This window comes from Gnatocerus cornutus, chromosome 8, assembly GCF_029298725.1.
Source record: "Gnatocerus cornutus isolate USDA-ARS CGAHR chromosome 8, icGnaCorn1.1, whole genome shotgun sequence".
Taxonomy (NCBI): Eukaryota; Metazoa; Arthropoda; class Insecta; order Coleoptera; family Tenebrionidae; genus Gnatocerus; species Gnatocerus cornutus.
Window position 1 is genome coordinate 4,032,600 of NC_142240.1, and position 72,089 is coordinate 4,104,688.

The following is a 72,089-nucleotide window of genomic DNA, read 5'->3' on the forward strand; positions in this document are numbered from 1 at the left end:
GAATCTAGGTAAAAAGTCATGATTTTGTAGATTTCGTGCTCTTCTTGGCGAATTCAAGATAGAAAACAACGAAAATCGGCGAGAAATTGTTGTTTTGCATCGAAATATGCGGTTTTCTGTAAGAATTTTTTCAGCCGTTGAATCTTAATAAAAAGTCATGATTTTGTAGATTTCGTGCTCTTCTTTGCGAATTCAAGCCAGAAAACCACGAAAATCGGCGAGAAATCGTCGTTTTGCATCGAAATATGCGGTTTTCTCTAAGAATTTTGATGATTTCGTGCAGAATTCTGCTGTTTTCTTGCAATTCAGCCGTTGAATCTTGGTAAAAAGTGATGATTTTGTTGATCTCGTGCTCTTCTTTGCGAATTCAAGCCAGAAAACAACGAAAATCGGCGAGAAATCGTCGTATTGCATCGAAATATGCGGTTTTCTCTAAGAATTTTGACGATTTCGTGCAGAATTCTGCTGTTTTCTTGCAATTCAGCCGTTGAATCTTGGTAAAAAGTCATGATTTTGTAGATTTCGTGCTCTTCTTGGCGAATTCAAGATAGAAAACAACGAAAATCGGCGAGAAATCGTTGTTTTGCATCGAAATATGCAGTTTTCTCTAAGAATTTTGATGATTTCGTGCAGAATTCTGCTGTTTTCTTGCAATTCAGCCGTTGAATCTTGGTAAAAAGTCATGATTTTGTAGATTTCGTGCTCTTCTTTGCGAATTCAAGATAGAAAACAACGAAAATCGGCGAGAAATCGTCGTTTTCCATCGAAATATGCGGTTTTCTGTAAGAATTTTGATGATTTCGTGCAGAATTCTGCTGTTTTCTTGCAATTCAGCCGTAGAATCTTGGTAAAAAGTGATGATTTTGTAGATTTCGCGCTCTTCTTTGCGAATTCAAGCCAGAAAACAACGAAAATCGGCGAGAAATCGTTGTTTTGCATCGAAATATGCGGTTTTCTGTAAGAATTTTGATGATTTCGTGCAGAATTCTGCTGTTTTCTTGCAATTCAGCCGTTGAATCTTGGTAAAAAGTCATGATTTTGTAGATTTCGTGCTCTTCTTTGCAAATTCATGCTAGAAAACAACGAAAATCGGCGAGAAATCGTCGTTTTGCATCGAAATATGCGGTTTTCTGTAAGAATTTTGATAATTTCGTGCAGAATTATGCTGTTTTCTTGCAATTCAGCCGTTGAATCTTGGTAAAAAGTCATGATTTTGTAGATTTCATGCTCTTCTTTGCGAATTCAAGCCAGAAAACAACGAAAATCGGCGAGAAATCGTCGCTTTGCATCGAAATATGCGGTTTTCTGTAAGAATTTTGATGATTTCGTGCAGAATTCTGCTGTTTTCTTGCAATTCAGCCGTTGAATCTAGGTAAAAAGTCATGATTTTGTAGATTTCGTGCTCTTCTTGGCGAATTCAAGATAGAAAACAACGAAAATCGGCGAGAAATCGTCGTTTTGCATCGAAATATGCGGTTTTCTCTAAGAATTTTGATGATTTCGTGCAGAATTCTGCTGTTTTCTTGCAATTCAGCCGTTGAATCTTGGTAAAAAGTGATGATTTTGTAGATTTCGTGCTCTTCTTTGCAAATTCAAGCCAGAAAACAACGAAAATCGGCGAGAAATCGTCGTTTTGCATCGAAATATGCGGTTTTCTGTAAGAATTTTGTTGATTTCGTGCAGAATTCTGCTGTTTTCTTGCAATTCAGCCGTTGAATCTTGGTAAAAAGTCATGATTTTGTAGATTTCGTGCTCTTCTTTGCGAATTCAAGCCAGAAAACAACGAAAATCGGCGAGAAATCGTCGTTTTGCATCGACAAATGCGGTTTTCTGTGAGAATTTTGTTGATTTCGTGCAGAATTCTGCTGTTTTCTTGCAATTCAGCCGTTGAATCTTGGTAAAAAGTCATGATTTTGTAGATTTCGTGCTCTTCTTTGCGAATTCAAGCCAGATAACAACGAAAATCGGCGAGAAATCGTCGTTTTGCATCGAAATATGCGGTTTTCTGTAAGAATTTTGATGATTTCGTGCAGAATTCTGCTGTTTTCTTGCAATTCAGCCGTTGAATCTTGGTAAAAAGTCATGATTTAGTAGATTTCGTGCTCTTCTTTGCGAATTCAAGCCAGAAAACAACGAAAATCGGCGAGAAATCGTCGTTTTGCATCGAAATATGCGGTTTTCTCTAAGAATTTTGATGATTTCGTGCAGAATTCTGCTGTTTTCTTGCAATTCAGCCGTTGAATCTTGGTAAAAAATGATGATTTTGTAGATTTCGTGCTCTTCTTTGCGAATTCAAGCCAGGAAACAACGAAAATCGGCGAGAAATCGTCGTTTTGCATCGAAATATGCGGTTTTCTCTAAGAATTTTGACGATTTCGTGCAGGATTCTGCTGTTTACTTGCAATTCAGCCGTTGAATCTTGGTAAAAAGTCATGATTTTGTAGATTTCGTGCTCTTCTTTGCGAATTCAAGATAGAAAACAACGAAAATCAGCCAGAAATCGTCGTTTTGCATCGAAATATGCGGTTTTCTCTAAGAATTTTGATGATTTCGTGCAGAATTCTGCTGTTTTCTTGCAATTCAGCAGTTGAATCTTGGTAAAAAGTCATGATTTTGTAGATTTCGTGCTCTTCTTTGCGAATTCAAGCCAGAAAACAACGAAAATCGGCGAGAAATCGTCGTTTTGCATCGAAATATGCGGTTTTCTGTAAGAATTTTGATGATTTCGTGCAGAATTCTGCTGTTTTCTTGCAATTCAGCCGTTGAATCTTGGTAAAAAGTGATGATTTTGTAGATTTCGTGCTCTTCTTTGCGAATTCAAGCCAGAAAACAACGAAAATCGGCGAGAAATCGTCGTTTTGCCTCGAAATATGCGGTTTTCTGTAAAAATTTTGAAGATTTCGTGCAGAATTCTGCTGTTTACTTGCAATTCAGCCGTTGAATCTTGGTAAAAAGTCATGATTTTGTAGATTTCGTGCTCTTCTTTGCGAATTCAAGATAGAAAACAACGAAAATCAGCGAGAAATCGTCGTTTTGCATCGAAATATGCGGTTTTCTCTAAGAATTTTGATGATTTCGTGCAGAATTCTGCTGTTTTCTTGCAATTCAGCAGTTGAATCTTGGTAAAAAGTCATGATTTTGTAGATTTCGTGCTCTTCTTTGCAAATTCATGCCAGAAAACAACAAAAATCGCCGAGAAATCGTCGTTTTGCATCGAAATATGCGGTTTTCTGTAAGAATTTTGATGATTTCGTGCAGAATTCTGCTGTTTTCTTGCAATTCAGCTGTTGAATCTTGGTAAAAAGTCATGATTTTGTAGATTTTGTGCTCTTCTTTGCAAATTCAAGCCAGAAAACAACGAAAATCGGCGAGAAATCGTCGTTTTGCATCGAAATATGCGATTTTCTATAAGAATTTTGATGATTTCGTGCAGAATTCTGCTGTTTTCTTGCAATTCAGCCGTTGAATCTTGGTAAAAAGTCATGATTTTGTAGATTTCGTGCCCTTCTTTGCAAATTCATGCCAGAAAACAACGAAGATCGGCGAGAAATCGTCGTTTTGCATCGAAATATGCGGTTTTCTGTAAGAATTTTGATGATTTTGTGCAGAATTCTGCTGTTTTCTTGCAATTCAGCCGTTGAATCTTGGTAAAAAGTCATGATTTTGTAGATTTCGTGCTCTTCTTTGCGAATTCAAGATAGAAAACAACGAAAATCAGCGAGAAATCGTCGTTTTGCATCGAAATATGCGGTTTTCTCTAAGAATTTTGATGATTTCGTGCAGAATTCTGCTGTTGTCTTGCAATTCAGCAGTTGAATCTTGGTAAAAAGTCATGATTTTGTAGATTTCGTGCTCTTCTTTGCAAATTCATGCCAGAAAACAACAAAAATCGCCGAGAAATCGTCGTTTTGCATCGAAATATGCGGTTTTCTGTAAGAATTTTGATGATTTCGTGCAGAATTCTGCTGTTTTCTTGCAATTCAGCCGTTGAATCTTGGTAAAAAGTCATGATTTTGTAGATTTTGTGCTCTTCTTTGCAAATTCAAGCCAGAAAACAACGAAAATCGGCGAGAAATCGTCGTTTTGCATCGAAATATGCGATTTTCTATAAGAATTTTGATGATTTCGTGCAGAATTCTGCTGTTTTCTTGCAATTCAGCCGTTGAATCTTGGTAAAAAGTCATGATTTTGTAGATTTCGTGCCCTTCTTTGCAAATTCATGCCAGAAAACAACGAAGATCGGCGAGAAATCGTCGTTTTGCATCGAAATATGCGGTTTTCTGTAAGAATTTTGATGATTTTGTGCAGAATTCTGCTGTTTTCTTGCAATTCAGCCGTTGAATCTTGGTAAAAAGTCATGATTTTGTAGATTTCGTTCTCTTCTTTGGGAATTCAAGCCAGAAAACAACGAAAATCGGCGAGAAATCGTCGTTTTGCATCGAAATATGCGGTTTTCTGTAAGAATTTTGATGATTTCGTGCAGAATTCTGCTGTTTTCTTGTAATTCAGCCGTTGAATCTAGGTAAAAAGTCATGATTTTGTAGATTTCGTGCTCTTCTTGGCGAATTCAAGATAGAAAACAACGAAAATCGGCGAGAAATTGTTGTTTTGCATCGAAATATGCGGTTTTCTGTAAGAATTTTTTCAGCCGTTGAATCTTAATAAAAAGTCATGATTTTGTAGATTTCGTGCTCTTCTTTGCGAATTCAAGCCAGAAAACCACGAAAATCGGCGAGAAATCGTCGTTTTGCATCGAAATATGCGGTTTTCTCTAAGAATTTTGATGATTTCGTGCAGAATTCTGCTGTTTTCTTGCAATTCAGCCGTTGAATCTTGGTAAAAAGTGATGATTTTGTTGATCTCGTGCTCTTCTTTGCGAATTCAAGCCAGAAAACAACGAAAATCGGCGAGAAATCGTCGTATTGCATCGAAATATGCGGTTTTCTCTAAGAATTTTGACGATTTCGTGCAAAATTCTGCTGTTTTCTTGCAATTCAGCCGTTGAATCTTGGTAAAAAGTCATGATTTTGTAGATTTCGTGCTCTTCTTGGCGAATTCAAGATAGAAAACAACGAAAATCGGCGAGAAATCGTTGTTTTGCATCGAAATATGCAGTTTTCTCTAAGAATTTTGATGATTTCGTGCAGAATTCTGCTGTTTTCTTGCAATTCAGCCGTTGAATCTTGGTAAAAAGTCATGATTTTGTAGATTTCGTGCTCTTCTTTGCGAATTCAAGATAGAAAACAACGAAAATCGGCGAGAAATCGTCGTTTTCCATCGAAATATGCGGTTTTCTGTAAGAATTTTGATGATTTCGTGCAGAATTCTGCTGTTTTCTTGCAATTCAGCCGTAGAATCTTGGTAAAAAGTGATGATTTTGTAGATTTCGCGCTCTTCTTTGCGAATTCAAGCCAGAAAACAACGAAAATCGGCGAGAAATCGTTGTTTTGCATCGAAATATGCGGTTTTCTGTAAGAATTTTGATGATTTCGTGCAGAATTCTGCTGTTTTCTTGCAATTCAGCCGTTGAATCTTGGTAAAAAGTCATGATTTTGTAGATTTCGTGCTCTTCTTTGCAAATTCATGCTAGAAAACAACGAAAATCGGCGAGAAATCGTCGTTTTGCATCGAAATATGCGGTTTTCTGTAAGAATTTTGATAATTTCGTGCAGAATTATGCTGTTTTCTTGCAATTCAGCCGTTGAATCTTGGTAAAAAGTCATGATTTTGTAGATTTCATGCTCTTCTTTGCGAATTCAAGCCAGAAAACAACGAAAATCGGCGAGAAATCGTCGCTTTGCATCGAAATATGCGGTTTTCTGTAAGAATTTTGATGATTTCGTGCAGAATTCTGCTGTTTTCTTGCAATTCAGCCGTTGAATCTAGGTAAAAAGTCATGATTTTGTAGATTTCGTGCTCTTCTTGGCGAATTCAAGATAGAAAACAACGAAAATCGGCGAGAAATCGTCGTTTTGCATCGAAATATGCGGTTTTCTCTAAGAATTTTGATGATTTCGTGCAGAATTCTGCTGTTTTCTTGCAATTCAGCCGTTGAATCTTGGTAAAAAGTGATGATTTTGTAGATTTCGTGCTCTTCTTTGCAAATTCAAGCCAGAAAACAACGAAAATCGGCGAGAAATCGTCGTTTTGCATCGAAATATGCGGTTTACTGTAAGAATTTTGTTGATTTCGTGCAGAATTCTGCTGTTTTCTTGCAATTCAGCCGTTGAATCTTGGTAAAAAGTCATGATTTTGTAGATTTCGTGCTCTTCTTTGCGAATTCAAGCTAGAAAACAACGAAAATCGGCGAGAAATCGTCGTTTTGCATCGAAATATGCGGTTTTCTCTAAGAATTTTGATGATTTCGTGCAGAATTCTGCTGTTTTCTTGCAATTCAGCCGTTGAATCTTGGTAAAAAATGATGATTTTGTAGATTTCGTGCTCTTCTTTGCGAATTCAAGCCAGAAAACAACGAAAATCGGCGAGAAATCGTCGTTTTGCATCGAAATATGCGGTTTTCTCTAAGAATTTTGACGATTTCGTGCAGGATTCTGCTGTTTACTTGCAATTCAGCCGTTGAATCTTGGTAAAAAGTCATGATTTTGTAGATTTCGTGCTCTTCTTTGCGAATTCAAGATAGAAAACAACGAAAATCAGCGAGAAATCGTCGTTTTGCATCGAAATATGCGGTTTTCTCTAAGAATTTTGATGATTTCGTGCAGAATTCTGCTGTTTTCTTGCAATTCAGCAGTTGAATCTTGGTAAAAAGTCATGATTTTGTAGATTTCGTGCTCTTCTTTGCGAATTCAAGCCAGAAAACAACGAAAATCGGCGAGAAATCGTCGTTTTGCATCGAAATATGCGGTTTTCTGTAAGAATTTTGATGATTTCGTGCAGAATTCTGCTGTTTTCTTGCAATTCAGCCGTTGAATCTTGGTAAAAAGTGATGATTTTGTAAATTTCGTGCTCTTCTTTGCGAATTCAAGCCAGAAAACAACGAAAATCGGCGAGAAATCGTCGTTTTGCATCGAAATATGCGGTTTTCTGTAAGAATTTTGAAGATTTCGTGCAGAATTCTGCTGTTTACTTGCAATTCAGCCGTTGAATCTTGGTAAAAAGTCATGATTTTGTAGATTTCGTGCTCTTCTTTGCGAATTCAAGATAGAAAACAACGAAAATCAGCGAGAAATCGTCGTTTTGCATCGAAATATGCGGTTTTCTCTAAGAATTTTGATGATTTCGTGCAGAATTCTGCTGTTTTCTTGCAATTCAGCAGTTGAATCTTGGTAAAAAGTCATGATTTTGTAGATTTCGTGCTCTTCTTTGCAAATTCATGCCAGAAAACAACAAAAATCGCCGAGAAATCGTCGTTTTGCATCGAAATATGCGGTTTTCTGTAAGAATTTTGATGATTTCGTGCAGAATTCTGCTGTTTTCTTGCAATTCAGCCGTTGAATCTTGGTAAAAAGTCATGATTTTGTAGATTTTGTGCTCTTCTTTGCAAATTCAAGCCAGAAAACAACGAAAATCGGCGAGAAATCGTCGTTTTGCATCGAAATATGCGATTTTCTATAAGAATTTTGATGATTTCGTGCAGAATTCTGCTGTTTTCTTGCAATTCAGCCGTTGAATCTTGGTAAAAAGTCATGATTTTGTAGATTTCGTGCCCTTCTTTGCAAATTCATGCCAGAAAACAACGAAGATCGGCGAGAAATCGTCGTTTTGCATCGAAATATGCGGTTTTCTGTAAGAATTTTGATGATTTTGTGCAGAATTCTGCTGTTTTCTTGCAATTCAGCCGTTGAATCTTGGTAAAAAGTCATGATTTTGTAGATTTCGTTCTCTTCTTTGGGAATTCATGCCAGAAAACAACGAAAATCGGCGAGAAATCGTCGTTTTGCATCGAAATATGCGGTTTTCTGTAAGAATTTTGATGATTTCGTGCAGAATTCTGCTGTTTTCTTGTAATTCAGCCGTTGAATCTAGGTAAAAAGTCATGATTTTGTAGATTTCGTGCTCTTCTTGGCGAATTCAAGATAGAAAACAACGAAAATCGGCGAGAAATCGTTGTTTTGCATCGAAATATGCGGTTTTCTGTAAGAATTTTTTCAGCCGTTGAATCTTAATAAAAAGTCATGATTTTGTAGATTTCGTGCTCTTCTTTGCGAATTCAAGCCAGAAAACCACGAAAATCGGCGAGAAATCGTCGTTTTGCATCGAAATATGCGGTTTTCTCTAAGAATTTTGATGATTTCGTGCAGAATTCTGCTGTTTTCTTGCAATTCAGCCGTTGAATCTTGGTAAAAAGTGATGATTTTGTTGATCTCGTGCTCTTCTTTGCGAATTCAAGCCAGAAAACAACGAAAATCGGCGAGAAATCGTCGTATTGCATCGAAATATGCGGTTTTCTCTAAGAATTTTGACGATTTCGTGCAGAATTCTGCTGTTTTCTTGCAATTCAGCCGTTGAATCTTGGTAAAAAGTCATGATTTTGTAGATTTCGTGCTCTTCTTGGCGAATTCAAGATAGAAAACAACGAAAATCGGCGAGAAATCGTTGTTTTACATCGAAATATGCAGTTTTCTCTAAGAATTTTGATGATTTCGTGCAGAATTCTGCTGTTTTCTTGCAATTCAGCCGTTGAATCTTGGTAAAAAGTCATGATTTTGTAGATTTCGTGCTCTTCTTTGCGAATTCAAGATAGAAAACAACGAAAATCGGCGAGAAATCGTCGTTTTCCATCGAAATATGCGGTTTTCTGTAAGAATTTTGATGATTTCGTGCAGAATTCTGCTGTTTTCTTGCAATTCAGCCGTAGAATCTTGGTAAAAAGTGATGATTTTGTAGATTTCGTGCTCTTCTTTGCGAATTCAAGCCAGAAAACAACGAAAATCGGCGAGAAATCGTTGTTTTGCATCGAAATATGCGGTTTTCTGTAAGAATATTGATGATTTCGTGCAGAATTCTGCTGTTTTCTTGCAATTCAGCCGTAGAATCTTGGTAAAAAGTGATGATTTTGTAGATTTCGTGCTCTTCTTTGCGAATTCAAGCCAGAAAACAACGAAAATCGGCGAGAAATCGTTGTTTTGCATCGAAATATGCGGTTTTCTGTAAGAATATTGATGATTTCGTGCAGAATTCTGCTGTTTTCTTGCAATTCAGCCGTTGAATCTTGGTAAAAAGTCATGATTTTGTAGATTTCGTGCTCTTCTTTGCGAATTCAAGCCAGAAAACAACGAAAATCGGCGAGAAATCGTCGTTTTGCATCGAAATATGCGGTTTTCTGTAAGAATTTTGATGATTTCTTGCAGAATTCTGCTGTTTTCTTGCAATTCAGCCGTAGAATCTTGGTAAAAAGTGATGATTTTGTAGATTTCGTGCTCTTCTTTGCGAATTCAAGCCAGAAAACAACGAAAATTGGCGAGAAATCGTTGTTTTGCATCGAAATATGCGGTTTTCTGTAAGAATTTTGATGATTTCGTGCAGAATTCTGCTGTTTTCTTGCAATTCAGCCGTTGAATCTTGGTAAAAAGTCATGATTTTGTAGATTTCGTGCTCTTCTTTGCGAATTCAAGCCAGAAAACAACGAAAATCGGCGAGAAATCGACGTTTTGCATCGAAAAATGCGGTTTTCTGTAAGAATTTTGATGATTTCGTGCAGAATTCTGCTGTTTTCTTGCGATTCAGCCGGTGAATCTTGGTAAAAAGTCATGATTTTGTAGATTTCGTGCTCTTCTTTGCGAATTCAAGCCAGAAAACAACGAAAATCGGCGAGAAATCGTCGTTTTGCATCGAAATAAGCGGTTTTCTCTAAGAATTTTGACGATTTCGTGCAGAATTCTGCTGTTTTCTTGCAATTCAGCCGTTGAATCTTGGTAAAAAGTCATGATTTTGTAGATTTCGTGCTCTTCTTTGCAAATTCATGCCAGAAATCAACGAAAATCGGCGAGAAATCGTCGTTTTCCATCGAAATATGCGGTTTTCTGTAAGAATTTTGATGATTTCGTGCAGAATTCTGCTGTTTTCTTGCAATTTAGCCGTTGAATCTTGGTAAAAAGTCATAATTTTGTTGATTTCGTGCTCTTCTTTGCGAATTCAAGCCAGAAAACAACGAAAATCGGCGAGAAATCGTGGTTTTGCATCGAAATATGCGGTTTTCTGTAGGAATTTTGATGATTTCGTGCAGAATTCTGCTGTTTTCTTGCAATTCAGCCGTTGAATCTTGGTAAAAAGTCATGATTTTGTAGATTTCGTGCTCTTCTTTGCGAATTCATGCCAGAAAACAACAAAAATCGGCGAGAAATCGTCGTTTTGCATCGAAATATGCGGTTTTCTGTAAGAATTTTGATGATTTCGTGCAGAATTCTGCTGTTTTCTTGCAATTCAGCCGTTGAATCTTTGTAAAAAGTCATGATTTTGTAGATTTCGTGCTCTCCTTTGCGAATTCAAGCCAGAAAACAACGAAAATCGGCGAGAAATCGTCGTTTTGCATCGAAATATGCGGTTTTCTGTAAGAATTTTGATGATTTCGTGCAGAATTCTGCTGTTTTCTTGTAATTCAGCCGTTGAATCTAGGTAAAAAGTCATGATTTTGTAGATTTCGTGCTCTTCTTGGCGAATTCAAGATAGAAAACAACGAAAATCGGCGAGAAATCGTTGTTTTGCATCGAAATATGCGGTTTTCTGTAAGAATTTTTTCAGCGATTGAATCTTAATAAAAAGTCATGATTTTGTAGATTTCGTGCTCTTCTTTGCGAATTCAAGCCAGAAAACCACGAAAATCGGCGAGAAATCGTCGTTTTGCATCGAAATATGCGGTTTTCTCTAAGAATTTTGATGATTTCGTGCAGAATTCTGCTGTTTTCTTGCAATTCAGCCGTTGAATCTTGGTAAAAAGTGATGATTTTGTTGATTTCGTGCTCTTCTTTGCGAATTCAAGCCAGAAAACAACGAAAATCAGCGAGAAATCGTCGTTTTGCATCGAAATATGCGGTTTTCTCTAAGAATTTTGACGATTTCGTGCAGAATTCTGCTGTTTTCTTGCAATTCAGCCGTTGAATCTTGGTTAAAAGTCACGATTTTGTAGATTTCGTGCTCTTCTTGGCGAATTCAAGATAGAAAACAACGAAAATCGGCGAGAAATCGTTGTTTTGCATCGAAATATGCAGTTTTCTCTAAGAATTTTGATGATTTCGTGCAGAATTCTGCTGTTTTCTTGCAATTCAGCCGTTGAATCTTGGTAAAAAGTCATGATTTTGTAGATTTCGTGCTCTTCTTTGCGAATTCAAGCCAGAAAACAACGAAAATCGGCGAGAAATCGTCGTTTTCCATCGAAATATGCGGTTTTCTGTAAGAATTTTGATGATTTCGTGCAGAATTCTGCTGCTTTCTTGCAATTCAGCCGTAGAATCTTGGTAAAAAGTGATGATTTTGTAGATTTCGTGCTCTTCTTTGCGAATTCAAGCCAGAAAACAACGAAAATCGGCGAGAAATCGTCGTTTTGCATCGAAATATGCGGTTTTCTGTAAGAATTTTGATGATTTCGTGCAGAATTCTGCTGTTTTCTTGCAATTCAGCCGTTGAATCTTGGTAAAAAGTCATGATTTTGTAGATTTCGTGCTCTTCTTTGCGAATTCAAGCCAGAAAACAACGAAAATCGGCGAGAAATCGTCGTTTTGCATCGAAATATGCGGTTTTCTCTAAGAATCTTGATGATTTCGTGCAGAATTCTGCTGTTTTCTTGCATTCAGCCGTTGAATCTTGGTAAAAAGTGATGATTTTGTAGATTTCGTGCTCTTCTTTGCGAATTCAAGCCAGAAAACAACGAAAATCGGCGAGAAATTGTCGTTTTGCATCGAAATATGCGGTTTTCTCTAAGAATTTTGACGATTTCGTGCAGAATTCCGCTGTTTTCTTGCAATTCAGCCGTTGAATCTTGGTAAAAAGTCATGATTTTGTAGATTTCGTGCTCTTCTTTGCGAATTCAAGATAGAAAACAACGAAAATCAGCGAGAAATCGTCGATTTGCATCGAAATATGCGGTTTTCTCTAAGAATTTTGATGATTTCGTGCAGAATTCTGCTGTTTTCTTGCAATTCAGCCGTTGAATCTTGGTAAAAAGTGATGATTTTGTAGATTTCGTGCTCTTCTTTGCAAATTCATGCCAGAAAACAACGAAAATCGGCGAGAAATCGTCGTTTTGCATCGAAATATGCGGTTTTCTGTAAGAATTTTGATGATTTCGTGCAGAATTCTGCTGTTTTCTTGCAATTCAGCCGTTGAATCTTGGTAAAAAGTCATGATTTTGTAGATTTCGTGCTCTTCTTTGCGAATTCAAGCCAGAAAACAACGAAAATCGGCGAGAAATCGTCGTTTTGCATCGAAATATGCGGTTTTCAGTAAGAATTTTGATGATTTCGTGCAGAATTCTGCTGTTTTCTTGCAATTCAGCCGTTGAATCTTGGTAAAAAGTCATGATTTTGTAGATTTCGTGCTCTTCTTTGCGAATTCATGCCAGAAATCAACGAAAATCGGCGAGAAATCGTCGTTTTGCATCGAAATATGCGGTTTTCTGTAAGAATTTTGATGATTTCGTGCAGAATTCTGCTGTTTTCTTGCAATTCAGATGTTGAATCTTGGTAAAAAGTCATGATTTTGTAGATTTCGTGCTCTTCTTTGCGAATTCAAGCCAGAAAACAACGAAAATCGGCGAGAAATCGTCGTTTTGCATCGAAATATGCGGTTTTCTGTAAGAATTTTGATGATTTCGTGCAGAATTCTGCTGTTTTCTTGCAATTCAGCCGTAGAATCTTGGTAAAAAGTGATGATTTTGTAGATTTCGTGCTCTTCTTTGCGAATTCAAAATAGAAAACAACGAAAATCGGCGAGAAATCGTTGTTTTGCATCGAAATATGCAGTTTTCTCTAAGAATTTTGATGATTTCGTGCAGAATTCTGCTGTTTTCTTGCAATTCAGATGTTGAATCTTGGTAAAAGTCATGATTTTGTAGATTTCGTGCTCTTCTTTGCGAATTCAAGCCAGAAAACAACGAAAATCGGCGAGAAATCGTTGTTTTGCATCGAAATATGCGGTTTTCTGTAAGAATTTTGATGATTTCGTGCAGAATTCTGCTGTTTTCTTGCAATTCAGCCGTTGAATCTTGGTAAAAAGTCAAGATTTTGTAGATTTCGTGCTCTTCTTTGCGAATTCAAGCCAGAAAACAACGAAAATCGGCGAGAAATCGTCGTTTTGCATCGACATATGCGATTTTCTGTAAGAATTTTGATGATTTCGTGCAGAATTCTGCTGTTTTCTTGCAATTCAGCTGTTGAATCTTGGTAAAAAGTCATGATTTTGTAGATTTCGTGCTCTTCTTTGCGAATTTAAGCCAGAAAACCACGAAAATCGGCGAAAAATCGTCGTTTTGCATCGAAATATGCGGTTTTCTCTAAGAATTTTGATGATTTCGTGCAGAATTCTGCTGTTTTCTTGCAATTCAGCCGTTGAATCTTGGTAAAAAGTGATGATTTTGTAGATTTCGTGCTCTTCTTTGCGAATTCAAGCCAGAAAACAACAAAAATCGGCGAGAAATCGTTGTTTTGCATCGAAATATGCGGTTTTCTGTAAGAATTTTGATGATTTCGTGCAGAATTCTGCTGTTTTCTTGCAATTCAGCCGTTAATTCTTGGTAAAAAGTCATGATTTTTGTAGATTTCGTGCTCTTCTTTGCGAATTCAAGCCAGAAAACAACGAAAATCGGCGAGAAATCGTCGTTTTGCATCGAAATATGCGATTTTCTGAAAGAATTTTGAAGATTTCGTGCAGAATTCTGCTGTTTTCTTGCAATTCAGCCGTTGAATCTTGGTAATAAGTCATGATTTTGTAGATTTAGTGCTATTCTTTGCGAATTCAAGCCAGAAAACAACAAAAATCGGCGAGAAATCGTTGTTTTGCATCGAAATATGCGGTTTTCTGTAAGAATTTTGATGATTTCGTGCAGAATTCTGCTGTTTTCTTGCAATTCAGCCGTTGAATCTTGGTAAAAAGTCATGATTTTGTAGATTTCGTGCTCTTCTTTGCGAATTCAAGCCAGAAAACAACGAAAATCGGCGAGAAATCGTCGTTTTGCATCGAAATATGCGATTTTCTGTAAGAATTTTGATGATTTCGTGCAGAATGAAAACAACGAAAATCGCCGAGAAATCGTCGTTTTGCATCGAAATATGCGGTTTTCTGTAAGAATTTTGATGATTACGTGCAGAATTCTGCTGTTTTCTTGCAATTCAGCCGTTGAATCTTGGTAAAAAGTCATGATTTTGTAGATTTCGTGCTCTTCTTGGCGAATTCAAGATAGAAAACAACGAAAATCGGCGAGAAATCGTTGTTTTGCATCAAAATATGCAGTTTTCTCTAAGAATCTTGATGATTTCGTGCAGAATTCTGCTGTTTTCTTGCAATTCAGCTGTTGAATCTTGGTAAAAAGTCATGATTTTGTAGATTTCGTGCTCTTCTTTGCGAATTCAAGCCAGAAAACAACGAAAATCAGCGAGAAATCGTCGATTTGCATCGAAAAATGCGGTTTTCTGTAAGAATTTTGATGATTTCGTGCAGAATTCTGCGGTTTTCTTGCAATTCAGCCGTTGAATCTTGGTAAAAAGTCATGATTTTGTAGATTTCGTGCTCTTCTTTGCGAATTCAAGCCAGACAACAACGAAAATCGGTGAGAAATAATCGTTTTGCATCGAAATATGCGGTTTTCTGTAAGAATTTTGATGATTTCGTGCAGAATTCTGCTGTTTTCTTGCAATTCAGCCGTTGAATCTTGGTAAAAAGTCATGGTTTTGTAGATTTCGTGCTTTTTTTTGCGAATTCAAGTCAGAAAACCACAAAAATCGGCGAGAAATCGTCGTTTTGCATCGAAATATGCGGTTTTCTCTAAGAATTTTGATGATTTCGTGCAGAATTCTGCTGTTTTCTTGCAATTCAGCCGTTGAATCTTGGTAAAAAGTGATGATTTTGTAGATTTCGTGCTCTTCTTTGCAAATTCAAGCCAGAAAACAACGAAAATCGGCGAGAAATCGTCGTTTTGCATCGAAATATGCGGTTTTCTCTAAGAATTTTGATGATTTCGTGCAGAATTCTGCTGTTTTCTTGCAATTCAGCCGTTGAATCTTGGTAAAAAGTCATGATTTTGTAGATTTCGTGCTCTTCATTGCGAATTCAAGATAGAAAACAACGAAAATCAGCGAGAAATCGTCGTTTTGCATCGAAATATGCGGTTTTCTCTAAGAATTTTGATGATTTCGTGCAGAATTCTGCTGTTTTCTTGCAATTCAGCCGTTGAATCTTGGTAAAAATTGATGATTTTGTAGATTTCGTGTTCTTCTTTGCGAATTCAAGCCAGAAAACAACGAAAATCGGCGAGAAATCGTCGTTTTGCATCGAAATATGCGGTTTTCTCTAAGAATTTTGACGATTTCGTGCAGAATTCTGCTGTTTTCTTGCAATTCAGCCGTTGAATCTTGGTAAAAAGTGATGATTTTGTAGATTTCGTGCTCTTCTTTGCAAATTCAAGCCAGAAAACAACGAAAATCGGCGAGAAATCGTCGTTTTGCATCGAAATATGCGGTTTTCTCTAAGAATTTTGATGATTTCGTGCAGAATTCTGCAGTTTTCTTGCAATTCAGCCGTTGAATCTTGGTAAAAAGTCATGATTTTGTAGATTTCGTGCTCTTCTTTGCGAATTCAAGATAGAAAACAACGAAAATCAGCGAGAAATCGTCGTTTTGCATCGAAATATGCGGTTTTCTCTAAGAATTTTGATAATTTCGTGCAGAATTCTGCTGTTTTCCTGCAATTCAGCCGTTGAATCTTGGTAAAAAGTGATGATTTTGTAGATTTCGTGTTCTTCTTTGCGAATTCAAGCCAGAAAACAACGAAAATCGGCGAGAAATCGTCATTTTGCATCGAAATATGCGGTTTTCTTTAAGAATTTTGATGATTTCGTGCAGAATTCTGCTGTTTTCTTGCAATTCAGCCGTTGAATCTTGGTAAAAAGTGATGATTTTGTAGATTTCGTGCTCTTCTTTGCAAATTCAAGCCAGAAAACAACGAAAATCGGCGAGAAATCGTCGTTTTGCATCGAAATATGCGGTTTTCTCTAAGAATTTTGATGATTTCGTGCAGAATTCTGCTGTTTTCTTGCAATTCAGCCGTTGAATCTTGGTAAAAAGTCATGATTTTGTAAATTTCGTGCTCTTCTTTGCAAATTCATGCCAGAAAACAACAAAAATCGGCGAGAAATCGTTGTTTTGCATCGAAATATGCGGTTTTCTGTAAGAATTTTGATGATTTCGTGCAGAATTCTGCTGTTTTCTTGCAATTCAGCCGTTGAATCTTGGTAAAAAGTCATGATTTTGTAGATTTCGTGCTCTTCTTTGCGAATTCAAGCCAGAAAACAACGAAAATCGGCGAGAAATCGTCGTTTTGCATCGAAATATGCGATTTTCTGTAAGAATTTTGATGATTTCGTGCAGAATGAAAACAACGAAAATCGCCGAGAAATCGTCGTTTTGCATCGAAATATGCGGTTTTCTGTAAGAATTTTGATGATTACGTGCAGAATTCTGCTGTTTTCTTGCAATTCAGCCGTTGAATCTTGGTAAAAAGTCATGATTTTGTAGATTTCGTGCTCTTCTTGGCGAATTCAAGATAGAAAACAACGAAAATCGGCGAGAAATCGTTGTTTTGCATCGAAATATGCGGTTTTCTGCAAGAATTTTGATGATTTCGTGCAGAATTCTGCGGTTTTCTTGCAATTCAGCCGTTGAATCTTGGTAAAAAGTCATGATTTTGTAGATTTCGTGCTCTTCTTTGCGAATTCAAGCCAGAAAACAACGAAAATCGGCGAGAAATCGTCGTTTTGCATCGAAATATGCGGTTTTCTGTAAGAATTTTGATGATTTCGTGCAGAATTCTGCTGTTTTCTTGCAATTCAGTAGTTGAATCTAGGTAAAAAGTCATGATTTTGTAGATTTCGCGCTCTTCTTGGCGAATTCAAGATAGAAAACAACGAAAATCGGCGAGAAATCGTTGTTTTGCATCAAAATATGCAGTTTTCTCTAAGAATCTTGATGATTTCGTGCAGAATTCTGCTGTTTTCTTGCAATTCAGCTGTTGAATCTTGGTAAAAAGTCATGATTTTGTAGATTTCGTGCTCTTCTTTGCGAATTCAAGCCAGAAAACAACGAAAATCAGCGAGAAATCGTCGATTTGCATCGAAAAATGCGGTTTTCTGTAAGAATTTTGATGATTTCGTGCAGAATTCTGCGGTTTTCTTGCAATTCAGCCGTTGAATCTTGGTAAAAAGTCATGATTTTGTAGATTTCGTGCTCTTCTTTGCGAATTCAAGCCAGACAACAACGAAAATCGGTGAGAAATAATCGTTTTGCATCGAAATATGCGGTTTTCTGTAAGAATTTTGATGATTTCGTGCAGAATTCTGCTGTTTTCTTGCAATTCAGCCGTTGAATCTTGGTAAAAAGTCATGGTTTTGTAGATTTCGTGCTTTTTTTTGCGAATTCAAGTCAGAAAACCACAAAAATCGGCGAGAAATCGTCGTTTTGCATCGAAATATGCGGTTTTCTCTAAGAATTTTGATGATTTCGTGCAGAATTCTGCTGTTTTCTTGCAATTCAGCCGTTGAATCTTGGTAAAAAGTGATGATTTTGTAGATTTCGTGCTCTTCTTTGCAAATTCAAGCCAGAAAACAACGAAAATCGGCGAGAAATCGTCGTTTTGCATCGAAATATGCGGTTTTCTCTAAGAATTTTGATGATTTCGTGCAGAATTCTGCTGTTTTCTTGCAATTCAGCCGTTGAATCTTGGTAAAAAGTCATGATTTTGTAGATTTCGTGCTCTTCTTTGCGAATTCAAGATAGAAAACAACGAAAATCAGCGAGAAATCGTCGTACTGCATCGAAATATGCGGTTTTCTCTAAGAATTTTGATGATTTCGTGCAGAATTCTGCTGTTTTCTTGCAATTCAGCCGTTGAATCTTGGTAAAAATTGATGATTTTGTAGATTTCGTGTTCTTCTTTGCGAATTCAAGCCAGAAAACAACGAAAATCGGCGAGAAATCGTCGTTTTGCATCGAAATATGCGGTTTTCTCTAAGAATTTTGACGATTTCGTGCAGAATTCTGCTGTTTTCTTGCAATTCAGCCGTTGAATCTTGGTAAAAAGTGATGATTTTGTAGATTTCGTGCTCTTCTTTGCAAATTCAAGCCAGAAAACAACGAAAATCGGCGAGAAATCGTCGTTTTGCATCGAAATATGCGGTTTTCTCTAAGAATTTTGATGATTTCGTGCAGAATTCTGCAGTTTTCTTGCAATTCAGCCGTTGAATCTTGGTAAAAAGTCATGATTTTGTAGATTTCGTGCTCTTCTTTGCGAATTCAAGATAGAAAACAACGAAAATCAGCGAGAAATCGTCGTTTTGCATCGAAATATGCGGTTTTCTCTAAGAATTTTGATAATTTCGTGCAGAATTCTGCTGTTTTCCTGCAATTCAGCCGTTGAATCTTGGTAAAAAGTGATGATTTTGTAGATTTCGTGTTCTTCTTTGCGAATTCAAGCCAGAAAACAACGAAAATCGGCGAGAAATCGTCATTTTGCATCGAAATATGCGGTTTTCTTTAAGAATTTTGATGATTTCGTGCAGAATTCTGCTGTTTTCTTGCAATTCAGCCGTTGAATCTTGGTAAAAAGTGATGATTTTGTAGATTTCGTGCTCTTCTTTGCAAATTCAAGCCAGAAAACAACGAAAATCGGCGAGAAATCGTCGTTTTGCATCGAAATATGCGGTTTTCTCTAAGAATTTTGATGATTTCGTGCAGAATTCTGCTGTTTTCTTGCAATTCAGCCGTTGAATCTTGGTAAAAAGTCATGATTTTGTAAATTTCGTGCTCTTCTTTGCAAATTCATGCCAGAAAACAACGAAAATCGGCGAGAAATCGTCGTTTTGCATCGAAATATGCGGTTTTCTGTAAGAATTTTGATGATTTCGTGCAGAATTCTGCTGTTTTCTTGCAATTCAGCCGTTGAATCTTGGAAAAAAGTCATGATTTTGTAGATTTCGTGCTCTTCTTTGCGAATTCAAGCCAGAAAACAACGAAAATCGGCGAGAAATCGTCGTTTTGCATCGAAATATGCGGTTTTCTGTAAGAATTTCGATGATTTCGTGCAGAATTCTGCTGTTTTCTTGCAATTCAGCCGTTGAATCTAGGTAAAAAGTCATGATTTTATAGATTTCGTGCTCTTCTTGGCGAATTCAAGATAGAAAACAACGAAAATCGGCGAGAAATCGTTGTTTTGCATCGAAATATGCGATTTTCTGTAAGAATTTTGATGATTTCGTGCAGAATTCTGCTGTTTTCTTGCAATTCAGCCGTTGAATCTAGGTAAAAAGTCATGATTTTGTAGATTTCGTGCTCTTCTTGGCGAATTCAAGCCAGAAAACAACGAAAATCGGCGAGGAATCGTCGTTTTGCATCGAAATATGCGGTTTTCTGTAAGAATTTTGATGATTTCGTGCAGAATTCTGCTGTTTTCTTGCAATTCAGCCGTTGAATCTTGGTAAAAAGTCATGATTTTGTAGATTTCGTGCTCTTCTTTGCGAATTCAAGCCAGAAAACAACGAAAATCGGCGAGAAATCGTCGTTTTGCATCGAAATATGCGGTTTTCTCTAAAAATTTTGACGACTTCGTGCAGAATTCTGCTGTTTACTTGCAATTCAGCCGTTGAATCTTGGTAAAAAGTCATGATTTTGTAGATTTCGTGCTCTTCTTTGCAAATTCAAGACAGAAAACAACGAAAATCAGCGAGAAATCGTCGTTTTGCATCGAAATATGCGGTTTTCTCTAAGAATTTTGATGATTTCGTGCAGAATTCTGCTGTTTTCTTGCAATTCAGCCGTTGAATCTAGGTAAAAAGTCATGATTTTGTAGATTTCGTGCTCTTCTTGGCGAATTCAAGATAGAAAACAACGAAAATCGGCGAGAAATCGTTGTTTTGCATCGAAATATGCAGTTTTCTCTAAGAATTTTGATGATTTCGTGCAGAATTCTGCTGTTTTCTTGCAATTCAGCCGTTGAATCTTGGTAAAAAGTCATGATTTTGTAGATTTCGTGCTCTTCTTTGCGAATTCAAGCCAGAAAACAACGAAAATCGGCGAGAAATCGTCGTTTTGCATCGAAATATGCGGTTTTCTGTAAGAATTTTGATGATTTCGTGCAGAATTCTGCTGTTTTCTTGCAATTCAGCCGTAGAATCTTGGTAAAAGTGATGATTTTGTAGATTTCGTGCTCTTCTTTGCGAATTCAAGCCAGAAAACAACGAAAATCGGCGAGAAATCGTTGTTTTGCATCGAAATATGCGGTTTTCTGTAAGAATTTTGATGATTTCGTGCAGAATTCTGCTGTTTTCTTGCAATTCAGCCGTTGAATCTTGGTAAAAATTCATGATTTTGTAGATTTCGTGCTCTTCTTTGCGAATTCAAGCCAGAAAACATCGAAAATCGGCGAGAAATCGTCGTTTTGCATCGAAATATGCGGTTTTCTGTAAGAATTTTGATGATTTCGTGCAGAATTCTGCTGTTTTCTTGCAATTCAGCCGTTGAATCTTGGCAAAAAGTCATGATTTTGTAGATATCGTGCTCTTCTTTGCGAATTCAAGCCAGAAAACAACGAAAATCGGCGAGAAATCGTCGATTTGCATCGAAATATGCGGTTTTCTGTAAGAATTTCGATGATTTCGTGCAGAATTCTGCTGTTTTCTTGCAATTCAGCCGTTGAATCTAGGTAAAAAGTCATGATTTTATAGATTTCGTGCTCTTCTTGGCGAATTCAAGATAGAAAACAACGAAAATCGGCGAGAAATCGTTGTTTTGCATCGAAATATGCGATTTTCTGTAAGAATTTTGATGATTTCGTGCAGAATTCTGCTGTTTTCTTGCAATTCAGCCGTTGAATCTAGGTAAAAAGTCATGATTTTGTAGATTTCGTGCTCTTCTTGGCAAATTCAAGCCAGAAAACAACGAAAATCGGCGAGGAATCGTCGTTTTGCATCGAAATATGCGGTTTTCTGTAAGAATTTTGATGATTTCGTGCAGAATTCTGCTGTTTTCTTGCAATTCAGCCGTTGAATCTTGGTAAAAAGTCATGATTTTGTAGATTTCGTGCTCTTCTTTGCGAATTCAAGCCAGAAAACAACGAAAATCGGCGAGAAATCGTCGTTTTGCATCGAAATATGCGGTTTTCTCTAAAAATTTTGACGACTTCGTGCAGAATTCTGCTGTTTACTTGCAATTCAGCCGTTGAATCTTGGTAAAAAGTCATGATTTTGTAGATTTCGTGCTCTTCTTTGCAAATTCAAGACAGAAAACAACGAAAATCAGCGAGAAATCGTCGTTTTGCATCGAAATATGCGGTTTTCTCTAAGAATTTTGATGATTTCGTGCAGAATTCTGCTGTTTTCTTGCAATTCAGCCGTTGAATCTAGGTAAAAAGTCATGATTTTGTAGATTTCGTGCTCTTCTTGGCGAATTCAAGATAGAAAACAACGAAAATCGGCGAGAAATCGTTGTTTTGCATCGAAATATGCAGTTTTCTCTAAGAATTTTGATGATTTCGTGCAGAATTCTGCTGTTTTCTTGCAATTCAGCCGTTGAATCTTGGTAAAAAGTCATGATTTTGTAGATTTCGTGCTCTTCTTTGCGAATTCAAGCCAGAAAACAACGAAAATCGGCGAGAAATCGTCGTTTTGCATCGAAATATGCGGTTTTCTGTAAGAATTTTGATGATTTCGTGCAGAATTCTGCTGTTTTCTTGCAATTCAGCCGTAGAATCTTGGTAAAAGTGATGATTTTGTAGATTTCGTGCTCTTCTTTGCGAATTCAAGCCAGAAAACAACGAAAATCGGCGAGAAATCGTTGTTTTGCATCGAAATATGCGGTTTTCTGTAAGAATTTTGATGATTTCGTGCAGAATTCTGCTGTTTTCTTGCAATTCAGCCGTTGAATCTTGGTAAAAAGTCATGATTTTGTAGATTTCGTGCTCTTCTTTGCGAATTCAAGCCAGAAAACAACGAAAATCGGCGAGAAATCGTCGATTTGCATCGAAAAATGCGGTTTTCTGTAAGAATTTTGATGATTTCGTGCAGAATTCTGCGGTTTTCTTGCAATTCAGCCGTTGAATCTTGGTAAAAATTCATGATTTTGTAGATTTCGTGCTCTTCTTTGCGAATTCAAGCCAGAAAACATCGAAAATCGGCGAGAAATCGTCGTTTTGCATCGAAATATGCGGTTTTCTGTAAGAATTTTGATGATTTCGTGCAGAATTCTGCTGTTTTCTTGCAATTCAGCCGTTGAATCTTGGCAAAAAGTCATGATTTTGTAGATATCGTGCTCTTCTTTGCGAATTCAAGCCAGAAAACAACGAAAATCGGCGAGAAATCGTCGATTTGCATCGAAAAATGCGGTTTTCTGTAAGAATTTTGATGATTTCCTGCAGAATTCTGCGGTTTTCTTGCAATTCAGCCGTTGAATCTTGGTAAAAAGTCATGATTTTGTAGATTTCGTGCTCTTCTTTGCAAATTCAAGCCAGAAAACAACGAAAATCGGCGAGAAATCGTCGTTTTGCATCGAAATATGCGGTTTGCTGTAAGAATTTTGATAATTTCGTGCAGAATTCTGCTGTTTTCTTGCAATTCAGCCGTTGAATCTTGGTAAAAAGTCATGATTTTGTAGATTTCGTGCTCTTCTTTGCGAATTCAAGCCAGAAAACAACGAAAATCGGCGAGAAATCGTCGATTTGCATCGAAAAATGCGGTTTTCTGTAAGAATTTTGATGATTTCGTGCAGAATTCTGCGGTTTTCTTGCAATTCAGCCGTTGAATCTTGGTAAAAAGTCATGATTTTGTAGATTTCGTGCTCTTCTTTGCGAATTCAAGCCAGAAAACAACGAAAATCGGCGAGAAATCGTCGTTTTGCATCGAAATATGCGGTTTTCTGTAAGAATTTTGATGATTTCGTGCAGAATTCTGCTGTTTTCTTGCAATTCAGCCGTTGAATCTTGGTAAAAAGTCATGATTTTGTAGATTTCGTGCTCTTCTTTGCGAATTCAAGCCAGAAAACAACGAAAATCGGCGAGAAATAATCGTTTTGCATCGAAATATGCGGTTTTCTGTAAGAATTTTGATGATTTCGTTCAAAATTCTGCTGTTTTCTTGCAATTCAGCCGTTGAATCTTGGTAAAAAGTCATGATTTTGTAGATTTCGTGCTCTTCTTTGCGAATTCAAGCCAGAAAACCACGAAAATCGGCGAGAAATCGTCGTTTTGCATCGAAATATGCGGTTTTCTCTAAGAATTTTGATGATTTCGTGCAGAATTCTGCTGTTTTCTTGCAATTCAGCCATTGAATCTTGGTAAAAAGTGATGATTTTGTAGATTTCGTGCTCTTCTTTGCGAATTCAAGCCAGAAAACAACGAAAATCGGCGAGAAATCGTCGTTTTGCATCGAAATATGCGGTTTTCTATAAGAATTTTGACGATTTCGTGCAGAATTCTGCTGTTTTCTTGCAATTCAGCCGTTGAATTTTGGTAAAAAGTCATGATTTTGTAGATTTCGTGCTCTTCTTTGCGAATTCAAGCCAGAAAACAACGAAAATCGGCGAGAAATCGTCGTTTTGCATCGAAATATGCGGTTTTCTCTAAGAATTTTGATGATTTCGTGCAGAATTCTGCTGTTTTCATGCAATTGAGCCGTAGAATCTTGGTAAAAAGTGATGATTTTGTAGATTTAGTGCTCTTCTTTGCGAATTCAAGCCAGAAAACAACGAAAATTGGCGAGAAATCGTTGTTTTGCATCGAAATATGCGGTTTTCTGTAAGAATTTTGATGATTTCGTGCAAAATTCTGCTGTTTTCTTGCAATTCAGCCGTAGAATCTTGGTAAAAAGTGATGATTTTGTAGATTTCGTGCTCTTCTTTGCGAATTCAAGCCAGAAAACAACGAAAATCGGCGAGAAATCGTTGTTTTGCATCGAAATATGCGGTTTTCTGTAAGAATTTTGACGATTTCGTGCAGAATTCTGCTGTTTTCTTGCAATTCAGCCGTTGAATCTTGGTAAAAAGTCATGATTTTGTAGATTTCGTGCTCTTCTTGGCAAATTCAAGATAGAAAACAACGAAAATCGGCGAGAAATCGTTGTTTTGCATCGAAATATGCGGTTTTCTATAAGAATTTTGACGATTTCGTGCAGAATTCTGCTGTTTTCTTGCAATTCAGCCGTTGAATTTTGGTAAAAAGTCATGATTTTGTAGATTTCGTGCTCTTCTTTGCGAATTCAAGCCAGAAAACAACGAAAATCGGCGAGAAATCGTCGTTTTGCATCGAAATATGCGGTTTTCTCTAAGAATTTTGATGATTTCGTGCAGAATTCTGCTGTTTTCATGCAATTGAGCCGTAGAATCTTGGTAAAAAGTGATGATTTTGTAGATTTCGTGCTCTTCTTTGCGAATTCAAGCCAGAAAACAACGAAAATTGGCGAGAAATCGTTGTTTTGCATCGAAATATGCGGTTTTCTGTAAGAATTTTGATGATTTCGTGCAAAATTCTGCTGTTTTCTTGCAATTCAGCCGTAGAATCTTGGTAAAAAGTGATGTGTTTGTAGATTTCGTGCTCTTCTTTGCGAATTCAAGCCAGAAAACAACGAAAATCGGCGAGAACTCGTTGTTTTGCATCGAAATATGCGGTTTTCTGTAAGAATTTTGATAATTTCGTGCAGAATTCTGCGGTTTTCTTGCAATTCAGTCGTTGAATCTTGGTAAAAAGTCATGATTTTGTAGATTTCGTGCTCTTCTTTGCGAATTCAAGCCAGAAAACAACGAAAATCGGCGAGAAATCGTCGTTTTGCATCGAAATATGCGGTTTTCTGTAAGAATTTTGATGATTTCGTGCAGAATTCTGCTGTTTTCTTGCAATTCAGCCGTTGAATCTTGATAAAAAGTCATGATTTTGTAGATTTCGTGCTCTTCTTTGCGAATTCAAGCCAGAAAACAACGAAAATCGGCGAGAAATAATCGTTTTGCATCGATATATGCGGTTTTCTGTAAGAATTTTGATGATTTCGTGCAGAATTCTGCTGTTTTCTTGCAATTCAGCCGTTGAATCTTGGTAAAATGTCATGATTTTGTAGATTTCGTATTCTTCTTTGCGAATTCAAGCCAGAAAACCACGAAAATCGGCGAGAAATCGTCGTTTTGCATCGAAATATGCGGTTTTCTCTAAGAATTTTGATGATTTCGTGCAGAATTCTGCTGTTTTCTTGCAATTCAGCCGTTGAATCTTGGTAAAAAGTAATAATTTTGTTGATTTCGTGCTCTTCTTTGCGAATTCAAGCCAGAAAACAACGAAAATCGGCGAGAAATCGTCGTTTTGCATCGAAATATGCAGTTTTCTCTAAGAATTTTGACGATTTCGTGCAGAATTCTGCTGTTTTCTTGCAATTCAGCCGTTGAATCTTGGTAAAAAGTCATGATTTTGTGGATTTCGTGCTCTTCTTGGCGAATTCAAGATAGAAAACAACGAAAATCGGCGAGAAATCGTTGTTTTCCATCGAAATATGCAGTTTTCTCTAAGAATTTTGATGATTTCGTGCAGAATTCTGCTGTTTTCTTGCAATTCAGCCGTTGAATCTTGGTAAAAAGTCATGATTTTGTAGATTTCGTGCTCTTCTTTGCGAATTCAAGCCAGAAAACAACGAAAATCGGCGAGAAATCGTCGATTTGCATCGAAAAATGCGGTTTTCTGTAAGAATTTTGATGATTTCGTGCAGAATTCTGCGGTTTTCTTGCAATTCAGCCGTTGAATCTTGGTAAAAATTCATGATTTTGTAGATTTCGTGCCCTTCTTTGCGAATTCAAGCCAGAAAACATCGAAAATCGGCGAGAAATCGTCGTTTTGCATCGAAATATGCGGTTTTCTGTAAGAATTTTGATGATTTCGTGCAGAATTCTGCTGTTTTCTTGCAATTCAGCCGTTGAATCTTGGCAAAAAGTCATGATTTTGTAGATTTCGTGCTCTTCTTTGCGAATTCAAGCCAGAAAACAACGAAAATCGGCGAGAAATCGTCGATTTGCATCGAAAAATGCGGTTTTCTGTAAGAATTTTGATGATTTCCTGCAGAATTCTGCGGTTTTCTTGCAATTCAGCCGTTGAATCTTGGTAAAAAGTCATGATTTTGTAGATTTCGTGCTCTTCTTTGCAAATTCAAGCCAGAAAACAACGAAAATCGGCGAGAAATCGTCGTTTTGCATCGAAATATGCGGTTTTCTGTAAGAATTTTGATAATTTCGTGCAAAATTCTGCTGTTTTCTTGCAATTCAGCCGTTGAATCTTGGTAAAAAGTCATGATTTTGTAGATTTCGTGCTCTTCTTTGCGAATTCAAGCCAGAAAACAACGAAAATCGGCGAGAAATCGTCGATTTGCATCGAAAAATGCGGTTTTCTGTAAGAATTTTGATGATTTCGTGCAGAATTCTGCGGTTTTCTTGCAATTCAGCCGTTGAATCTTGGTAAAAAGTCATGATTTTGTAGATTTCGTGCTCTTCTTTGCGAATTCAAGCCAGAAAACAACGAAAATCGGCGAGAAATCGTCGTTTTGCATCGAAATATGCGGTTTTCTGTAAGAATTTTGATGATTTCGTGCAGAATTCTGCTGTTTTCTTGCAATTCAGCCGTTGAATCTTGGTAAAAAGTCATGATTTTGTAGATTTCGTGCTCTTCTTTGCGAATTCAAGCCAGAAAACAACGAAAATCGGCGAGAAATAATCGTTTTGCATCGAAATATGCGGTTTTCTGTAAGAATTTTGATGATTTCGTTCAAAATCCTGCTGTTTTCTTGCAATTCAGCCGTTGAATCTTGGTAAAAAGTCATGATTTTGTAGATTTCGTGCTCTTCTTTGCGAATTCAAGCCAGAAAACCACGAAAATCGGCGAGAAATCGTCGTTTTGCATCGAAATATGCGGTTTTCTCTAAGAATTTTGATGATTTCGTGCAGAATTCTGCTGTTTTCTTGCAATTCAGCCATTGAATCTTGGTAAAAAGTGATGATTTTGTAGATTTCGTGCTCTTCTTTGCAAATTCAAGCCAGAAAACAACGAAAATCGGCGAGAAATCGTCGTTTTGCATCGAAATATGCGGTTTTCTATAAGAATTTTGACGATTTCGTGCAGAATTCTGCTGTTTTCTTGCAATTCAGCCGTTGAATTTTGGTAAAAAGTCATGATTTTGTAGATTTCGTGCTCTTCTTTGCGAATTCAACCCAGAAAACAACGAAAATCGGCGAGAAATCGTCGTTTTGCATCGAAATATGCGGTTTTCTCTAAGAATTTTGATGATTTCGTGCAGAATTCTGCTGTTTTCATGCAATTGAGCCGTAGAATCTTGGTAAAAAGTGATGATTTTGTAGATTTCGTGCTCTTCTTTGCGAATTCAAGCCAGAAAACAACGAAAATTGGCGAGAAATCGTTGTTTTGCATCGAAATATGCGGTTTTCTGTAAGAATTTTGATGATTTCGTGCAAAATTCTGCTGTTTTCTTGCAATTCAGCCGTAGAATCTTGGTAAAAAGTGATGATTTTGTAGATTTCGTGCTCTTCTTGGCAAATTCAAGATAGAAAACAACGAAAATCGGCGAGAAATCGTTGTTTTGCATCGAAATATGCGGTTTTCTATAAGAATTTTGATGATTTCGTGCAAAATTCTGCTGTTTTCTTGCAATTCAGCCGTAGAATCTTGGTAAAAAGTGATGATTTTGTAGATTTCGTGCTCTTCTTTGCGAATCCAAGCCAGAAAACAACGAAAATCGGCGAGAAATCTTTGTTTTGCATCGAAATATGCGGTTTTCTGTAAGAATTTTGATAATTTCGTGCAGAATTCTGCGGTTTTCTTGCAATTCAGCCGTTGAATCTTGGTAAAAAGTCATGATTTTGTAGATTTCGTGCTCTTCTTTGCGAATTCAAGCCAGAAAACAACGAAAATCGGCGAGAAATCGTCGTTTTGCATCGAAATATGCGGTTTTCTGTAAGAATTTTGATGATTTCGTGCAGAATTCTGCTGTTTTCTTGCAATTCAGCCGTTGAATCTTGATAAAAAGTCATGATTTTGTAGATTTCGTGCTCTTCTTTGCGAATTCAAGCCAGAAAACAACGAAAATCGGCGAGAAATAATCGTTTTGCATCGATATATGCGGTTTTCTGTAAGAATTTTGATGATTTCGTGCAGAATTCTGCTGTTTTCTTGCAATTCAGCCGTTGAATCTTGGCAAAATGTCATGATTTTGTAGATTTCGTATTCTTCTTTGCGAATTCAAGCCAGAAAACCACGAAAATCGGCGAGAAATCGTCGTTTTGCATCGAAATATGCGGTTTTCTCTAAGAATTTTGATGATTTCGTGCAGAATTCTGCTGTTTTCTTGCAATTCAGCCGTTGAATCTTGGTAAAAAGTAATGATTTTGTTGATTTCGTGCTCTTCTTTGCGAATTCAAGCCAGAAAACAACGAAAATCGGCGAGAAATCGTCGTTTTGCATCGAAATATGCGGTTTTCTCTAAGAATTTTGACGATTTCGTGCAGAATTCTGCTGTTTTCTTGCAATTCAGCCGTTGAATCTTGGTAAAAAGTCATGATTTTGTAGATTTCGTGCTCTTCTTGGCGAATTCAAGATAGAAAACAACGAAAATCGGCGAGAAATCGTTGTTTTGCATCGAAATATGCAGTTTTCTCTAAGAATTTTGATGATTTCGTGCAGAATTTTGCTGTTTTCTTCCAATTCAGCGGTTGAATCTTGGTAAAAAGTCATGATTTTGTAGATTTCGTTTTCTTCTTTGCGAATTCAAGCCAGAAAACCACGAAAATCGGCGAGAAATCGTCGTTTTGCATCGAAATATGCGGTTTTCTGTAAGAATTTTGATGATTTCGTGCAGAATTCTGCTGTTTTCTTGCAATTCAGCCGTTGAATCTTGGTAAAAAGTAATGATTTTGTTGATTTCGTGCTCTTCTTTGCGAATTCAAGCCAGAAAACAACGAAAATCGGCGAGAAATCGTTGTTTTGCATCGAAATATGCGGTTTTCTGTAAGAATTTTGATGATTTCGTGCAGAATTCTGCTGTTTTCTTGCAATTCAGCCGTTGAATCTTGGTAAAAAGTCATGATTTTGTAGATTTCGTGCTCTTCTTTGCGAATTCAAGCCAGAAAACAACGAAAATCGGCGAGAAATCGTCGTTTTGCATCGAAAAATGCGGTTTTCTGTAAGAATTTTAATGATTTCGTGCAGAAAGTCATGATTTTGTAGATTTCGTGCTCTTCTTTGCGAATTCAAGCCAGAAAACCACGAAAATCGGCGAGAAATCGTTGTTTTGCATCGAAATATGCGGTTTTCTCTAAAAATTTTGACGATTTCGTGCAGAATTCTGCTGTTTACTTGCAATTCAGCCGTTGAATCTTGGTAAAAAGTCATGATTTTGTAGATTTCGTGCTCTTCTTTGCGAATTCAAGACAGAAAACAACGAAAATCAGCGAGAAGTCGTCGTTTTGCATCGAAATATGCGGTTTTCTCTAAGAATTTTGACAATTTCGTGCAGAATTCTGCTGTTTTCTTGCAATTCAGCTGTTGAATCTTGGTAAAAAGTCATGATTTTGTAGATTTCGTATTCTTCTTTGCGAATTCAAGCCAGAAAACCACGAAAATCGGCGAGAAATCGTCGTTTTGCATCGAAATATGCGGTTTTCTCTAAAAATTTTGACGATTTCGTGCAGAATTCTGCTGTTTACTTGCAATTCAGCCGTTGAATCTTGGTAAAAAGTCATGATTTTGTGGATTTCGTGCTCTTCTTGGCGAATTCAAGATAGAAGACAACGAAAATCGGCGAGAAATCGTTGTTTTCCATAGAAATATGCAGTTTTCTCTAAGAATTTTGATGATTTCGTGCAGAATTCTGCTGTTTTCTTGCAATTCAGCCGTTGAATCTTGGTAAAAAGTCATGATTTTGTAGATTTCGTGCTCTTCTTTGCGAATTCAAGCCAGAAAACAACGAAAATCGGCGAGAAATCGTCGTTTTGCATCGAAATATGCGGTTTTCTGTAAGAATTTTGATGATTTCGTGCAGAATTCTGCTGTTTTCTTGCAATTCAGCCGTTAAATCTTGGTAAAAAGTCATGATTTTGTAGATTTCGTGCTCTTCTTTGCAAATTCTTGCCAGAAAACAACGAAGATCGGCGAGAAATCGTCGTTTTGCATCGAAATATGCGGTTTTCCGTAAGAATTTTGATGATTTCGTGCAGAATTCTGCTGTTTTCTTGCAATTCAGCCGTTGAATCATGGTCAAAAGTGATGATTTTGTAGATTTCGTGCTCTTCTTTGCGAATTCAAGCCAGAAAACAACAAAAATCGGCGAGAAATCGTTGTTTTGCATCGAGATATGCGGTTTTCTGTAAGAATTTTGATGATTTCGTGCAGAATTCTGCTGTTTTCTTGCAATTCAGCCGTTGAATCTTGGTAAAAAGTCATGATTTTGTAGATTTCGTGCTCTTCTTTGCGAATTCAAGCCAGAAAACTAAAATCGGCGAGAAATCGTCGTTTTGCATCGAGAAATGCGGTTTTCTGTAAGAATTTTGATGATTTCGTGCAGAATTCTGCTGTTTTCTTGCAATTCAGCTGTTGAATCTTGGTAAAAAGTTATGATTTTGTAGATTTCGTGCTCTTCTTTGCGAACTCAAGCCAGAAAACAACGAAAATCGGCGAGAAATCGTCGTTTTGCATCGAAATATGCGGTTTTCTGTAAGAATTTTGATGATTTCGTGCAGAATTCTGCTGTGTTCTTGCAATTCAGCCGTTGAATCTTGGTAAAAAGTCACGATTTTGTAGATTTCGTGCTCTTCTTGGCGAATTCAAGATAGAAAACAACGAAAATCGGCGAGAAATCGTTGTTTTGCATCGAATTATGCAGTTTTCTCTAAGAATTTTGATGATTTCGTGCAGAATTTTGCTGTTTTCTTGCAATTCAGCTGTTGAATCTTGGTAAAAAGTCATGATTTTGTAGATTTCGTTTTCTTCTTTGCGAATTCAAGCCAGAAAACCACGAAAATCGGCGAGAAATCGTCGTTTTGCATCGAAATATGCGGTTTTCTGTAAGAATTTTGATGATTTCGTGCAGAATTCTGCTGTTTTCTTGCAATTCAGCCGTTGAATCTTGGTAAAAAGTAATGATTTTGTTGATTTCGTGCTCTTCTTTGCGAATTCAAGCCAGAAAACAACGAAAATCGGCGAGAAATCGTCGTTTTGCATCGAAATATGCGGTTTTCTGTAAGAATTTTGATGATTTCGTGCAGAATTCTGCTGTTTTCTTGCAATTCAGCCGTTGAATCTTGGTAAAAAGTCATGATTTTGTAGATTTCGTGCTCTTCTTTGCAAATTCTTGCCAGAAAACAACGAAGATCGGCGAGAAATCGTCGTTTTGCATCGAAATATGCGGTTTTCCGTAAGAATTTTGATGATTTCGTGCAGAATTCTGCTGTTTTCTTGCAATTCAGCCGTTGAATCATGGTCAAAAGTGATGACTTTGTAGATTTCGTGCTCTTCTTTGCGAATTCAAGCCAGAAAACAACAAAAATCGGCGAGAAATCGTTGTTTTGCATCGAGATATGCGGTTTTCTGTAAGAATTTTGATGATTTCGTGCAGAATTCTGCTGTTTTCTTGCAATTCAGCCGTTGAATCTTGGTAAAAAGTCATGATTTTGTAGATTTCGTGCTCTTCTTTGCGAATTCAAGCCAGAAAACTAAAATCGGCGAGAAATCGTCGTTTTGCATCGAAAAATGCGGTTTTCTGTAAGAATTTTGATGATTTCGTGCAGAATTCTGCTGTTTTCTTGCAATTCAGCTGTTGAATCTTGGTAAAAAGTTATGATTTTGTAGATTTCGTGCTCTTCTTTGCGAACTCAAGCCAGAAAACAACGAAAATCGGCGAGAAATCGTCGTTTTGCATCGAAATATGCGGTTTTCTGTAAGAATTTTGATGATTTCGTGCAGAATTCTGCTGTGTTCTTGCAATTCAGCCGTTGAATCTTGGTAAAAAGTCATGATTTTGTGGATTTCGTTCTCTTCTTCGCAAATTCATGCCAGAAAACAACGAAAATCGGCGCGAAATCGTCGTTTTGCATCGAAATATGCGGTTTTCTGTAAGAATTTTGATGATTTCGTGCAGAATTCTGCTGTTTTCTTGCAATTCAGCCGTTGAATCTTGGTAAAAAGTCATGATTTTGTAGATTTCGTGCTCTTCTTTGCGAATTCAAGCCAGAAAACAACGAAAATCGGCGAAAAATCGTCGTTTTGCATCGAAATATGCGGTTTTATGTAAGAATTTTGATGATTTCGTGCAGAATTCTGCTGTTTTCTTGCAATTCAGCCGTTGAATCTAGGTAAAAAGTCATGATTTTGTAGATTTCGTGCTCTTCTTGGCGAATTCAAGATAGAAAACAACGAAAATCGGCGAGAAATCGTTGTTTTGCATCGAAATATGCGGTTTTCTGTAAGAATTTTGATGATTTCGTGGAGAATTCTGCTGTTTTCTTGCAATTCAGCCGTTGAATCTAGGTAAAAAGTCATGATTTTGTAGATTTCGTGCTCTTCTTGGCGAATTCAAGATAGAAAACAACGAAAATCGGCGAGAAATCGTTGTTTTGCATCGAAATATGCAGTTTTCTCTAAGAATTCTGATGATTTCGTGCAGAATTCTGCTGTTTTCTTGCAATTCAGCCGTTGAATCTTGGTAAAAAGTCATGATTTTGTGGATTTCGTTCTCTTCTTTGCAAATTCATGCCAGAAAACAACGAAAATCGGCGAGAAATTCTGCTGTTTTCTTGCAATTTAGCCGTTGAATCTTGGTAAAAAGTGATGATTTTGTAGATTTCGTGCTCTTCTTTGCGAATTCAAGCCAGAAAACAACGAAAATCGGCTAGAAATCGTTGTTTTGCATCGAAATATGCGGTTTTCTGTAAGAATTTTGATGATTTCGTGCAGAATTCTGCTGTTTTCTGGCAATTCAGCCGTTGAATCTTGGTAAAAAGTGATGATTTTGTAAATTTCGTGCTCTTCTTTGCGAATTCAAGCCAGAAAACAACGAAAATCGGCGAGAAATCGTTGTTTTGCATCGAAATATGCGGTTTTCTGTAAGAATTTTGATGATTTCGTGCAGAATTTTGCTGTTTTCTTGCAATTCAGCCGTTGAATCTTGGTAAAAAGTCATGATTTTGTAGATTTCGTGCTCTTCTTTGCGAATTCAAGCCAGAAAACAACGAAAATCGGCGAGAAATCGTCGTGTTGCATCGAAAAATGCGGTTTTCTGTAAGAACTTTGATGATTTCGTGCAGAATTCTGCTGTTTTCTTGCAATTCAGCCGTTGAATCTTGGTAAAAAGTCATGATTTTGTAGATTTCGTGCTCTTCTTTGCGAATTCAAGCCAGAAAACAACGAAAATCGGCGAGAAATCGTCGTTTTGCATCTGGCTTGAATTCGCAAAGAAGAGCACGAAATCTACAAAATCATGACTTTTTACCAAGATTCAACGGCTGAATTGCAAGAAAACAGCAGAATTCTGCACGAAATCATCAAAATTCTAACAGAAAACCGCATATTTCGAGGCAAAACGACGATTTCTCGCCGATTTTCGTTGTTTTCTAGCATGAATTTGCAAAGAAGAGCACGAAATCTACAAAATCATGACTTTTTACCAAGATTCAACGGCCGAATTGCAAGAAAACAGCAGAATTCTGCACGAAATCATCAAAATTCTTAGAGAAAACCGCATATTTCGATGCAAAACGACGTTTTCTCGCTGATTTTCGTTGTTTCCTATCTTGAATTCGCAAAGAAGAGCACGAAATCTACAAAATCATGACTTTTTACCAAGATTCAACGGCTGAATTGCAAGAAAACAGCAGAATTCTGCACGAAATCATCAAAATTCTTACAGAAAACCGCATATTTCGATGCAAAACGACGATTTCTCGCCGATTTTCGTTGTTTTCTGGCTTGAATTTGCAAAGAAGAGCACGAAATCTACAAAATCATCACTTTTTACCAAGATTCAACGGCTGAATTGCAAGAAAACAGCAGAATTCTGCACGAAATCATCAAAATTCTTAGAGAAAACCGCATATTTCGATGCAAAACGACGATTTCTCGCCAATTTTCGTTGTTTTTTATCTTGAATTCGCCAAGAAGAGCACGAAATCTACAAAATCATGACTTTTTACCTAGATTCAACGGCTGAATTGCAAGAAAACAGCAGAATTCTGCACGAAATCATCAGAATTCTTACAGAAAACCGCATATTTCGATGCAAAGCGACGATTTTTCGCCGATTTTCGTTGTTTTCTGGGTTGAATTCGCAAAGAAGAGCATGAAATCTACAAAATCATAACTTTTTACCAAGATTCAACGGCTGAATTGCAAGAAAACAGCAGAATTCTGCACGAAATCATCAAAATTCTTACAGAAAACCGCATATTTCGATGCAAAACGACGATTTCTCGCCGATTTTTGTTGTTTTCTGGCTTGAATTCGCAAAGAAGAGCACGAAATCTACAAAATCATGACTTTTTACCAAGATTCAACGGCTGAATTGCAAGAAAACAGCAGAATTCTGCACGAAATCATCAAAATTCTTAAAGAAAATCGCATTTTTCGATGCAAAACGACGATTTCTCGCCGATTTTCGTTGTTTTCTGGCTTGAATTCGCAAAGAAGAGCACGAAATCTACAAAATCATGACTTTTTACCAAGATTCAACGGCTGAATTGCAAGAAAACAGCAAAATTCTGCACGAAATCATCAAAATTCTTACAGAAAACCGCATATTTCGATGCAAAACAACGATTTCTCGCCGATTTTCGTTGTTTTCTGGCTTGAATTCGCAAAGAAGAGCACGAAATCTACAAAATCATCACTTTTTACCAAGATTCAACGGCTGAATTGCAAGAAAACAGCAGAATTCTGCACGAAATCATCAAAATTCTTAGAGAAAACTGCATATTTCGATGCAAAACAACGATTTCTCGCCGATTTTCGTTGTTTTCTATCTTGAATTCGCCAAGAAGAGCACGAAATCTACAAAATCATGACTTTTTACCTAGATTCAACGGCTGCATTGCAAGAAAACAGCAGAATTCTGCACGAAATCATCAAAATTCTTACAGAAAACCGCATATTTCGATGCAAAACGACGATTTCTCGCCAATTTTCGTTGTTTTTTATCTTGAATTCGCCAAGAAGAGCACGAAATCTACAAAATCATGACTTTTTACCTAGATTCAACGGCTGAATTGCAAGAAAACAGCAGAATTCTGCACGAAATCATCAGAATTCTTACAGAAAACCGCATATTTCGATGCAAAGCGACGATTTTTCGCCGATTTTCGTTGTTTTCTGGCTTGAATTCGCAAAGAAGAGCATGAAATCTACAAAATCATAACTTTTTACCAAGATTCAACGGCTGAATTGCAAGAAAACAGCAGAATTCTGCACGAAATCATCAAAATTCTTACAGAAAACCGCATATTTCGATGCAAAACGACGATTTCTCGCCGATTTTTGTTGTTTTCTGGCTTGAATTTGCAAAGAAGAGCACGAAATCTACAAAATCATGACTTTTTACCAAGATTCAACGGCTGAATTGCAAGAAAACAGCAGAATTCTGCACGAAATCATCAAAATTCTTAAAGAAAATCGCATTTTTCGATGCAAAACGACGATTTCTCGCCGATTTTCGTTGTTTTCTGGCTTGAATTCGCAAAGAAGAGCACGAAATCTACAAAATCATGACTTTTTACCAAGATTCAACGGCTGAATTGCAAGAAAACAGCAAAATTCTGCACGAAATCATCAAAATTCTTACAGAAAACCGCATATTTCGATGCAAAACAACGATTTCTCGCCGATTTTCGTTGTTTTCTGGCTTGAATTCGCAAAGAAGAGCACGAAATCTACAAAATCATCACTTTTTACCAAGATTCAACGGCTGAATTGCAAGAAAACAGCAGAATTCTGCACGAAATCATCAAAATTCTTAGAGAAAACTGCATATTTCGATGCAAAACAACGATTTCTCGCCGATTTTCGTTGTTTTCTATCTTGAATTCGCCAAGAAGAGCACGAAATCTACAAAATCATGACTTTTTACCTAGATTCAACGGCTGCATTGCAAGAAAACAGCAGAATTCTGCACGAAATCATCAAAATTCTTACAGAAAACCGCATATTTCGATGCAAAACGACGATTTCTCGCCGATTTTCGTTGTTTTCTGGCTTGAATTCGCAAAGAAGAGCACGAAATCTACAAAATCATGACTTTTTACCAAGATTCAACGGCTGAATTGCAAGAAAACAGCAGAATTCTGCACGAAATCATCAAAATTCTAACAGAAAACCGCATATTTCGATGCAAAACGACGATTTCTCGCCGATTTTCGTTGTTTTCTAGCATGAATTTGCAAAGAAGAGCACGAAATCTACAATATCATGACTTTTTACCAAGATTCAACGGCTGAATTGCAAGAAAACAGCAGAATTCTGCACGAAATCATCAAAATTCTTAGAGAAAACCGCATATTTCGATGCAAAACGACGTTTTCTCGCTGATTTTCGTTGTTTTCTATCTTGAATTCGCAAAGAAGAGCACGAAATCTACAAAATCATGACTTTTTACCAAGATTCAACGGCTGAATTGCAAGAAAACAGCAGAATTCTGCACGAAATCATCAAATTTCTTAGAGAAAACCGCATATTTCGATGCAAAACGACCTTTTCTCGGTGATTTTCGTTGTTTTCTATCTTGAATTCGCAAAGAAGAGCACGAAATCTACAAAATCATGACTTTTTACCAAGATTCAACGGCTGAATTGCAAGAAAACAGCAGAATTCTGCACGAAATCATCAAAATTCTTACAGAAAACCGCATATTTCGATGCAAAACGACGATTTCTCGGCGATTTTCGTTGTTTTCTGGCTTGATTTCGCAAAGAAGAGCACGAAATCTACAAAATCATGACTTTTTACCAAGATTCAACGGCTGAATTGCAAGAAAACAGCAGAATTCTGCACGAAATCATCAAAATTCTTACAGAAAACCGCATATTTCGATGCGAAACGACGATTTCTCGCCGATTTTCGTTGTTTTCTGGCTTGAATTTGCAAAGAAGAGCACGAAATCTACAAAATCATCACTTTTTACCAAGATTCAACGGCTGAATTGCAAGAAAACAGCAGAATTCTGCACGAAATCATCAAAATTCTTAGAGAAAACCGCATATTTCGATGCAAAACGACGATTTCTCGCCAATTTTCGTTGTTTTCTATCTTGAATTCGCCAAGAAGAGCACGAAATCTACAAAATCATGACTTTTTACCTAGATTCAACGGCTGAATTGCAAGAAAACAGCAGAATTCTGCACGAAATCATCAAATTTCTTAGAGAAAACCGCATATTTCGATGCAAAACGACGATTTCTCGCTGATTTTCGTAGTTTTCTATCTTGAATTCGCAAAGAAGAGCACGGAATCTACAAAATCATCACTTTTTACCAAGATTCTACGGCTGAATTGCAAGAAAACAGCAGAATTCTGCACGAAATCATCAAAATTCTTACAGAAAACCGCATATTTCGATGCAAAACGACGATTTCTCGCCGATTTTCGTTGTTTTCTAGCATGAATTTGCTAAGAAGAGCACGAAATCTACAAAATCATGACTTTTTACCAAGATTCAACGGCTGAATTGCAAGAAAACAGCAGAATTCTGCACGAAATCATCAAAATTCTTAGAGAAAACCGCATATTTCGATGCAAAACGACGATTTCTCGCTGATTTTCGTTGTTTTCTTGCAATTCAGCCGTTGAATCTTGGTAAAAAGTCATGATTTTGTAGATTTCGTGCTCTTCTTTGCAAATTCAAGCCAGAAAACAACAAAAATCGGCGAGAAATCGTCGTTTTGCATCGAAATATGCGGTTTTCTGTAAGAATTTTGATGATTTCGTGCAGAATTCTGCTGTTTTCTGGCAATTCAGCCGTTGAATCTTGGTAAAAAGTGATGATTTTGTAAATTTCGTGCTCTTCTTTGCGAATTCAAGCCAGAAAACAACGAAAATCGGCGAGAAATCGTTGTTTTGCATCGAAATATGCGGTTTTCTGTAAGAATTTTGATGATTTCGTGCAGAATTTTGCTGTTTTCTTGCAATTCAGCCGTTGAATCTTGGTAAAAAGTCATGATTTTGTAGATTTCGTGCTCTTCTTTGCGAATTCAAGCCAGAAAACAACGAAAATCGGCGAGAAATCGTCGTGTTGCATCGAAAAATGCGGTTTTCTGTAAGAACTTTGATGATTTCGTGCAGAATTCTGCTGTTTTCTTGCAATTCAGCCGTTGAATCTTGGTAAAAAGTCATGATTTTGTAGATTTCGTGCTCTTCTTTGCGAATTCAAGCCAGAAAACAACGAAAATCGGCGAGAAATCGTCGTTTTGCATCTGGCTTGAATTCGCAAAGAAGAGCACGAAATCTACAAAATCATGACTTTTTACCAAGATTCAACGGCTGAATTGCAAGAAAACAGCAGAATTCTGCACGAAATCATCAAAATTCTAACAGAAAACCGCATATTTCGAGGCAAAACGACGATTTCTCGCCGATTTTCGTTGTTTTCTAGCATGAATTTGCAAAGAAGAGCACGAAATCTACAAAATCATGACTTTTTACCAAGATTCAACGGCCGAATTGCAAGAAAACAGCAGAATTCTGCACGAAATCATCAAAATTCTTAGAGAAAACCGCATATTTCGATGCAAAACGACGTTTTCTCGCTGATTTTCGTTGTTTCCTATCTTGAATTCGCAAAGAAGAGCACGAAATCTACAAAATCATGACTTTTTACCAAGATTCAACGGCTGAATTGCAAGAAAACAGCAGAATTCTGCACGAAATCATCAAAATTCTTACAGAAAACCGCATATTTCGATGCAAAACGACGATTTCTCGCCGATTTTCGTTGTTTTCTGGCTTGAATTTGCAAAGAAGAGCACGAAATCTACAAAATCATCACTTTTTACCAAGATTCAACGGCTGAATTGCAAGAAAACAGCAGAATTCTGCACGAAATCATCAAAATTCTTAGAGAAAACCGCATATTTCGATGCAAAACGACGATTTCTCGCCAATTTTCGTTGTTTTTTATCTTGAATTCGCCAAGAAGAGCACGAAATCTACAAAATCATGACTTTTTACCTAGATTCAACGGCTGAATTGCAAGAAAACAGCAGAATTCTGCACGAAATCATCAGAATTCTTACAGAAAACCGCATATTTCGATGCAAAGCGACGATTTTTCGCCGATTTTCGTTGTTTTCTGGGTTGAATTCGCAAAGAAGAGCATGAAATCTACAAAATCATAACTTTTTACCAAGATTCAACGGCTGAATTGCAAGAAAACAGCAGAATTCTGCACGAAATCATCAAAATTCTTACAGAAAACCGCATATTTCGATGCAAAACGACGATTTCTCGCCGATTTTTGTTGTTTTCTGGCTTGAATTCGCAAAGAAGAGCACGAAATCTACAAAATCATGACTTTTTACCAAGATTCAACGGCTGAATTGCAAGAAAACAGCAGAATTCTGCACGAAATCATCAAAATTCTTAAAGAAAATCGCATTTTTCGATGCAAAACGACGATTTCTCGCCGATTTTCGTTGTTTTCTGGCTTGAATTCGCAAAGAAGAGCACGAAATCTACAAAATCATGACTTTTTACCAAGATTCAACGGCTGAATTGCAAGAAAACAGCAAAATTCTGCACGAAATCATCAAAATTCTTACAGAAAACCGCATATTTCGATGCAAAACAACGATTTCTCGCCGATTTTCGTTGTTTTCTGGCTTGAATTCGCAAAGAAGAGCACGAAATCTACAAAATCATCACTTTTTACCAAGATTCAACGGCTGAATTGCAAGAAAACAGCAGAATTCTGCACGAAATCATCAAAATTCTTAGAGAAAACTGCATATTTCGATGCAAAACAACGATTTCTCGCCGATTTTCGTTGTTTTCTATCTTGAATTCGCCAAGAAGAGCACGAAATCTACAAAATCATGACTTTTTACCTAGATTCAACGGCTGCATTGCAAGAAAACAGCAGAATTCTGCACGAAATCATCAAAATTCTTACAGAAAACCGCATATTTCGATGCAAAACGACGATTTCTCGCCAATTTTCGTTGTTTTTTATCTTGAATTCGCCAAGAAGAGCACGAAATCTACAAAATCATGACTTTTTACCTAGATTCAACGGCTGAATTGCAAGAAAACAGCAGAATTCTGCACGAAATCATCAGAATTCTTACAGAAAACCGCATATTTCGATGCAAAGCGACGATTTTTCGCCGATTTTCGTTGTTTTCTGGCTTGAATTCGCAAAGAAGAGCATGAAATCTACAAAATCATAACTTTTTACCAAGATTCAACGGCTGAATTGCAAGAAAACAGCAGAATTCTGCACGAAATCATCAAAATTCTTACAGAAAACCGCATATTTCGATGCAAAACGACGATTTCTCGCCGATTTTTGTTGTTTTCTGGCTTGAATTTGCAAAGAAGAGCACGAAATCTACAAAATCATGACTTTTTACCAAGATTCAACGGCTGAATTGCAAGAAAACAGCAGAATTCTGCACGAAATCATCAAAATTCTTAAAGAAAATCGCATTTTTCGATGCAAAACGACGATTTCTCGCCGATTTTCGTTGTTTTCTGGCTTGAATTCGCAAAGAAGAGCACGAAATCTACAAAATCATGACTTTTTACCAAGATTCAACGGCTGAATTGCAAGAAAACAGCAAAATTCTGCACGAAATCATCAAAATTCTTACAGAAAACCGCATATTTCGATGCAAAACAACGATTTCTCGCCGATTTTCGTTGTTTTCTGGCTTGAATTCGCAAAGAAGAGCACGAAATCTACAAAATCATCACTTTTTACCAAGATTCAACGGCTGAATTGCAAGAAAACAGCAGAATTCTGCACGAAATCATCAAAATTCTTAGAGAAAACTGCATATTTCGATGCAAAACAACGATTTCTCGCCGATTTTCGTTGTTTTCTATCTTGAATTCGCCAAGAAGAGCACGAAATCTACAAAATCATGACTTTTTACCTAGATTCAACGGCTGCATTGCAAGAAAACAGCAGAATTCTGCACGAAATCATCAAAATTCTTACAGAAAACCGCATATTTCGATGCAAAACGACGATTTCTCGCCGATTTTCGTTGTTTTCTGGCTTGAATTCGCAAAGAAGAGCACGAAATCTACAAAATCATGACTTTTTACCAAGATTCAACGGCTGAATTGCAAGAAAACAGCAGAATTCTGCACGAAATCATCAAAATTCTAACAGAAAACCGCATATTTCGATGCAAAACGACGATTTCTCGCCGATTTTCGTTGTTTTCTAGCATGAATTTGCAAAGAAGAGCACGAAATCTACAATATCATGACTTTTTACCAAGATTCAACGGCTGAATTGCAAGAAAACAGCAGAATTCTGCACGAAATCATCAAAATTCTTAGAGAAAACCGCATATTTCGATGCAAAACGACGTTTTCTCGCTGATTTTCGTTGTTTTCTATCTTGAATTCGCAAAGAAGAGCACGAAATCTACAAAATCATGACTTTTTACCAAGATTCAACGGCTGAATTGCAAGAAAACAGCAGAATTCTGCACGAAATCATCAAATTTCTTAGAGAAAACCGCATATTTCGATGCAAAACGACCTTTTCTCGGTGATTTTCGTTGTTTTCTATCTTGAATTCGCAAAGAAGAGCACGAAATCTACAAAATCATGACTTTTTACCAAGATTCAACGGCTGAATTGCAAGAAAACAGCAGAATTCTGCACGAAATCATCAAAATTCTTACAGAAAACCGCATATTTCGATGCAAAACGACGATTTCTCGGCGATTTTCGTTGTTTTCTGGCTTGATTTCGCAAAGAAGAGCACGAAATCTACAAAATCATGACTTTTTACCAAGATTCAACGGCTGAATTGCAAGAAAACAGCAGAATTCTGCACGAAATCATCAAAATTCTTACAGAAAACCGCATATTTCGATGCGAAACGACGATTTCTCGCCGATTTTCGTTGTTTTCTGGCTTGAATTTGCAAAGAAGAGCACGAAATCTACAAAATCATCACTTTTTACCAAGATTCAACGGCTGAATTGCAAGAAAACAGCAGAATTCTGCACGAAATCATCAAAATTCTTAGAGAAAACCGCATATTTCGATGCAAAACGACGATTTCTCGCCAATTTTCGTTGTTTTCTATCTTGAATTCGCCAAGAAGAGCACGAAATCTACAAAATCATGACTTTTTACCTAGATTCAACGGCTGAATTGCAAGAAAACAGCAGAATTCTGCACGAAATCATCAAATTTCTTAGAGAAAACCGCATATTTCGATGCAAAACGACGATTTCTCGCTGATTTTCGTAGTTTTCTATCTTGAATTCGCAAAGAAGAGCACGGAATCTACAAAATCATCACTTTTTACCAAGATTCTACGGCTGAATTGCAAGAAAACAGCAGAATTCTGCACGAAATCATCAAAATTCTTACAGAAAACCGCATATTTCGATGCAAAACGACGATTTCTCGCCGATTTTCGTTGTTTTCTAGCATGAATTTGCTAAGAAGAGCACGAAATCTACAAAATCATGACTTTTTACCAAGATTCAACGGCTGAATTGCAAGAAAACAGCAGAATTCTGCACGAAATCATCAAAATTCTTAGAGAAAACCGCATATTTCGATGCAAAACGACGATTTCTCGCTGATTTTCGTTGTTTTCTATCTTGAATTCGCAAAGAAGAGCACAAAATCTACAAAATCATGACTTTTTACCAAGACTCAACGGCTGAATTGCAAGAAAACAGCAGAATTCTGCACGAAATCGTCAAAATTTTTAGAGAAAACCGCATATTTCGATGCAAAACGACGATTTCTCGCCGATTTTCGTTGTTTTCTGGCTTGAATTCGCGAAGAAGAGCACAAAATCTACAAAATCATTACTTTTTACCAAGATTCAACGGCTGAATTGCAAGAAAACAGCAGAATTCTGCACGAAATCATCAAAATTCTTAGAGAAAACCGCATATTTCGATGCAAAACGACGATTTCTCGCTGATTTTCGTTGTTTTCTATCTTGAATTCGCAAAGAAGAGCACGGAATCTACAAAATCATCACTTTTTACCAAGATTCTACGGCTGAATTGCAAGAAAACAGCAGAATTCTGCACGAAATCATCAAAATTCTTACAGTAAACCGCATATTTCGATGCAAAACGACGATTTCTCGCCGATTTTCGTTGTTTTCTGGCTTGAATTCGCAAAGAAGAGCACGAAATCTTCAAAATCATGACTTTTTACCAAGATTCAACGGCTGAATTGCAAGAAAACAGCAGAATTCTGCACGAAATCATCAAAATTCTTAGAGAAAACTGCATATTTCGATGCAAAACAACGATTTCTCGCCGATTTTCGTTGTTTTCTATCTTGAATTCGCCAAGAAGAGCACGAAATCTACAAAATCATGACTTTTTACATCGATTCAACGGCTGAATTGCAAGAAAACAGCAGAATTCTGCTCGAAATCATCAAAATTCTTACAGAAAACCGCATATTTCGATGCAAAACAACGATTTCTCGCCGATTTTCTTTGTTTTCAATCTTGAATTCGCCAAGAAGAGCACGAAATCTACAAAATCATGACTTTTTACCTAGATTCAACAGCTGAATTGCAAGAAAACATCAGAATTCTGCACGAAATCATCAAAATTCTTACAGAAAACCGCATATTTCGAAGCAAAACGACGATTTCTCGCCGATTTTCGTTGTTTTCTGGCTTGAATTCGCAAAGAAGAGCACGAAATCTACAAAATCATCACTTTTTACCAAGATGCAACGGCTGAATTGCATGAAAACAGCAGAATTCTGCACGAAATCATCAAAATTCTTACAGAAAACCGCATATTTCGATGCAAAACGACGATTTCTCGCCGATTTTCGTTGTTTTCTGGCTTGAATTCGCAAAGAAGAGCACGAAATCTACAAAATCATGACTTTTTACCAAGATTCAACGGCTAAATTGCAAGAAAACAGCAGAATTCTGCACGAAATCATCAAAATTCTTACAGAAAACCGCATATTTCGATGCAAAACGACGATTTCTCGCCGATTTTCTTTGTTTTCTGGCTTGAATTCGCAAAGAAGAGCACGAAATCTACAAAATCATGACTTTTTACCAAGATTCAACGGCTAAATTGCAAGAAAACAGCAGAATTCTGCACGAAATCATCAAAATTCTTAGAGAAAACTGCATATTTCGATGCAAAACAACGATTTCTCGCCGATTTTCGTTGTTTTCTATCTTGAATCTGCCAAGAAGAGCACGAAATCTACAAAATCATGACTTTTTACATAGATTCAACGGCTGAATTGCAAGAAAACAGCAGAATTCTGCACGAAATCATCAAAATTCTTACAGAAAACCGCATATTTCGATGCAAAACAACGATTTCTCGCCGATTTTCGTTGTTTTCTATCTTGAATTCGCCAAGAAGAGCACGAAATCTACAAAATCATGACTTTTTACCTAGAATTAACGGCTGAATTGCAAGAAAACAGCAGAATTCTGCACGAAATCATCAAAATTCTTACAGAAAACCGCATATTTCGATGCAAAACGACGATTTCTCGCCGATTTTCGTTGTTTTCTATCTTGAATTCGCAAAGAAGAGCACGGAATATACAAGAAAACAGCAGAATTCTGCACGAAATCATCAAAATTCTTACAGAAAACCGCATATTTCGATGCAAAACAACGATTTCTCGCCGATTTTCGTTGTTTTCTATCTTGAATTCGCCAAGAAGAGCACGAAATCTATAAAATCATGACTTTTTACCTAGATTCAACGGCTGAATTGCAAGAAAACAGCAGAATTCTGCACGAAATCATCAAAATTCTTACAGAAAATCGCATATTTCGATGCAAAACGACGATTTCTCGCCGATTTTCGTTGTTTTCTGGCTTGAATTTGCAAAAAAGAGCACAAAATCTACAAAATCATGACTTTTTACCAAGATTCAACGGCTGAATTGCAAGAAAACAGCAGAATTCTGCACGAAATCATCAAAATTCTTACAGAAAACCGCATATTTCGATGCAAAACAACGATTTCTCGCCGATTTTCGTTGTTTTCTGGCTTGAATTCGCAAAGAAGAGCACGAAATCTACAAAATCATCACTTTTTACCAAGATTCTACGGCTGAATTGCAAGAAAACAGCAGAATTCTGCACGAAATCATCAAAATTCTTACAGAAAATCGCATATTTCGATGCAAAACGACGATTTCTCGCCGATTTTCGTTGTTTTCTGGCTTGAATTCGCAAAGAAGAGCACAAAATCTACAAAATCATGAATTTTTACCAAGATTCAACAACTGAATTGCAAGAAAACAGCAGAATTCTGCACGAAATCATCAAAATTCTTAGAGAAAACTGCATATTTCGATGCAAAACAACGATTTCTCGCCGATTTTCGTTGTTTTCTATCTTGAATTCGCCAAGAAGAGCACGAAATCTACAAAATCATGACTTTTTACCTAGATTCAACGGCTGAATTGCAAGAAAACAGCAGAATTCTGCACGAAATCATCAAAATTCTTACAGAAAACCGCATATTTCGATGCAAAACAACGATTTCTCGGCGATTTTCGTTATTTTCTATCTTGAATTCGCCAAGAAGAGCACGAAATCTACAAAATCATGACTTTTTACCTAGAATTAACGGCTGAATTGCAAGAAAACAGCAGAATTCTGCACGAAATCATCAAAATTCTTACAGAAAACCGCATATTTCGATGCAAAACGACGATTTCTCGCCGATTTTCGTTGTTTTCTATCTTGAATTCGCAAAGAAGAGCACGGAATATACAAGAAAACAGCAGAATTCTGCACGAAATCATCAAAATTCTTACAGAAAACCGCATATTTCGATGCAAAACAACGATTTCTCGCCGATTTTCGTTGTTTTCTATCTTGAATTCGCCAAGAAGAGCACGAAATCTATAAAATCATGACTTTTTACCTAGATTCAACGGCTGAATTGCAAGAAAACAGCAGAATTCTGCACGAAATCATCAAAATTCTTACAGAAAATCGCATATTTCGATGCAAAACGACGATTTCTCGCCGATTTTCGTTGTTTTCTGGCTTGAATTTGCAAAAAAGAGCACAAAATCTACAAAATCATGACTTTTTACCAAGATTCAACGGCTGAATTGCAAGAAAACAGCAGAATTCTGCACGAAATCATCAAAATTCTTACAGAAAACCGCATATTTCGATGCAAAACAACGATTTCTCGCCGATTTTCGTTGTTTTCTGGCTTGAATTCGCAAAGAAGAGCACGAAATCTACAAAATCATCACTTTTTACCAAGATTCTACGGCTGAATTGCAAGAAAACAGCAGAATTCTGCACGAAATCATCAAAATTCTTACAGAAAATCGCATATTTCGATGCAAAACGACGATTTCTCGCCGATTTTCGTTGTTTTCTGGCTTGAATTCGCAAAGAAGAGCACAAAATCTACAAAATCATGAATTTTTACCAAGATTCAACAACTGAATTGCAAGAAAACAGCAGAATTCTGCACGAAATCATCAAAATTCTTAGAGAAAACTGCATATTTCGATGCAAAACAACGATTTCTCGCCGATTTTCGTTGTTTTCTATCTTGAATTCGCCAAGAAGAGCACGAAATCTACAAAATCATGACTTTTTACCTAGATTCAACGGCTGAATTGCAAGAAAACAGCAGAATTCTGCACGAAATCATCAAAATTCTTACAGAAAACCGCATATTTCGATGCAAAACAACGATTTCTCGGCGATTTTCGTTATTTTCTATCTTGAATTCGCCAAGAAGAGCACGAAATCTATAAAATCATGACTTTTTACCTAGATTCAACGGCTGAATTGCAAGAAAACAGCAGAATTCTGCACGAAATCATCAAAATTCTTACAGAAAATCGCATATTTCGATGCAAAACGACGATTTCTCGCCGATTTTCGTTGTTTTCTGGCTTGAATTTGCAAAGAAGAGCACAAAATCCACAAAATCATGACTTTTTACCAAGATTCAACGGCTGAATTGCAAGAAAACAGCAGAATTCTGCACGAAATCATGAAAATTCTTACAGAAAACAGCATATTTCGATGCAAAACGACGATTTCTCGGCGATTTTCGTTGTTTTCTGGCTTGAATTCGCAAAGAAGAGCACAAAATCTACAAAATCATGAATTTTTACCAAGATTCAACAACTGAATTGCAAGAAAACAGCAGAATTCTGCACGAAATCATCAAAATTCTTAGAGAAAACTGCATATTTCGATGCAAAACAACGATTTCTCGCCGATTTTCGTTGTTTTCTATCTTGAATTCGCCAAGAAGAGCACGAAATCTACAAAATCAAGACTTTTTACCAAGATTCAACGGCTGAATCGCAAGTAAACAGCAGAATTCTGCACGAAATCGTCAAAATTCTTAGAGAAAACCGCATATTTCGATGCAAAACGACTATTTCTCGCCGATTTTCGTTGTTTTCTGGCTTGAATTCGCAAAGAAGAGCACGAAATCTACAAAATCATGACTTTTTACCAAGATTCAACGGCTGAATTGCAAGAAAACATCAGAATTCTGCACGAAATCATCAAAATTCTTACAGAAAACCGCATATTTCGATGCAAAACGACGATTTCTCGCCGATTTTCGTTGTTTTCTGGCTTGAATTCGCAAAGAAGAGCACGAAATCAACAAAATCGTGACTTTTTACCAAGATTCAACGGCTGAATTGCAAGAAAACAGCAAAATTCTGCACGAAATCATCAAAATTCTTACAGAAAACCGCATATTTCGATGCAAAACAACGATTTCTCGCCGATTTTCGTTGTTTTTGTAGATTTCGTGCTCTTCTTTGCGAATTCAAGCCAGAAAACAACGAAAATCGGCGAGAAATCGTCGTTTTGCATCGAAATATGCGGTTTTCTGAAAGAATTTTGATGATTTCGTGCAGAATTCTGCTGTTTTCTGGCAATTCAGCCGTAGAATCTTGATAAAAAGTGATGATTTTGTAGATTTCGTGCTCTTCTTTGCGAATTCAAGCCAAGAAAACCGCAGAATTCTGCACGAAATCATCAAAATTCTTACAGAAAACCGCATTTTTCGATGCAAATCGACGATTTCTCACCGATTTTCGTTGTTTTCTGGCTTGAATTCGCAAAGAAGAGCACGAAATCTACAAAATCATGAATTTTTACCAAGATTCAACGGCTGAATTGCAAGAAAACAGCAGAATTCTGCACAAAATCATCAAAATTCTTACAGAAAACCGCATATTTCGATGCAAAACAACGATTTCTCGCCGATTTTCGTTGTTTTCTATCTTGAATTCGCCAAGAAGAGCACGAAATCTACAAAATCATGACTTTTTACCAAGATTCAACCGCTGAATTGCAAGAAAACAGCAGAATTCTGCACGAAATCGTCAAAATTCTTAGAGAAAACCGCATATATCGATGCAAAACGACGATTTCTCGCCGATTTTCGTTGTTTTCTGGCTTGAATTCGCAAAGAAGAGCACGAAATCTACAAAATCATCACTTTTTACCAAGATTCAACGGCTGAATTGCAAGAAAACAGCAGAATTCTGCACGAAATCATCAAAATTCTTAAAGAAAACCGCATATTTCGATGCAAAACGACGATTTCTCGCCGATTTTCGTTGTTTTCTGGCTTGAATTCGCAAAGAAGAGCACGAAATCTACAAAATCATCACTTTTTACCAAGATTCAACGGCTGAATTGCAAGAAAACAGCAGAATTCTGCACGAAATCATCAAAATTCTTAGAGAAAACCGCATATTTCGATGCAAAACGACGATTTCTCGCTGATTTTCGTTGTTTTCTATCTTGAATTTGCAAAGAAGAGCACAGAATCTACAAAATCATGATTTTTACCAAGATTCAACGGCTGAATTGCAAGAAAACAGCAGAATTCTGCACGAAATCATCAAAATTCTTACAGAAAACCGCATATTTCGATGCAAAACAACGATTTCTTGCCGATTTTCGTTGTTTTCTGGCTTGAATTCGCAAAGAAGAGCACGAAATCTACAAAATCATCACTTTTTACCAAGATTCTACGGCTGAGTTGCAAGAAAACAGCAGAATTCTGCACGAAATCATCAAAATTCTTACAGAAAACCGCATATTTCGATGCAAAACGACGATTTCTCGCCGATTTTCGTTGTTTTCTGGCTTGAATTCGCAAAGAAGAGCACGAAATCTACAAAATCATGACTTTTTGCCAAGCTTCAACGGCTGAATTGCAAGATAACAGCAGAATTCTGCACGAAATCATCAAAATTCTTACGGAAAACCGCATATTTCGATGCAAAACGACGATTTCTCGCCGATTTTCGTTGTTTTCTGGCTTGAATTCGCAAAGAAGAACACGAAATCTACAAAATCATGACTTTTTACCAAGATTCAACGGCTGAATTGCAAGAAAACAGCAGAATTCTGCACGAAATCATCAAAATTCTTACAGAAAACCGCATATTTCGATGCAAAACGATTATTTCTCGCCGATTTTCGTTGTTTTCTGGCTTGAATTCGCAAAGAAGAGCACGAAATCTACAAAATCATGACTTTTTACCAAGATTCAACGCCTGAATTGCAAGATAACAGCAGAATTCTGCACGAAATCATCAAAATTCTTACAGAAAACTGCATATTTCGATGCAAAACGACGATTTCTCGCCGATTTTCGTTGTTTTCTGGCTTGAATTCGCAAAGAGGAGCACGAAATCTACAAAATCATGACTTTTTACCAAGATTCAACGGCTGAATGCAAGAAAATAGCAGAATTCTGCACGAAATCATCAAAATTCTTACAGAAAACCGCATATTTCGATGCAAAACGACGATTTCTCGCCGATTTTCGTTGTTTTCTGGCTTGAATTCGCAAAGAAGAGCACGAAATCTACAAAATCATGACTTTTTACCAAGATTCAACGGCTGAATTGCAAGAAAACAGCAGAATTCTGCACGAAATCATCAAAATTCTTACAGAAAACCGCATTTTTCGATGCAAAACGACGATTTCTCGCCGATTTTCGTTGTTTTCTGGCTTGAATTCGCAAAGAAGAGCACGAAATCTACAAAATCATGACTTTTTACCAAGATTCAACGGCGGAATTGCAAGAAAACAGCAAAATTCTGCACGAAATCATCAAAATTCTTACAGAAAACCGCATATTTCGATGCAAAACAACGATTTCTTGCCGATTTTAGTTGTTTTCTGGCTTGAATTCGCAAAGAAGAGCACGAAATCTACAAAATCATCACTTTTTACCAAGATTCTACGGCTGAATTGCAAGAAAACAGCAGAATTCTGCACGAAATCATCAAAATTCTTACATAAAACCGCATATTTCGATGCAAAACGACGATTTCTCGCCGATTTTCGTTGTTTTCTGGCTTGAATTCGCAAAGAAGAGCACGAAATCTACAAAATCATCACTTTTTACCAAGATTCTACGGCTGAATTGCAAGAAAACAGCAGAATTCTGCACGAAATCATCAAAATTCTTACAGAAAACCGCATATTTCGATGCAAAACAACGATTTCTCGCCGATTTTCGTTGTTTTCTGGCTTGAATTCGCAAAGAAGAGCACGAAATCTACAAAATCATCACTTTTTACCAAGATTCTACGGCTGAATTGCAAGAAAACAGCAGAATTCTGCACGAAATCATCAAAATTCATACAGAAAACCGCATATTTCGATGCAAAACGACGATTTCTCGCCGATTTTCGTTGTTTTCTGGCTTGAATTCGCAAAGAAGAGCACGAAATCTACAAAATCATCACTTTTTACCAAGATTCAACGGCTGAATTGCAAGAAAACAGCAGAATTCTGCACGAAATCATCAAAATTCTTAGAGAAAACCGCATATTTCGATGCAAAACGACGATTTCTCGCTGATTTTCGTTGTTTTGTATCTTGAATTCGCAAAGAAGAGCACGGAATCTACAAAATCATGATTTTTACCAAGATTCAACGGCTGAATTGCAAGAAAACAGCAGAATTCTGCACGAAATCATCAAAATTCTTACAGAAAACCGCATATTTCGATGCAAAACGACGATTTCTCGCCGATTTTCGTTGTTTTCTGGCTTGAATTCGCAAAGAAGAGCACGAAATCTACAAAATCATCACTTTTTACCAAGATTCTACGGCTGAATTGCAAGAAAACAGCAGAATTCTGCACGAAATCATCAAAATTCTTATAGAAAACCGCATATTTCGATGCAAAACGACGATTTCTCGCCGATTTTCGTTGTTTTCTGGCTTGAATTCGCAAAGAAGAGCACGAAATCTACAAAATCATCACTTTTTACCAAGATTCAACGGCTGAATTGCAAGAAAACAGCAGAATTCTGCACGAAATCATCAAAATTCTTAGATAAAACCGCATATTTCGATGCAAAACGACGATTTCTCGCTGATTTTCGTTGTTTTCTATCTTGAATTCGCAAAGAAGAGCACGGAATCTACAAAATCATGATTTTTACCAAGATTCAACAGCTGAATTGCAAGAAAACAGCAGAATTCTGCACGAAATCATCAAAATTCTTACAGAAAACCGCATATTTCGATGCAAAACGACGATTTCTCGCCGATTTTCGTTGTTTCCTGGCTTGAATTCGCAAAGAAAAGCACGAAATCTACAAAATCATGACTTTTTACCAAGATTCAACGGCTGAATTGCAAGAAAACAGCAGAATTCTGCACGAAATCATCAAAATTCTCACAGAAAACCGCATTTTTCGATGCAAAACGACGATTTCTCGCCGATTTTCGTTGTTTTCTGGCTTGAATTCGCAAAGAAGAGCACGAAATCTACAAAATCATGACTTTTTACCAAGATTCAACGGCTGAATTGCAAGAAAACAGCAAAATTCTGCACGAAATCATCAAAATTCTTACAGAAAACCGCATATTTCGATGCAAAACAACGATTTCTTGCCGATTTTCGTTGTTTTCTGGCTTGAATTCACAAAGAAGAGCACGAAATCTACAAAATCATCACATTTTACCAAGATTCTACGGCTGAATTGCAAGAAAACAGCAGAATTCTGCACGAAATCATCAAAATTCTTACAGAAAACCGCATATTTCGATGCAAAACGACGATTTCTCGCCGATTTTCGTTGTTTTCTGGCTTGAATTCGCAAAGAAGAGCACGAAATCTACAAAATCATGACTTTTTGCCAAACTTCAACGGCTGAATTGCAAGATAACAGCAGAATTCTGCACGAAATCATCAAAATTCTTACAGAAAACCGCATATTTCGATGCAAAACGACGATTTCTCGCCGATTTTCGTTGTTTTCTGGCTTGAATTCGCAAAGAAGAGCACGAAATCTACAAAATCATGACTTTTTACCAAGATTCAACGGCTGAATTGCAAGAAAACAGCAGAATTCTGCACGAAATCATCAAAATTCTTACAGAAAACCGCATATTTCGATGCAAAACGACGATTTCTCGCCGATTTTCGTTGTTTTCTGGCTTGAATTCGCAAAGAAGAGCACGAAATCTACAAAATCATGACTTTTTACCAATATTCAACGGCTGAATTGCAAGAAAACAGCAAAATTCTGCACGAAATCATCAAAATTCTTACAGAAAACCGCATATTTCGATGCAAAACAACGATTTCTTGCCGATTTTCGTTGTTTTCTGGCTTGAATTCGCAAGGAAGAGCACGAAATCTACAAAATCATCACTTTTTACCAAGATTCTACGCCTGAATTGCAAGAAAACAGCAGAATTCTGCACGAAATCATCAAAATTCTTACAGAAAACCGCATATTTCGATGCAAAACGACGATTTCTCGCCGATTTTCGTTGTTTTCTGGCTTGAATTCGCAAAGAAGAGCACGAAATCTACAAAATCATCACTTTTTACCAAGATTCTACGGCTGAATTGCAAGAAAACAGCAGAATTCTGCGAGAAATCATCAAAATTCTTACAGAAAACCGCATATTTTGATGCAAAACAACGATTTCTCGCCGATTTTCGTTGTTTTCTGGCTTGAATTCGCAAAGAAGAGCACGAAATCTACAAAATCATCACCTTTTACCAAGATTCTACGGCTGAATTGCAAGAAGACAGCAGAATTCTGCAAGAAATCATCAAAATTCTTACAGAAAACCGAATATTTCGATGCAAAACAACGATTTTTCGCCGATTTTCGTTGTTTTCTGGCTTGAATTCGCAAAGAAGAGCACGAAATCTACAAAATCATCACTTTTTACCAAGATTCTACGGCTGAATTGCAAGAAAACAGCAGAATTCTGCACGAAATCTACAAAATCATGACTTTTTACCAAGATTCAACGGCTGAATTGCAAGAAAACAGCAGAATTCTGCACGAAATCATCAAAATTCTTAGAGAAAACTGCATATTTCGATGCAAAACAACGATTTCTCGCCGATTTTCGTTGTTTTCTATCTTGAATTTGCCAAGAAGAGCACGAAATCTACAAAATCATGACTTTTTACCACGATTCAACGGCTGAATTGCAAGAAAACAGCAGAATTCTGCACGAAATCGTCAAAATTCTTAGAGAAAACCGCATATCTCGATGCAAAACGACGATTTCTCGCCGATTTTCGTTGTTTTCTGGCTTGAATTCGCAAAGAAGAGCACGAAATCTACAAAATCATCACTTTTTACCAAGATTCAACGGCTGAATTGCAAGAAAACAGCAGAATTCTGCACGAAATCATCAAAATTCTTAGAGAAAACCGCATATTTCGATGCAAATCGACGATTTCTCGCCGATTTTCGTTGTTTTCTGGCTTGAATTCGCAAAGAAGAGCACGAAATCTACAAAATCATGACTTTTTACCAAGATTCAACGGCTGAATTGCAAGAAAACAGCAGAATTCTGCACGAAATCATCAAAATTCTTACAGAAAAATGCATTTTTCGATGCAAAACGACGATTTCTCGCCGATTTTCGTTGTTTTCTGGCTTGAATTCGCAAAGAAGAGCACGAAATCTACAAAATCATGACTTTTTACCAAGATTCAACGGCTGAATTGCAAGAAAACAGCAAAATTCTGCACGAAATCATCAAAATTCTTACAGAAAACCGCATATTTCGATGCAAAACAACGATTTCTTGCCGATTTTCGTTGTTTTCTGGCTTGAATTCACAAAGAAGAGCACGAAATCTACAAAATCATCACATTTTACCAAGATTCTACGGCTGAATTGCAAGAAAACAGCAGAATTCTGCACGAAATCATCAAAATTCTTACAGAAAACCGCATATTTCGATGCAAAACGACGATTTCTCGCCGATTTTCGTTGTTTTCTGGCTTGAATTCGCAAAGAAGAGCACGAAATCTACAAAATCATGACTTTTTGCCAAGCTTCAACGGCTGAATTGCAAGATAACAGCAGAATTCTGCACGAAATCATCAAAATTCTTACAGAAAACCGCATATTTCGATGCAAAACGACGATTTCTCGCCGATTTTCGTTGTTTTCTGGCTTGAATTCGCAAAGAAGAGCACGAAATCTACAAAATCATGACTTTTTACCAAGATTCAACGGCTGAATTGCAAGAAAACAGCAGAATTCTGCACGAAATCATCAAAATTCTTACAGAAAACCGCATATTTCGATGCAAAACGACGATTTCTCGCCGATTTTCGTTGTTTTCTGGCTTGAATTCGCAAAGAAGAGCACGAAATCTACAAAACCATGACTTTTTACCAAGATTCAACGGCTGAATTGCAAGAAAACAGCAGAATTCTGCACGAAATCATCAAAATTCTTACAGAAAACCGCATTTTTCGATGCAAAACGACGATTTCTCGCCGATTTTCGTTGTTTTCTGGCTTGAATTCGCAAAGAAGAGCACGAAATCTACAAAATCATCACTTTTTACCAAGATTCTACGCCTGAATTGCAAGAAAACAGCAGAATTCTGCCCGAAATCATCAAAATTCTTACAGAAAACCGCATATTTCGATGCAAAACGACGATTTCTCGCCGATTTTCGTTGTTTTCTGGCTTGAATTCGCAAAGAAGAGCACGAAATCTACAAAATCATCACTTTTTACCAAGATTCTACGGCTGAATTGCAAGAAAACAGCAGAATTCTGCGAGAAATCATCAAAATTCTTACAGAAAACCGCATATTTTGATGCAAAACAACGATTTCTCGCCGATTTTCGTTGTTTTCTGGCTTGAATTCGCAAAGAAGAGCACGAAATCTACAAAATCATCACCTTTTACCAAGATTCTACGGCTGAATTGCAAGAAAACAGCAGAATTCTGCAAGAAATCATCAAAATTCTTACAGAAAACCGAATATTTCGATGCAAAACAACGATTTTTCGCCGATTTTCGTTGTTTTCTGGCTTGAATTCGCAAAGAAGAGCACGAAATCTACAAAATCATCACTTTTTACCAAGATTCTACGGCTGAATTGCAAGAAAACAGCAGAATTCTGCACGAAATCTACAAAATCATGACTTTTTACCAAGATTCAACGGCTGAATTGCAAGAAAACAGCAGAATTCTGCACGAAATCATCAAAATTCTTAGAGAAAACTGCATATTTCGATGCAAAACAACGATTTCTCGCCGATTTTCGTTGTTTTCTATCTTGAATTTGCCAAGAAGAGCACGAAATCTACAAAATCATGACTTTTTACCACGATTCAACGGCTGAATTGCAAGAAAACAGCAGAATTCTGCACGAAATCGTCAAAATTCTTAGAGAAAACCGCATATCTCGATGCAAAACGACGATTTCTCGCCGATTTTCGTTGTTTTCTGGCTTGAATTCGCAAAGAAGAGCACGAAATCTACAAAATCATCACTTTTTACCAAGATTCAACGGCTGAATTGCAAGAAAACAGCAGAATTCTGCACGAAATCATCAAAATTCTTAGAGAAAACCGCATATTTCGATGCAAAACGACGATTTCTCGCCGATTTTCGTTGTTTTCTGGCTTGAATTCGCAAAGAAGAGCACGAAATCTACAAAATCATGACTTTTTACCAAGATTCAACGGCTGAATTGCAAGAAAACAGCAGAATTCTGCACGAAATCATCAAAATTCTTACAGAAAACCGCATTTTTCGATGCAAAACGACGATTTCTCGCCGATTTTCGTTGTTTTCTGGCTTGAATTCGCAAAGAAGAGCACGAAATCTACAAAATCATGACTTTTTACCAAGATTCAACGGCTGAATTGCAAGAAAACAGCAAAATTCTGCACGAAATCATCAAAATTCTTACAGAAAACCGCATATTTCGATGCAAAACAACGATTTCTTGCCGATTTTCGTTGTTTTCTGGCTTGAATTCACAAAGAAGAGCACGAAATCTACAAAATCATCACATTTTACCAAGATTCTACGGCTGAATTGCAAGAAAACAGCAGAATTCTGCACGAAATCATCAAAATTCTTACAGAAAACCGCATATTTCGATGCAAAACGACGATTTCTCGCCGATTTTCGTTGTTTTCTGGCTTGAATTCGCAAAGAAGAGCACGAAATCTACAAAATCATGACTTTTTGCCAAGCTTCAACGGCTGAATTGCAAGATAACAGCAGAATTCTGCACGAAATCATCAAAATTCTTACAGAAAACCGCATATTTCGATGCAAAACGACGATTTCTCGCCGATTTTCGTTGTTTTCTGGCTTGAATTCGCAAAGAAGAGCACGAAATCTACAAAATCATGACTTTTTACCAAGATTCAACGGCTGAATTGCAAGAAAACAGCAGAATTCTGCACGAAATCATCAAAATTCTTACAGAAAACCGCATATTTCGATGCAAAACGACGATTTCTCGCCGATTTTCGTTGTTTTCTGGCTTGAATTCGCAAAGAAGAGCACGAAATCTACAAAATCATGACTTTTTACCAAGATTCAACGGCTGAATTGCAAGAAAACAGCAGAATTCTGCACGAAATCATCAAAATTCTTACAGAAAACCGCATTTTTCGATGCAAAACGACGATTTCTCGCCGATTTTCGTTGTTTTCTGGCTTGAATTCGCAAAGAAGAGCACGAAATCTACAAAATCATGACTTTTTACCAATATTCAACGGCTGAATTGCAAGAAAACAGCAAAATTCTGCACGAAATCATCAAAATTCTTACAGAAAACCGCATATTTCGATGCAAAACAACGATTTCTTGCCGATTTTCGTTGTTTTCTGGCTTGAATTCGCAAAGAAGAGCACGAAATCTACAAAATCATCACTTTTTACCAAGATTCTACGGCTGAATTGCAAGAAAACAGCAGAATTCTGCACGAAATCATCAAAATTCTTACAGAAAACCGCATATTTCGATGTAAAACGACGATTTCTCGCCGATTTTCGTTGTTTTCTGGCTTGAATTCGCAAAGAAGAGCACGAAATCTACAAAATCATCACTTTTTACCAAGATTCTACGGCTGAATTGTAAGAAAACAGCAGAATTCTGCAAGAAATCATCAAAATTCTTACAGAAAACCGCATATTTTGATGCAAAACAACGATTTCTCGCCGATTTTCGTTGTTTTCTGGCTTGAATTCGCAAAGAAGAGCACGAAATCTACAAAATCATCACTTTTTACCAAGATTCTACGGCTGAATTGCAAGAAAACAGCAGAATTCTGCAAGAAATCATCAAAATTCTTACAGAAAACCGAATATTTCGATGCAAAACAACGATTTTTCGCCGATTTTCGTTGTTTTCTGGCTTGAATTCGCAAAGAAGAGCACGAAATCTACAAAATCATGACTTTTTACCAAGATTCAACGGCTGAATTGCAAGAAAACAGCAAAATTCTGCACGAAATCATAAAAATTCTTACAGAAAACCGCATATATCGATGCAAAACAACGATTTCTTGCCGATTTTCGTTGTTTTCTGGCTTGAATTCGCAAAGAAGAGCACGAAATCTACAAAATCATCACTTTTTACCAAGATTCTACGGCTGAATTGCAAGAAAACAGCAGAATTCTGCACGAAATCATCAAAATTCTTACAGAAAACCGCATATTTCGATGCAAAACGACGATTTCTCGCCGATTTTCGTTGTTTTCTGGCTTGAATTCGCAAAGAAGAGCACGAAATCTACAAAATCATCACTTTTTACCAAGATTCTACGGCTGAATAGCAAGAAAACAGCAGAATTCTGCACGAAATCATCAAAATTCTTACAGAAAACCGCATATTTCGATGCAAAACGACGATTTCTCGCCGATTTTCGTTGTTTTCTGGCTTGAATTCGCAAAGAAGAGCACGAAATTTACAAAATCATGACTTTTTACCAAGATTCAACGGCTGAATTGCAAGAAAACAGCAGAATTCTGCACGAAATCATCAAAATTCTTAGAGAAAACTGCATATTTCGATGCAAAACAACGATTTCTCGCCGATTTTCGGTGTTTTCTATCTTGAATTCGCCAAGAAGAGCACGAAATCTACAAAATCATGACTTTTTACCAAGATTCAACAGCTGAATTGCAAGAAAACAGCAGAATTCTGCACGAAATCGTCAAAATTCTTAGAGAAAACCGCATATTTCGATGCAAAACGACGATTTCTCGCCGATTTTCGTTGTTTTCTGGCTTGAATTCGCAAAGAAGAGCACGAAATCTACAAAATCATCACTTTTTTCCAAGATTCAACGGCTGAATTGCAAGAAAACAGCAGAATTCTGCACGAAATCATCAAAATTCTTAGAGAAAACCGCATATTTCGATGCAAAACGACGATTTCTCGCCGATTTTTGTGGTTTTCTGGCTTGAATTCGCAAAAAAGAGCACGAAATCTACAAAATCATGACTTTTTACCAAGATTCAACGGCTGAATTGCAAGAAAACAGCAGAATTCTGCACGAAATCCTCAAAATTCTTACAGAAAACCGCATATTTCGATGCAAAACGATTTTTTCTCGCCGATTTTCGTTGTTTTCTGGCTTGAATTCGCAAAGAAGAGCACGAAATCTACAAAATCATGACTTTTTACCAAGATTCAACGGCTGAATTGCAAGAAAACAGCAGAATTCTGCACGAAATCATCAAAATTCTCACAGAAAACCTCATTTTTCGATGCAAAACGACGATTTCTCGCCGATTTTCGTTGTTTTCTGGCTTGAATTTGCAAAGAAGAGCACGAAATCTACAAAATCATGACTTTTTACCAAGATTCAACGGCTGAATTGCAAGAAAACAGCAAAATTCTGCACGAAATCATCAAAATTTTTACAGAAAACCGCATATTTCGATGCAAAACAACGATTTCTTGCCGATTTTCGTTGTTTTCTGGCTAGAATTCACAAAGAAGAGCACGAAATCTACAAAATCATCACATTTTACCAAGATTCTACGGCTGAATTGCAAGAAAACAGCAGAATTCTGCACGAAATCATCAAAATTCTTACAGAAAACCGCATATTTCGATGCAAAACAACGATTTCTCGCCGATTTTCGTTGTTTCCTGGCTTGAATTCGCAAAGAAAAGCACGAAATCTACAAAATCATGACTTTTTACCAAGATTCAACGGCTGAATTGCAAGAAAACAGCAGAATTCTGCACGAAATCATCAAAATTCTTACAGAAAACCGCATTTTTCGATGCAAAACGACGATTTCTCGCCGATTTTCGTTGTTTTCTGGCTTGAATTCGCAAAGAAGAGCACGAAATCTACAAAATCATGACTTTTTACCAAGATTCAACGGCTGAATTGCAAGAAAACAGCAAAATTCTGCACGAAATCATCAAAATTCTTACAGAAAACCGCATATTTCGATGCAAAACAACGATTTCTTGCCGATTTTCGTTGTTTTCTGGCTTGAATTCACAAAGAAGAGCACGAAATCTACAAAATCATCACATTTTACCAAGATTCTACGGCTGAATTGCAAGAAAACAGCAGAATTCTGCACGAAATCATCAAAATTCTTACAGAAAACCGCATATTTCGATGCAAAACGACGATTTCTCGCCGATTTTCGTTGTTTTCTGGCTTGAATTCGCAAAGAAGAGCACGAAATCTACAAAATCATGACTTTTTGCCAAACTTCAACGGCTGAATTGCAAGATAACAGCAGAATTCTGCACGAAATCATCAAAATTCTTACAGAAAACCGCATATTTCGATGCAAAACGACGATTTCTCGCCGATTTTCGTTGTTTTCTGGCTTGAATTCGCAAAGAAGAGCACGAAATCTACAAAATCATGACTTTTTACCAAGATTCAACGGCTGAATTGCAAGAAAACAGCAGAATTCTGCACGAAATCATCAAAATTCTTACAGAAAACCGCATATTTCGATGCAAAACGACGATTTCTCGCCGATTTTCGTTGTTTTCTGGCTTGAATTCGCAAAGAAGAGCACGAAATCTACAAAATCATGACTTTTTACCAATATTCAACGGCTGAATTGCAAGAAAACAGCAAAATTCTGCACGAAATCATCAAAATTCTTACAGAAAACCGCATATTTCGATTCAAAACAACGATTTCTTGCCGATTTTCGTTGTTTTCTGGCTTGAATTCGCAAGGAAGAGCACGAAATCTACAAAATCATCACTTTTTACCAAGATTCTACGCCTGAATTGCAAGAAAACAGCAGAATTCTGCACGAAATCATCAAAATTCTTACAGAAAACCGCATATTTCGATGCAAAACGACGATTTCTCGCCGATTTTCGTTGTTTTCTGGCTTGAATTCGCAAAGAAGAGCACGAAATCTACAAAATCATCACTTTTTACCAAGATTCTACGGCTGAATTGCAAGAAAACAGCAGAATTCTGCGAGAAATCATCAAAATTCTTACAGAAAACCGCATATTTTGATGCAAAACAACGATTTCTCGCCGATTTTCGTTGTTTTCTGGCTTGAATTCGCAAAGAAGAGCACGAAATCTACAAAATCATCACCTTTTACCAAGATTCTACGGCTGAATTGCAAGAAAACAGCAGAATTCTGCAAGAAATCATCAAAATTCTTACAGAAAACCGAATATTTCGATGCAAAACAACGATTTTTCGCCGATTTTCGTTGTTTTCTGGCTTGAATTCGCAAAGAAGAGCACGAAATCTACAAAATCATCACTTTTTACCAAGATTCTACGGCTGAATTGCAAGAAAACAGCAGAATTCTGCACGAAATCTACAAAATCATGACTTTTTACCAAGATTCAACGGCTGAATTGCAAGAAAACAGCAGAATTCTGCACGAAATCATCAAAATTCTTAGAGAAAACTGCATATTTCGATGCAAAACAACGATTTCTCGCCGATTTTCGTTGTTTTCTATCTTGAATTTGCCAAGAAGAGCACGAAATCTACAAAATCATGACTTTTTACCACGATTCAACGGCTGAATTGCAAGAAAACAGCAGAATTCTGCACGAAATCGTCAAAATTCTTAGAGAAAACCGCATATCTCGATGCAAAACGACGATTTCTCGCCGATTTTCGTTGTTTTCTGGCTTGAATTCGCAAAGAAGAGCACGAAATCTACAAAATCATCACTTTTTACCAAGATTCAACGGCTGAATTGCAAGAAAACAGCAGAATTCTGCACGAAATCATCAAAATTCTTAGAGAAAACCGCATATTTCGATGCAAAACGACGATTTCTCGCCGATTTTCGTTGTTTTCTGGCTTGAATTCGCAAAGAAGAGCACGAAATCTACAAAATCATGACTTTTTACCAAGATTCAACGGCTGAATTGCAAGAAAACAGCAGAATTCTGCACGAAATCATCAAAATTCTTACAGAAAACCGCATTTTTCGATGCAAAACGACGATTTCTCGCCGATTTTCGTTGTTTTCTGGCTTGAATTCGCAAAGAAGAGCACGAAATCTACAAAATCATGACTTTTTACCAAGATTCAACGGCTGAATTGCAAGAAAACAGCAGAATTCTGCACGAAATCATCAAAATTCTTACAGAAAACCGCATATTTCGATGCAAAACGACGATTTCTCGCCGATTTTCGTTGTTTTCTGGCTTGAATTCGCAAAGAAGAGCACGAAATCTACAAAATCATGACTTTTTACCAAGATTCAACGGCTGAATTGCAAGAAAACAGCAGAATTCTGCACGAAATCATCAAAATTCTTACAGAAAACCGCATTTTTCGATGCAAAACGACGATTTCTCGCCGATTTTCGTTGTTTTCTGGCTTGAATTCGCAAAGAAGAGCACGAAATCTACAAAATCATCACTTTTTACCAAGATTCTACGCCTGAATTGCAAGAAAACAGCAGAATTCTGCACGAAATCATCAAAATTCTTACAGAAAACCGCATATTTCGATGCAAAACGACGATTTCTCGCCGATTTTCGTTGTTTTCTGGCTTGAATTCGCAAAGAAGAGCACGAAATCTACAAAATCATCACTTTTTACCAAGATTCTACGGCTGAATTGCAAGAAAACAGCAGAATTCTGCGAGAAATCATCAAAATTCTTACAGAAAACCGCATATTTTGATGCAAAACAACGATTTCTCGCCGATTTTCGTTGTTTTCTGGCTTGAATTCGCAAAGAAGAGCACGAAATCTACAAAATCATCACCTTTTACCAAGATTCTACGGCTGAATTGCAAGAAAACAGCAGAATTCTGCAAGAAATCATCAAAATTCTTACAGAAAACCGAATATTTCGATGCAAAACAACGATTTTTCGCCGATTTTCGTTGTTTTCTGGCTTGAATTCGCAAAGAAGAGCACGAAATCTACAAAATCATCACTTTTTACCAAGATTCTACGGCTGAATTGCAAGAAAACAGCAGAATTCTGCACGAAATCTACAAAATCATGACTTTTTACCAAGATTCAACGGCTGAATTGCAAGAAAACAGCAGAATTCTGCACGAAATCATCAAAATTCTTAGAGAAAACTGCATATTTCGATGCAAAACAACGATTTCTCGCCGATTTTCGTTGTTTTCTATCTTGAATTTGCCAAGAAGAGCACGAAATCTACAAAATCATGACTTTTTACCACGATTCAACGGCTGAATTGCAAGAAAACAGCAGAATTCTGCACGAAATCGTCAAAATTCTTAGAGAAAACCGCATATCTCGATGCAAAACGACGATTTCTCGCCGATTTTCGTTGTTTTCTGGCTTGAATTCGCAAAGAAGAGCACGAAATCTACAAAATCATCACTTTTTACCAAGATTCAACGGCTGAATTGCAAGAAAACAGCAGAATTCTGCACGAAATCATCAAAATTCTTAGAGAAAACCGCATATTTCGATGCAAAACGACGATTTCTCGCCGATTTTCGTTGTTTTCTGGCTTGAATTCGCAAAGAAGAGCACGAAATCTACAAAATCATGACTTTTTACCAAGATTCAACGGCTGAATTGCAAGAAAACAGCAGAATTCTGCACGAAATCATCAAAATTCTTACAGAAAACCGCATTTTTCGATGCAAAACGACGATTTCTCGCCGATTTTCGTTGTTTTCTGGCTTGAATTCGCAAAGAAGAGCACGAAATCTACAAAATCATGACTTTTTACCAAGATTCAACGGCTGAATTGCAAGAAAACAGCAAAATTCTGCACGAAATCATCAAAATTCTTACAGAAAACCGCATATTTCGATGCAAAACAACGATTTCTTGCCGATTTTCGTTGTTTTCTGGCTTGAATTCACAAAGAAGAGCACGAAATCTACAAAATCATCACATTTTACCAAGATTCTACGGCTGAATTGCAAGAAAACAGCAGAATTCTGCACGAAATCATCAAAATTCTTACAGAAAACCGCATATTTCGATGCAAAACGACGATTTCTCGCCGATTTTCGTTGTTTTCTGGCTTGAATTCGCAAAGAAGAGCACGAAATCTACAAAATCATGACTTTTTGCCAAGCTTCAACGGCTGAATTGCAAGATAACAGCAGAATTCTGCACGAAATCATCAAAATTCTTACAGAAAACCGCATATTTCGATGCAAAACGACGATTTCTCGCCGATTTTCGTTGTTTTCTGGCTTGAATTCGCAAAGAAGAGCACGAAATCTACAAAATCATGACTTTTTACCAAGATTCAACGGCTGAATTGCAAGAAAACAGCAGAATTCTGCACGAAATCATCAAAATTCTTACAGAAAACCGCATATTTCGATGCAAAACGACGATTTCTCGCCGATTTTCGTTGTTTTCTGGCTTGAATTCGCAAAGAAGAGCACGAAATCTACAAAATCATGACTTTTTACCAAGATTCAACGGCTGAATTGCAAGAAAACAGCAGAATTCTGCACGAAATCATCAAAATTCTTACAGAAAACCGCATTTTTCGATGCAAAACGACGATTTCTCGCCGATTTTCGTTGTTTTCTGGCTTGAATTCGCAAAGAAGAGCACGAAATCTACAAAATCATGACTTTTTACCAATATTCAACGGCTGAATTGCAAGAAAACAGCAAAATTCTGCACGAAATCATCAAAATTCTTACAGAAAACCGCATATTTCGATGCAAAACAACGATTTCTTGCCGATTTTCGTTGTTTTCTGGCTTGAATTCGCAAAGAAGAGCACGATATCTACAAAATCATCACTTTTTACCAAGATTCTACGGCTGAATTGCAAGAAAACAGCAGAATTCTGCACGAAATCATCAAAATTCTTACAGAAAACCGCATATTTCGATGTAAAACGACGATTTCTCGCCGATTTTCGTTGTTTTCTGGCTTGAATTCGCAAAGAAGAGCACGAAATCTACAAAATCATCACTTTTTACCAAGATTCTACGGCTGAATTGTAAGAAAACAGCAGAATTCTGCAAGAAATCATCAAAATTCTTACAGAAAACCGCATATTTTGATGCAAAACAACGATTTCTCGCCGATTTTCGTTGTTTTCTGGCTTGAATTCGCAAAGAAGAGCACGAAATCTACAAAATCATCACTTTTTACCAAGATTCTACGGCTGAATTGCAAGAAAACAGCAGAATTCTGCAAGAAATCATCAAAATTCTTACAGAAAACCGAATATTTCGATGCAAAACAACGATTTTTCGCCGATTTTCGTTGTTTTCTGGCTTGAATTCGCAAAGAAGAGCACGAAATCTACAAAATCATGACTTTTTACCAAGATTCAACGGCTGAATTGCAAGAAAACAGCAAAATTCTGCACGAAATCATAAAAATTCTTACAGAAAACCGCATATATCGATGCAAAACAACGATTTCTTGCCGATTTTCGTTGTTTTCTGGCTTGAATTCGCAAAGAAGAGCACGAAATCTACAAAATCATCACTTTTTACCAAGATTCTACGGCTGAATTGCAAGAAAACAGCAGAATTCTGCACGAAATCATCAAAATTCTTACAGAAAACCGCATATTTCGATGCAAAACGACGATTTCTCGCCGATTTTCGTTGTTTTCTGGCTTGAATTCGCAAAGAAGAGCACGAAATCTACAAAATCATCACTTTTTACCAAGATTCTACGGCTGAATAGCAAGAAAACAGCAGAATTCTGCACGAAATCATCAAAATTCTTACAGAAAACCGCATATTTCGATGCAAAACGACGATTTCTCGCCGATTTTCGTTGTTTTCTGGCTTGAATTCGCAAAGAAGAGCACGAAATTTACAAAATCATGACTTTTTACCAAGATTCAACTGCTGAATTGCAAGAAAACAGCAGAATTCTGCACGAAATCATCAAAATTCTTAGAGAAAACTGCATATTTCGATGCAAAACAACGATTTCTCGCCGATTTTCGGTGTTTTCTATCTTGAATTCGCCAAGAAGAGCACGAAATCTACAAAATCATGACTTTTTACCAAGATTCAACGGCTGAATTGCAAGAAAACAGCAGAATTCTGCACGAAATCGTCAAAATTCTTAGAGAAAACCGCATATTTCGATGCAAAACGACGATTTCTCGCCGATTTTCGTTGTTTTCTGGCTTGAATTCGCAAAGAAGAGCACGAAATCTACAAAATCATCACTTTTTTCCAAGATTCAACGGCTGAATTGCAAGAAAACAGCAGAATTCTGCACGAAATCATCAAAATTCTTAGAGAAAACCGCATATTTCGATGCAAAACGACGATTTCTCGCCGATTTTTGTGGTTTTCTGGCTTGAATTCGCAAAAAAGAGCACGAAATCTACAAAATCATGACTTTTTACCAAGATTCAACGGCTGAATTGCAAGAAAACAGCAGAATTCTGCACGAAATCCTCAAAATTCTTACAGAAAACCGCATATTTCGATGCAAAACGATTTTTTCTCGCCGATTTTCGTTGTTTTCTGGCTTGAATTCGCAAAGAAGAGCACGAAATCTACAAAATCATGACTTTTTACCAAGATTCAACGGCTGAATTGCAAGAAAACAGCAGAATTCTGCACGAAATCATCAAAATTCTCACAGAAAACCTCATTTTTCGATGCAAAACGACGATTTCTCGCCGATTTTCGTTGTTTTCTGGCTTGAATTCGCAAAGAAGAGCACGAAATCTACAAAATCATGACTTTTTACCAAGATTCAACGGCTGAATTGCAAGAAAACAGCAAAATTCTGCACGAAATCATCAAAATTCTTACAGAAAACCGCATATTTCGATGCAAAACAACGATTTCTTGCCGATTTTCGTTGTTTTCTGGCTAGAATTCACAAAGAAGAGCACGAAATCTACAAAATCATCACATTTTACCAAGATTCTACGGCTGAATTGCAAGAAAACAGCAGAATTCTGCACGAAATCATCAAAATTCTTACAGAAAACCGCATATTTCGATGCAAAACAACGATTTCTTGCCGATTTTCGTTGTTTTCTGGCTTGAATTCGCAAAGAAAAGCACGAAATCTACAAAATCATGACTTTTTACCAAAATTCAACGGCTGAATTGCAAGATAACAGCAGAATTCTGCACGAAATCATCAAAATTTTAACAGAAAACCATATTTCGATGCAAAACGATTATTTCTCGCCGATTTTCGTTGTTTTCTGGCTTGAATTCGCAAAGAAGAGCACGAAATCTACAAAATCATGACTTTTTACCAAAATTCAACGGCTGAATTGCAAGATAACAGCAGAATTCTGCACGAAATCATCAAAATTCTTACAGAAATCCGCATATTTCGATGCAAAACGACGATTTCTCGCCGATTTTCGTTGTTTTCTGGCTTGAATTCGCAAAGAAGAGCACGAAATCTACAAAATCATCACTTTTTACCAAGATTCTACGGCTGAATTGCAAGAAAACAGCAGAATTCTGCACGAAATCATCAAAATTCTTACAGAAAACCGCATATTTCGATGCAAAACGACGATTTCTCGCCGATTTTCGTTGTTTTCTGGCTTGAATTCGCAAAGAAGAGCACGAAATCTACAAAATCATGACTTTTTGCCAAGCTTCAACGTCTGAATTACAAGATAACAGCAGAATTCTGCACGAAATCATCAAAATTCTTACAGAAAACCGAATATTTCGATGCAAAACGACGATTTCTCGCCGATTTTCGTTGTTTTCTGGCTTGAATTCGCAAAGAAGAGCACGAAATCTACAAAATCATGACTTTTTACCAAGATTCAACGGCTAAATTGCAAGAAAACAGCAGAATTCTGCACGAAATCATCAAAATTCTTACAGAAAACCGCATATTTCGATGCAAAACGATTATTTCTCGCCGATTTTCGTTGTTTTCTGGCTTGAATTCGCAAAGAAGAGCACGAAATCTACAAAATCATTACTTTTTACCAAGATTCAACGGCTGAATTGCAAGATAACAGCAGAATTCTGCACGAAATCATCAAAATTCTTACAGAAAACCGCATATTTCGATGCAAAACGACGATTTCTCGCCGATTTTCGTTGTTTTCTGGCTTGAATTCGCAAAGAAAAGCACGAAATCTACAAAATCATGACTTTTTACCAAGATTCAACGGCTGAATTGCAAGAAAACAGCAGAATTCTGCACGAAATCATCAAAATTCTTACAGAAAACCGCATTTTTCGATGCAAAACGACGATTTCTCGCCGATTTTCGTTGTTTTCTGGCTTGAATTCGCAAAGAAGAGCACGAAATCTACAAAATCATGACTTTTTACTAAGATTCAACGGCTGAATTGCAAGAAAACAGCAGAATTCTGCACGAAATCATCAAAATTCTTACAGAAAACCGCATATTTCGATGCAAAACAACGATTTCTCGCCGATTTTCGTTGTTTTCTGGCTTGAATTCGCAAAGAAGAGCACGAAATCTACAAAATCATCACTTTTTACCAAGATTCTACGGCTGAATTGCAAGAAAACAGCAGAATTCTGCACGAAATCATCAAAATTCTTACAGAAAACCGCATATTTCGATGCAAAACAACGATTTCTCGCCGATTTTCGTTGTTTTCTATCTTGAATTTGCCAAGAAGAGCACGAAATCTACAAAATCATGACTTTTTACCACGATTCAACGGCTGAATTGCAAGAAAACAGCAGAATTCTGCACGAAATCGTCAAAATTCTTAGAGAAAACCGCATATCTCGATGCAAAACGACGATTTCTCGCCGATTTTTGTTGTTTTCTGGCTTGAATTCGCAAAGAAGAGCACGAAATCTACAAAATCATCACTTTTTACCAAGATTCAACGGCTGAATTGCAAGAAAACAGCAGAATTCTGCACGAAATCATCAAAATTCTTAGAGAAAACCGCATATTTCGATGCAAAACGACGATTTCTCGCCGATTTTCGTTGTTTTCTGGCTTGAATTCGCAAAGAAGAGCACGAAATCTACAAAATCATGACTTTTTACCAAGATTCAACGGCTGAATTGCAAGAAAACAGCAGAATTCTGCACGAAATCATCAAAATTCTTACAGAAAACCGCATTTTTCGATGCAAAACGACGATTTCTCGCCGATTTTCGTTGTTTTCTGGCTTGAATTCGCAAAGAAGAGCACGAAATCTACAAAATCATGACTTTTTACCAAGATTCAACGGCTGAATTGCAAGAAAACAGCAAAATTCTGCACGAAATCATAAAAATTCTTACAGAAAACCGCATATATCGATGCAAAACAACGATTTCTTGCCGATTTTCGTTGTTTTCTGGCTTGAATTCGCAAAGAAGAGCACGAAATCTACAAAATCATCACTTTTTACCAAGATTCTACGGCTGAATTGCAAGAAAACAGCAGAATTCTGCACGAAATCATCAAAAGTCTTACAGAAAACCGCATATTTCGATGCAAAACGACGATTTCTCGCCGATTTTCGTTGTTTTCTGGCTTGAATTCGCAAAGAAGAGCACGAAATCTACAAAATCATCACTTTTTACCAAGATTCTACGGCTGAATAGCAAGAGAACAGCAGAATTCTGCACGAAATCATCAAAATTCTTACAGAAAACCGCATATTTCGATGCAAAACGACGATTTCTCGCCGATTTTCGTTGTTTTCTGGCTTGAATTCGCAAAGAAGAGCACGAAATCTACAAAATCATGACTTTTTACCAAGATTCAACGGCTGAATTGCAAGAAAACAGCAGAATTCTGCACGAAATCATCAAAATTCTTAGAGAAAACTGCATATTTCGATGCAAAACAACGATTTCTCGCCGATTTTCGGTGTTTTCTATCTTGAATTCGCCAAGAAGAGCACGAAATCTACAAAATCATGACTTTTTACCAAGATTCAACGGCTGAATTGCAAGAAAACAGCAGAATTCTGCACGAAATCGTCAAAATTCTTAGAGAAAACCGCATATTTCGATGCAAAACGACGATTTCTCGCCGATTTTCGTTGTTTTCTGGCTTGAATTCGCAAAGAAGAGCACGAAATCCACAAAATCATCACTTTTTACCAAGATTCAACGGCTGAATTGCAAGAAAACAGCAGAATTCTGCACGAAATCATCAAAATTCTTAGAGAAAACCGCATATTTCGATGCAAAACGACGATTTCTCGCCGATTTTTGTAGTTTTCTGGCTTGAATTCGCAAAAAAGAGCACGAAATCTACAAAATCATGACTTTTTACCAAGATTCAACGGCTGAATTGCAAGAAAACAGCAGAATTCTGCACGAAATCCTCAAAATTCTTACAGAAAACCGCATATTTCGATGCAAAACGATTTTTTCTCGCCGATTTTCGTTGTTTTCTGGCTTGAATTCGCAAAGAAGAGCACGAAATCTACAAAATCATGACTTTTTACCAAGATTCAACGGCTGAATTGCAAGATAACAGCAGAATTCTTCACGAAATCATCAAAATTCTTACAGAAAACCGCATATTTCGATGCAAAACGACGATTTCTCGCCGATTTTCGTTGTTTTCTGGCTTGAATTCGCAAAGAAGAGCACGAAATCTACAAAATCATGACTTTTTACCAAGATTCAACTGCTGAATTGCAAGAAAGCAGCAGAATTCTGCACGAAATCATCAAAATTCTTAGAGAAAACCGCATATTTCGATGCAAAACGACGATTTCTTGCTGATTTTCGTTGTTTTCTATCTTGAATTCGCAAAGAAGAGCACGAAATTTACAAAATCATGACTTTTTACCAAGATTCAACGGCTGAATTGCAAGTAAACAGCAGAATTCTGCACGAAATCGTCAAAATTCTTAGAGAAAATCGCATATTTCGATGCAAAACGACGATTTCTCGCCGATTTTCGTTGTTTTCTGGCTTGAATTCGCAAAGAAGAGCACGAAATCTACAAAATCATCACTTTTTACCAAGATTCAACGGCTGAATTGCAAGAAAACAGCAGAATTCTGCACGAAATCATCAAAATTCTTAGAGAAAACCGCATATTTCGATGCAAAACGACGATTTCTCGTCGATTTTTGTGGTTTTCTGGCTTGAATTCGCAAAAAAGAGCACGAAATCTACAAAATCATGACTTTTTACCAAGATTCAACGGCTGAATTGCAAGAAAACAGCAGAATTCTGCACGAAATCATCAAAATTCTTACAGAAAACCGCATATTTCGATGCAAAACGACGATTTCTCGCCGATTTTCGTTGTTTTCTGGCTTGAATTCGCAAAGAAGAGCACGAAATCTACAAAATCATGACTTTTTACCAAGATTCAACTGCTGAATTGCAAGAAAACAGCAGAATTCTGCACGAAATCATCAAAATTCTTAGAGAAAACCGCATATTTCGATGCAAAACGACGATTTCTCGCTGATTTTCGTTGTTTTCTATCTTGAATTTGCAAAGAAGAGCACGAAATCTACAAAATCATGACTTTTTACCAAGATTCAACGGCTGAATTGTAAGTAAACAGCAGAATTCTGCACGAAATCGTCAAAATTCTTAGAGAATACCGCATATTTCGATGCAAAACGACGATTTCTCGCCGATTTTCGTTGTTTTCTGGCTTGAATTCGCAAAGAAGAGCACGAAATCTACAAAATCATCACTTTTTACCAAGATTCAACGGCTGAATTGCAAGAAAACAGCAGAATTCTGCACGAAATCATCAAAATTCTTAGAGAAAACCGCATATTTCGATGCAAAACGACGATTTCTCGCCGATTTTTGTGGTTTTCTGGCTTGAATTCGCAAAAAAGAGCACGAAATCTACAAAATCATGACTTTTTACCAAGATTCAACGGCTGAATTGCAAGAAAACAGCAGAATTCTGCACGAAATCATCAAAATTCTTACAGAAAACCGCATATTTCGATGCAAAACGATTTTTTCTCGCCGATTTTCGTTGTTTTCTGGCTTGAATTCGCAAAGAAGAGCACGAAATCTACAAAATCATG